This window comes from Acipenser ruthenus, chromosome 6, assembly GCF_902713425.1.
Source record: "Acipenser ruthenus chromosome 6, fAciRut3.2 maternal haplotype, whole genome shotgun sequence".
Lineage (NCBI taxonomy): Eukaryota > Metazoa > Chordata > Actinopteri > Acipenseriformes > Acipenseridae > Acipenser > Acipenser ruthenus.
In genome coordinates, this window is record NC_081194.1 from 4431341 (window position 1) to 4503429 (window position 72089).

General features: G+C 38.5%; 1 pseudogene; it reads right to left on the reverse strand.

Moving 5' to 3' along the window:
- Positions 1-21149: 21149 nt before the first annotated feature.
- On the reverse strand, positions 21150-54738 carry LOC131737360 (ankyrin repeat and SOCS box protein 3-like; annotated as a pseudogene).
- Between the last annotated feature and the right edge of the window lie 17351 nt (positions 54739-72089).

Below are 72089 nucleotides of genomic sequence, written 5' to 3' on the forward strand. Positions count from 1 at the left end.
TGTATAGTAGCTGCACTGGAATAATAACTCCATAACCTTTACCTTTACATGCTGCCCTCCCCTTGAGAAATAATCTCCAGTGGTAATGTAGTTGTAGCACTAACATAATTCTGTAATGGTTGATTCTGACAATTAAAATAAATAGACACTTAAAAATACATCATGGTATTATAATGGTACCCTAATTAAATAAACCACTCTTACTTCTACACTGTACAGCCAAAATGCTGACTGGCAAACCTAAACCTTTAGAGTAGTATCACTGGGTAACACTTTAAAATAATGGACACAAATGCATAATGAATTCCGGCTGAATACCACAGGAATAACACCTGCATATTGTATGCAGTTCCTCTGAGTTCTGAAATAATTCATTTTGAATTCTGAGTTGTTAATTCATGTGGATTTAATTACCCATGTTCACTCCATGTTCCTTTTGTAACAAATGATGTTCATCACATGTATAAGACAGGCACTTCTCACAACCCCATGGTGGGCGAGTAAGAGGGTTTACATTAGTGAAGAATAAAGAGTGAATTCATTAGGAACGGATTGAGGGCAAAGGAGAATGCAAATGTTTTTAAATCATGATGAATGTACAGGGCTGAATTCAAAATGAATTACTTCAGAACTCAGGGGAAGTAAATAAGATATTAAGGCGTTATTCCGGTATTCAGCCGGAAATTCATTAAGAATTTGTGGCCATTATTTTAAAGTGTTATTGCAAAAATAATAAAAATGTTCTGACTACATCGGTCATTAAATTGCGGTTCCTCTGTCATTAACCCTGCGGTCTGCGCTCTGCTGCAGACTGTGCCAATCCATTACACGTGCACTGTTGTGTTTCATAAGGAAAGAAGCCCTTATCAAGTCCTAATCTATATTATATATTAGGTTGCAACAAAACAGGCCTCGTATCAAGCTCTTGTCATTGAATGCTGGGCTATGTGCTCCTTCATCCTTGAAAAGGTGATATATATGATGGCATACAGATGAAGCTCCAGAGTGTCATTTATAAACTGAGGGACTCTCACTCTGGAAAGCTGCTTATTTTCCACATCACAGGGGATTTGCTAATCTTTTTGGTTTAATGTTCTGTGGTATATGAGCCTCAAAATCTATGTGCAGACTTTACATCTGATTTCCCCATTAAGAGAGCACTAAACACAGTTTTCTCTAAAAAAATAAAATAAAGTCAGAGCAATTACTATTATGTTATAGTCCCATTAATTGCATTATAATCAAAGTCAAATAATTATGTTTTTTTTTCTTAGCCTGCTAATAGCTTATATTTAAAACGTATGTCAAAAGGATTCTTTCTATTCTGATGTAATATTATTGTTTGACTATCAGTGACACTGGTGACCATTTCTTAGGGATTTTAACAAAGCGTTCACTTGGTTTAGTAATTCAAGTGGACCACTGATTGAATTAAATTAAGTCACAAATGGAGGAGGGGAGGAAGAGGAAAAGCCATCTACATGTGCAATAGACAGGGTTTTTATTTTTTTTACAAAGGAAGTCACGAATGAAAATGAGATTCAGAGACTTGGTACAGTAGCTACTGCAGATTTACTAAAGTTAAATTCTGGAATCTCCCCACTTCTAACATGAAAAACATTACAAGCAGTGAACATTCTGCTGTGTTTTCAAAAACAGATTCAGTAATACAACTCTTCAACTGGTTTTAAAAGCAGGGAACAAGGGTTTCTAGCTTATTAATTAGTGTAAAATACAAAGTAACTATGTACTTAAAGTGTCTTAAATGGAAACCTTTACAATTTACTCCACTGATGGGCCTCCTTATCTAATGGTTTGCAAGACTGCTATTACCATGTACAATAAAAAACAGAGACGTGGAGGAACTCCTGGGATCACTTGTGTCTGTGCCTTTAATGCTCTGCATATACTTAACTACCAGTTTTAATGGACTGACACACTGGTATCACTATGGTAGTATAAACCATTTTCTTTTAGTATATCATATCATTTTCTTTTGTATTATTGTCTTTAAAATATATATTTTTTAAAAAAGTGTTTCTGCTGTAAACACACAACAATGATACACAATAAAAGGTTATACATTACTAAATGTATTACATCATATATTATGTATGTTCATCTTATACTGGATAACATATGTACATTTGAAATATACAGTAGATTTACTATGCATTGTAATGCTATATATTTTAACAATATGACCCACATACAAATATATGTTTGCTTTAGATACTGTATGGGCAAGTTGTGTGTTTGATCGTCTCATGTCTGGCTTGTCATCATGCTCCAATGCTGTTAAGCAAATTCACATGTGTGTTGGTAGTAAATGAAAGGAGAAAATGATACATATAATTAAGCATTTCAACACATAATGAAGGGATTTAAGTTGACACTCCTCTGAATTGAACTCATATAAATATGAACTGTTGTGTCACATTTAGGTGAATCTGCCGACCTTGACAGATAATAGTGTCTAGTTTCTAAGCATGCTAAAATCTCGTAATGGAACCAGTTTTAGGACTGTGCCACGTTGTTACTCCCAAGTGCACAATTAACCAGAATAAGCAAGCAGTACATGATCCAGAAAGCTACAGCCAAAAAAAAGCTGGAGATCTTCCCTAAAGTAGAACGTACAGGAACTTTATAACAATATAAAGCCGTTATATTTGTCAGAGTGCATTTTAGACAGTGCTCTAATAATCTAAAACATTACACGAAGTACAAGCATCACGATGATTACCGCTGTTACGGCCATTCATACACATTTGTTGCTGGATGTTTGTAAATGCATGTGAAGGTTAGAGACTGGATGTAAATATTCCTCGAGAGCGATTATCTAATACACAGACAGCAGAGGCTCAGGTGGCTGGAAAGGTAAGTGGATGAGGAAAGGTGCATTGGGCCCAGAGGTGAGAAGAAGGTTTTAATATATGTGCTTTAATCAGTGGTAACAGTCATAAATCATAGAAGAAACTACGTGAACATGTAATAAACATTTTACCTCACACTAAATCTAAACCAAAAGTCAGTAATTGGTTTCCCCATAATGTAAGGCAATTCCTTGTTCCTTGTAACAGGCTGTGTTGTGTGATGCACTGCCATTACAGATTCTGAGATGAGGTTAGCTGAAAGAGCCTAGCTCTTTTGTATTGTGGTTAAGGCCAGTTCACCCCCAGCCCCCGTCCTATTATCTGAATATAAATCTGATGGGATTTTTTTTATATATTTAAGGTAGGTCCCGTGGTTTTATATATTCAGCAAGTAGCTGACCTACCTGTGAATCTGAACGTCATTTTACACTGTCTTAGCAGAGGATGCAAGCAATGTAATCCTTGAGTAAGATATCCATTATCCAAGTCCTGGTTAGAATTAACCTGCATACAGTGGCTCCCAGTACGACAACAAGAAATCAATGGGCTTGTTTTTCAAGGCACCATTTTTCAGATGAGACTTACAACTGAAGCATTGGTTTGCTTTGTGCTTGTTAATGTTACACTGGCCTTCTTGAAGATAAGAACAGAGAAATTGTCCCCCTCAGACGGATTGCCAGGCGCTTCAATTTACTTCAACAGAGACGGGCCCACTTTGAAAATGAGCAGGCAAGCTCAAGGGGCTAATCTTTCTAATTATCTTGTGGTAATAATTAAAACAACCATGTGAGATGTGAGCCCAGAAGACAAGACCACTGAGTAGAATGGAAAGTATTGTGTTCTTCACTCAACAGTAGTCCAGTAGTGTACAGTGGCAAGCCATCACTAAAGGGCAGGTCCACAATATCATTGATCAGTTGCTCCACGCTGTATTTTCTTGCAGTGTTCCTGTTTAATTGTGTATAACCACTCTGTTATAATGTAATTGTAATCTGGTCACAAACTGGGTTGTTTTAAACATTCAAACAACAAGCGGATAGGGAAGAGTTGCAATGCAGTGTGGAGTAGTGGTTAGGGCTCTGGACTCCAGACCGGAGGGTCATGGGTTCAATCCCCAGTGGGGGACACTGCTGTTGTACCTTCGAGCAAGGTACTTTACCTAAAATTGCTCCAGTAAAAACCCAACTGTATAAATGGGTAATTGTATGTAAAAAATAATGTATAAAAAAATAATGTGATATCTTGTAACAATTGTAAGTCACCCTGGATAAGGGCGTCTGCTAAGAAATAAATAATAATGATAATAATAATGCAAAGCCCTGAACCATCTTTCGAGTATAAATCAAATTGCTTATGAGCTCAGAATCCAAGGCTGTTGTTTTCTTTACTGTACTTTCTCTAACGCCATCAAATCTGCTTATAATGACCACTCAAGGGAACCATTATCTAACAGTCTCCTTTTACAGACTGGTGGACTTTCTGTCTTAGTGATTTAAAAATGAAAACGCTGCATGGGAATTCGGCAGTCACTACAGACAGGTGGTCTCTTTAATACAGGGCTGATTGTATTTCATCCATCATTGTGTCTTCTTACACGCTGCACAGTCCCTGGTTTATCTATAACTGAGTGGAATATGAATCTCTATTCTTGTCAAGAAAGCTGTTGTTTTTGCAATACAATCTGTTGCGTCTTGTGCAAGCTGAGAAGCTCCAGCTCCAGTAAGAAGAATAAAGTGCATTCTGGGATAACATAGCCCTAGGCATTTCGTATGTTGGGTTTGCAGTCATGTTAGTGAGTGATGGTTATATTTTATTGCTGGAAAAGGCACTTTCTTTCTCCCTAAAACTCCCATTCACATCTGAACTAAAATAGAACGGTGACACCAGCTCCCTGCCTGTCTGTGTGAATCGTCTATCAAATAAAAAAAACACCTTTGTCTGTTACCTATTCTGCTTCTTCTGCATGTTAAAAGGGTACGGTTCTTAACAGGGACAGTACACACATGCCACTGCTTACTGTATCGTATTAAACTGCAGTGAAATAGCTTAACACTTTGAACGTTTCTATGAGTTTGCATTAAAGACTTCAGGTAAATTGCAAACTATGAATGTCCTGATCCTTTTCAAAGACCCTGTCACTGAAGGCTTGCTTGGCTCTTCAAAGTGGATCCTGGTGGGGCTTGTGCAAGATGGTTGTTTTGAGATAATGCTTGTGACATCTGTAGAGATAAATTACCACAATACTGAAAACCTACATCGCAGCTCCCAGGACTCTCTCAGGTCCCAGTGCTTACCTGAGGCCCTGACACAAAGAACAGACTGCAATGGCTTTTCTTATTTCAAAAGGGAGAGCTCAAACATTATTATATCTATATGGGAAAAGATACAGGGATTGTGCAATGGATAGATTTCATAGTAGCATTGGAGCAATAATTCTCTTCTTTTTTCATTTTATTTTGATTTTAGTTCACATTACATTTAATTAGCACTTGCCAATGTTACATTTCTTAAAGGAAGAATAAAAAAAAAACTGTTTAATTATATTCTCCAGCATAATTAGTGCTAAATTAATTAATTTCACTATTATATTAATGGAACTATTAGTATAGAAATTAGATTTTGGTTGTTGGGATTTTCAATAGTTGTAAGGAAGCTGTCATTGCTGTTTGACTGTATCTGAGGTCAGTCCAGTAATCATGCTTGATAAAAAAGGAAGAATCAGGAATAGCCATGTGTTATAAAATCTCAAGAAAAAGGTTAGACATTGTGGTTTATCTACTGTACCAGACACTGAAATACAATTGCCTTTGCCCTAACCCTTACCCTAACTGTAACTCTAACCGTAACCCTAGCCCTGGCCTTAGCCCCAGCCCTAACCCTAGGCCTTACCCTAGTCCTTGCCTAAAGTTAAGAGTACATAGAGCAATAGTTGCTGTATGACATTTGTGTAGCACAAAAATACAAACCAAAAAAACTGTCAGAGGAAGGGGCAGGAAGGATCTGATAGTCCTTATGGCTGAGGTCACTCAACATGGAACGGAGTTCTTTGGAAAAGCCTCGGCCAACATCAGTTATGCAAATATCCTCAGGAAATTATATGCATTGGCCTGCCCTTTTTAGCATGACATCTAGAAATGTGCCTAGCACTCTGGAAAAGGGATTCCACCTGTGGTCTGAAAGGAACCAGAGGCTAAGAAGTGCAGAGAACACAGCAATTTCACATGTGCAGGGATAGCGGTCCCTAGATTGATGCTGGGGTCTAGCGCATCCCTCAATTCAGCTATTAGGTCTAGGATGACCTGCAGAGTGAGACAATAATTCTTTAGCACCGCATCCTCCGGCATACCAAACAAAGTGACCCTGGGATTGAATATGCAAGGTCTTCTTTGTTTTGCCCTTCTCCTCCGAACGTGTTCCTGCCTCTCCTCAACAAGAGCTTTGTCACCGCATCAGGAAGTGTACCACAGCAGCCATCCTGAAGCCAGTGACAGGTCTCTGCAGGTGTGTGTGTTAATACATAAGAACATAAGAACATAAGAAAGTTTACAAACGAGAGGAGGCCATTCGGCCCAACTTGCTCGTTTGGTTGTTAGTAGCTTATTGATCCCAGAATCTCATCAAGCTTCTTGAAGGATCCCAGGGTGTCAGCTTCAACAACATTACAGAGGAGTTGGTTCCAGACCCTCACAATTCTCTGTGTAAAAAAGTGCCTCCTATTTTCTCCTATTATTTGAATGTTCTCTTGCTGTTATAATATTGGAAAAACTTTTAGGAATTGGTTTTAGCCCCCTTAGCAATATTGAATTCCATCTCTCTCTTGGCCTTTCTAATTTCCTTTTTGACTTGTGTTTGCAGTTCCAAGTACTCTTTCTGTTTACTCTGTTCTTGGTCCCATTTAAACGCTCTGTAAAGTGTCTGTTTTTTAATTGATCTATTAAACCATTTTGGCAATTTTGTTTTAGATTTAGATTTGTCTACTTTTGGGATGTAATTGTTTTGCACCTCTAGTACTACATTTTTAAAAAACAGCCATCCTTTTTCTGTGGATGTTTTCTCTATTTTACTCCAATCTACTTCTGTTAGTCTCTCTTTCATTCCTTTATAGTTTGCCTTCCTAAAATTGTAAACCTTAGCTTTAGTCATTACTTATGGGGTTTTAAAAAGCACTTCAAAGGAGACCATGTTGTGGTCTGAGTTTGCCAATGGTTCTCTGACCTCTGTTTTAGTTATTCTGTCTTCGTTATTTACAGTGTTTTATTTATAAATATCACTGATAGGTGATGAACAAATATGGACAGTGTTTCACTATTGCTCATGAGACCGCCATCAAATTAACACCAATATGAAAAGAAAGTGGCATCACCAAGGCAACTAGGATCTGTTGACATCAAACAACTGAAATCCGGTTATAGGTGTTAGATGGGATTCTCTGTGGTAAATTCTGTCTGAGCGCTCACACTTACAGAAGGAAAAAGAGTATTACAAAAAGGTAGTTTTACAACACTGATACTGTAAGTTAAATGGATTCCTCATATATATATATATATATATATATATATATATATATATATATATATATATATATACAGGTAGTGGACCAAAAAAATGGAAACACCTGGGTAAATGAGGGAAACCAAGTATATTGAAAGCAAGGGCTTACACACAGATGTGGCTCATGCGTTAATTAAGCAAATAACATCCCAGCATGCTTAGGGTCGTGTATAAAAATGCTGGACAGGCCTGGTTGCCAATAATTATAGCTAGCATGGCTGCAAGAGGAGACCTCGGTGACTTTGAAAGAGGGGTGATTGTTGAGGCGCATTTGGCAGGAGCTTCAGTGACCAAAACAGCTCAACTTGCTGATGTTTCACGAGCAACGGTGTCTAAGGTGATGTCGGCATGGAACTCAGAGGGAAAGACATCATCAGCAAAGGACAACAGTGGGTGGAAGCGCATACTCCAGGATCGTGATATCCGTGCATTAATTCGAAGTGCAAGGCAAAACAAGGCAAGCAACTGCAGATCACTTGACTGCAAATTTCAAGATTTAAAATCAAATGCAGGAACATCTTCTATCAGAGCCGTCTGTCATAAAACATCCTGCCTTCACTTATACAGTATGCATTAGAAGATACACTTGTAATAGGTAAGCAGGATTTAAGGCTGTAGAGCCATCTAGTCCCTCTACTTTAAATTCTTCAGGCTGCTTTGTTGCATAAATCAGTCACTTCGTGCAGAAGTCTATTTAAATAAAGGCAGGGGTTATCTTATGGCACTGCAGATAGCTGAAATGTACGAGCATGCAACTTTTGTGAAATTATTTTAGGCTTAGCCTCGGAAAGGACCTTCATTTTAATGACTCCTGGCATGCTTGGGGGCGAGTCGGGCCCAGAATAATTTCTGAGTCAGCTTAGAGACCTCATTGTTCTCATCCAAATCTATTAGAATAACTGCAGGGCTGTGATTTAACAGGATAGCACTGCCACTGGATGAAGGTTACTGTTTTTGCTATTTTTATATATACAGTATATATTATTTTTCGGCTTGCGCAGGGTTGCCGGTTTGCGCCCAGCCTCCACCATTGTCACATTAACATATATGAATTGACATACAGTATATGGGGTATGGACATATATGCTACTATAAAAAAGCCCAATTATTTTGGGAGAGCTAAATCTATTAGGAATATTTTTGACAGTTTTATTTGAGAAGAGCAGTACCCTATTCATATAACTCAGTTAGGATTTATGATATTTAGGAGGATCTTCCAAAGACAGATAATCTTATTTAAGGTTTGTTGACCCTTGAATGTGTCTTTTATAAGGAGTTTGTATTGGGTTTAGATTCTCCAAACCACCGAAGTCTAAGGCAGGGTCAAATACAGAGCAAGCTTTTATTTATTTTGCTTACAATACAGCTGATATCTATTCCTCACTGAAGAACAATGACTTGTTACATGCTTCTGAAGAATATATAAAAAGCCAAACTGGAATGCAGCCACCAGCATGCTCAATAATCTACTGTATATGAAGCACATGTTGCGTTGGCATGCTATTGCTGCTGAGCTCTGTAAGAACATTTTCCAAAGATTATTAGAGGTAACAGACTGGTAAAAGCAAAGTGACGTGTTGGTCACATGATGTCCAGTTAAGAAGAAGCGGCGTTGAAGAGGAGTTCCTGCTCTCAACCCATCTTTTAACAGTTTTTACACAAGAAGGGCTAAAACCAAAAGAAGAAAACCAACAGCTTCCTCTACAACAAGTGAACCAGACAACCGCACCCCGGAACCAGCAGCAACCAGTGTAAGTACATAAAAAATGGCTGATCCGGCAGGGAAAGAATTCAGCACAGCAGAATTAATGAAAGCAATGAAAAACGGTTCAGCCACACTTTCTCTCACTGGAAACTAAAATAATAACGTTGGGAGACCACCGATACTGAATCTCATTTGGGAATACTTGAAAATCGTGTAACTAAAATGGAGGAAATTGGGGAAAGAAACAGTGGATTTAAGAGCTAAAAATGATGACTTGGAAAACAGAAATAGATGTTGTAATATCAGAATAATTGGCCCACCAGAGGATATAAGTCAACACCGCTGTGACAGAGACAGAATGATTCTTGGTGATAAATCTCTCTCCCGACCTGTGAGGGCATTGTATAAAGGGAACAGAGTGACCTGGACTGGATGGCCTGACAATTCATTCCCTAGGTTAGGTGGAAGTCGGCCTTCTAGAAAGGGGGGCACAGCTGCGGTACATTAAACCTTTGCGGTCCATTGTCGGACTGGGTCCGACATTGCAATTATTCCTCACAGGTCCTTTGTCGGACTGGGTCCGACATCATTATAGCAACGCAATAAACAGGTGTTTAGTCGTTTTTTGTCCGGAAAAAGCCGAGAAAACCATTCAATTGCCGAGTGGGAGCGACAGGAGCCGAGACAAGTCGGAAAAAAAAAAAAAAAAAAAAAAAGGCATATTTCATGAATAGTCATACATGGTATCAGGTATCAGATAATGGGGCGTTCATAGTAAACAAGCTGGCTGAGTGCGTCAGCGCACTGAGACTATCATGGACATTTGCAGAGCTTTTTTCAGATGTTATAGTAATAAAATAATGACTTGGATCGCATTATTGAGAAGTTTGGTGATAAAACGAGTGATCCGGAGATGATCGATCGGTATGTACGACTATTATTATTATTATTATTTATTTCTTACATAGCTGAACGCTATAGCAAACGAAAGGGTGGGGCGGGGCTGGAGATGCCTAGTGTGTGCTTTGTTGATATGCAGGGCCATTTAAACCCGTTTGACTGTGAAAAAAAATACTTTTAAACAGCGCGTATAAAATTAACTGCGCGTGTGAAAATTAATTAGACCTGGTGTGACTGACGCGCGATTAATAAATGGACCGCAAAGGGTTAAGTGATCGCCCCAGATGGAAAGCAATGTGGCAACCGTGGATTGGAGGAGAAACGGCTGCACTCGCTAACCAAGGGGGTGTGACTGAAGGTACAAATAGAGAGTGTGGCTAGGTGATCTGTTCCTTTGTTTATGGTTAAGAGAATCGCTGAAGGACAAGTGTAAAATAACCGTGAGTGTTTTGTTTGTTTGTATCGTCTAATTGTACTGCTTGTTATTTATTAGAAGGCTAACACGATCCGGAGCTGTCGCTTAAGGCCAGCACAAACCCAGACAACACTGCACCATTGTTCACAGATTAAAATTGTATTTCACCACGAGCACTACAGCACTCACATTGGACTTCTGTGTTTTGTGTTTGTATTTAACTGTGTCTATTATTTCAGGACTGTTGTTTATTGAACTGTGCAGTACACATCGCTCTATATTGTCAGCCCTCTGTTTCTTTACTGTGGTCTTTAGACTTTGGATTATAAATAAACTACCATTTCACCAGTATTTTGATGTTTGTCATTGTCTTGAGCACTGCATCACCTCTACACCTGCACACTGCAAACCACTTTGTCTGTTTGTTTATAAACCAAAAAAATTGTCTTCAGTGTCAATAATTCTCTACACCAACCTATTACCACAAAAAAGGGCAGCTTGAACAAAGGCAGGTGATAATAAAACAAAATCCCCCCAAAAAACTACAAAATCCAAAGAAACAAAAAGTGCTTAACCCAAACGTCAGGTCACAGTGCACAGTAGAATTAGCAGTAGTTTATAAACAACAGATTCACTAATAAAACACAACATAAATACAGGCATTAAAAACCGTCAATCCAATGTTACTTCAGTCTCTGAAAATATGGGAGGAGACACATAACTTTATGAAAGACAATTTAAAAATGTTCCCCCTGACACCAATTACACAGAATTCTAATTGACCCTAAAAGACCCAGCTTTTAAACTATGGGAACAGAAGGGGTTTTACAAAATAAGTGATTTGCACAAAGGTCACATTTTTATGACGTTCAAATCCAAACCACATATTTTTTTTTATACATTTCCAGCTGGATCATCATATCCAATCCTTACAAGAGAGCTCTTTAGACAAACCTAAATGTTCTATAGTGGAATCCTCACTACTCACACCCACCCCTGTTAAACTCATTTCAGATCTATATAACCAGCTTGTGGCCAGGTTAAAATAAATTGTTAGTTTCTGCCCTATTTCTAACTTTTATCTCTTGTTTGTTTTAGTTGTCCAGGCTTGAGGGGGGATTTTTCAGGCTTCATTGTATTAGGATGATTATTGTTCTGTTTGAAAGCTCTTCTATTATACCTGTTGCGCTTCATTGAAGCCAGCTGGTTTCGGGTGATGAAAGAGAGTATTATGAGAAATAGGGGAGTGGTCTGAAGAGAGAGCTGATGTGTGTCTGCAGGAAGCACAAGTTAGGCAGAGAAGTTTGTTGTTTTGCTTTTAGAGTAATAAAGCGTATTTAGAAACAGTGTCGTGTTTCTGGCACGTTGCTGAGCTAACCTGTGACGAACACAACTCTGGGGTACTGTTAGTTTTTTTTGTTTTTTTTTTATCTGGACTGTTTGAAACTGGGAAGACGAAGATGTTTTTAGATGTTATGTATTTGCCATGATATCTCTTTGTTTCATTCGGTTCCAGAATACACACATGTATGCTCTATGCATTGCATTGCCGTACAGTTTCTTATATGGTAATAATTAAAGGATATAATTGCTTTCTTTACATGGCTATGATATGTATTGTACTGCTCTACGGCGCTTTTTTTTTGGTATTAAGTTACTAAAGATAAAACTCTCTCCCATGAACTTTTGGTCCCATTATTCGCTATAAAACAGTCTTTTAACTGTTTTTGAAATCGGTTAGTTTTGGATTGTGTCTTAAAAGGGTGGTTGTTACAAACTTTTGAAACTCACCAGATCTAATACAAACCATCTAAGGGAGAAGTGGGAGGGGGAACTTGGGATCTCTCTTCCCACTGAGCAATGGCAAGAAATATGCAAGAGGTCCCAAAACCTTTACATCAACGCAATACACTTACACAATACACATTCGTACACAGAACCTACTCGACACAAAATACACACTTACACAATACATACTGTATTCATACACAGAACCTACTCAACACAAGATATACACTTACACAATACAAATTTATACACGGAACCTACTTATCACCAAGAAAGCTACATTTGTTAAACCAAAAAACTTCTCTTTCCTTTGTAATCTGCTCTTCTGAAATGATATACCATTGTTTTTGATTTATGTACTGTCCTTGATTTATTTGCCACAAACTTTATCATATTATGTTCGCTTATTCCTAGTGGTTCTATTACCTGTACGTTGTGTATCCTTGCTTCATTGCGTCTTAATACCAAATCTAGACATGAATTGTACCTAGTCGGGGCATTCACCATTTGTGATAAGAAACAATCTTGCACTAACTCTATCATTCCCATGTCTGAGCTGTTGTCTGAGGTCATCTGGTTCCAGTTTGTTTGGGAAATTGTTGTTTTGTGATTAACTCACACTATTAAACCTTTTAGATTTTATTTAATTTAATCCATATTGATTAATTGCTGTTACCATTACTTTCCAGTATTTTCCATTCTAAGTCGTGCTTCGTGCTTTCCTACTTGTTTGAGTCTAAGCATTTATTGGATAAACATACTGCATGCAATGCATAGGACTGATCCAGGTTCTAAACAAGCTTCTTAATACTGTTGTCTTAGATAAATGGCATTTCCATTAATTAAATTAATGAATTTAAATGGATTGTTCACACATCCACCATACTCTCCGTCATGTTCTGTCTCACTCTCTCATGCAATACTTGTGCCATAGCACAGAGAATGGAGCAATACACCCATCGTTCCACAGTGGAGTGGCTGAGCATAGAGACGCTAGTAAAATAAAAGCATGTGTTGAAGATATAGTAGAGGTACAAGTTATTTAAAAATGATTTGTTTATTCTGTTCTCGTTAATTAAATGTCACGTACTATTCACAGAACTTTTCTAGTCTGTCATGAATACTGTATTTAAATCATTAAAGCTAAGTTAAAGCTTTGTGAATAGTATAAATAAGAGGTTTTCTTTTTCTTAAAATAAAGTTAATCTTACCTTTTACAGTTGATATATTCAGCAATTGGAAGATGCCTGCTATTTTTGTTCATTGCTCCACGCAAAGGACTCAGGTCTATGCCTCCAGCAGCTTTCTTAGTTACACTGGCCTATCTCAATTGCTCATTGCTGTTGCATTATTTATTATTATTATTATTATTATTATTATTATTTATTTCTTAGCAGACGCCCTTATCCAGGGTCGACTTACAATTGTTACAAGATATCACATTATACATTATACAGATATCACATTATTTTTACATACAATTACCCATTTATACAGTTGGGTTTTTACTGGAGCAATCTAGGTAAAGTACCTTGCTCAAGGGTACAACAGCAGTGTCTCCCACTGGGGATTGAACCCACAACCCTCCGGTCAAGAGTCCAGAGCCCTAACCACTACTCCACACTGCTGCTACAAGCTGGCACTTCCGGACCAAAAACTGCCTAATACAGTGAGGTTTCATCCTTGGGGCACAATTAAGATAAGTACTTTTTTATTGTTATTTTTCAATTTGACTTTTCTTCCCCAAATATGTAATGCTAATACATCTATTAAAATAAAACCCAATGATGACGTATCTCTGGAGAATCAGAGTGCTCAAACAATATCATAACAGCTCATTGATACACAGTACCACTCCAATCTTTTTGATAAAAACAAAAAAAATAGTAGGATGCTGTCCTACTCTGAGGAGAGGGCTCGGCCTCGAAGGATGCTGTCCTAATCTGAGGAGAGGGCTCGGTCTCGCAGGATGCTGTCCTACTCCCAGGAGAGAGCTCGGCCTCGAAGGATGCTGTCCTACTCTGAGGAGAGGGCTCGGTCTCGCAGGATGCTGTCCTAATCTGAGGAGAGGGCTCGGTCTCGCAGGATGCTGTCCTACTCCCAGGAGAGAGCTCGGCCTCGAAGGATGCTGTCCTACTCTGAGGAGAGGGCTCGGTCTCGCAGGATGCTGTCCTACTCTGAGGAGAGGGCTCGGTCTCGCAGGATGCTGTCCTAATCTGAGGAGAGGGCTCGGTCTCACAGGATGCTGTCCTACTCCCAGGAGAGGGCTCGGCCTCGAAGGATGCTGTCCTACTCCCAGGAGAGGGCTCGGCCTCGAAGGATGCTGTCCTACTCTGAGGAGAGGGCTCGGTCTCACAGGATGCTGTCCTACTCCCAGGAGAGGGCTCGGCCTCGAAGGATGCTGTCCTACTCTGAGGAGAGGGCTCGGCCTCGAAGGATGCTGTCCTACTCCCAGGAGAGGGCTCGGCCTCGAAGGATGCTGTCCTACTCTGAGGAGAGGGCTCGGTCTCGCAGGATGCTGTCCTACTCCCAGGAGAGGGCTCGGCCTCGAAGGATGCTGTCCTACTCTGAGGAGAGGGCTCGGCCTCGAAGGATGCTGTCCTACTCCCAGGAGAGGGCTCGGCCTCGAAGGATGCTGTCCTACTCTGAGGAGAGGGCTCGGCCTCGAAGGATGCTGTCCTACTCTGAGGAGAGGGCTCGGTCTCGCAGGATGCTGTCCTACTCTGAGGAGAGGGCTCGGTCTCGCAGGATGCTGCCCTACTTGGAGGAGAGGGCTAAGTCTCGAAGGCTGCATGCCCCGAGGATCTGAAAACATTTTTACATTAAAAATCAATTGAATTCATTTTTTTTTATTTAAGTCCCTGAGAAACTGTAGTTTTCAGGAAAAAAATATTTCTTAAAGCAGTCCACTAGCAACAATGTACTGTAGGTCAGTCAACAAATAAAGGTGTTTTGAAAAAAAAAAGCTTATTGCTGGCATTACAATATACAGACTAGTCAAACGAGGGGCATTATTACAAAAATATACAATTTTCATAAAATTACAAATTAAATACAATGTTCAGGACACTTATCTCCCATCTGTAGTTTCATCTGCAACAACACAGATTAGTTTATTCTGTACTTGCTGTACAACTGCTTGCATGTGTTTCTCGTATACCCTGGACAGATAGAGTTGCCTTATATACTTTTTACTTTTCTGTATATACAACTTCAAAATGATTCCACAGAATAGAACTCACAAAACAGCTAGTTGCTTTTTTAAACAACTCGACTCACCCAGCACACAGACAGCACCACAACAGAAACAGACAGTCCATCAGCGTAACGCCCACAAAACCACCTGTTATCCAATGATCCAAATAAACAAAAAAAAAAACGTTTTACACAAGCGTCATCGCTGGGCTTCTGGGTAGTGTAGTTTTCAAAGCAATCCATTTTCTTTTTCATAGGAGAATAACAGCGGTTTGCGCTTTTTTTTTTTTTTTAAAGGTGCAGTTGCAAAGCAGAATCCCATTCCCAAAATGCCAATTCCGTTCCCAATGCCTAATTCCACGATTCTGTCCGTGATTCTGCGATCGTGGAAAATCAGTAGCCCCAGACCCGACAGTCGCCTCCCGGGCAAGAGAATAGGTCTTGGTGCTGTTGAGACCTGAAAGGAAATGATAGTAAAGGGTTCCCTGACCGATCTGGTGCTGCCCTCGAATGAGTTGAGACGCTGCCTCCGAAGCCGGGAGCAGAGGAGCGTTCCACAGGGCACCTACAAGGAAACGGAAAAGATGGGTTAGTCTGGACTCAAGCACTTGGAGAGTAAAGCGGGCCGTGTCCAGAAAAGTTACAGATAGGATAGAGCCTCAACCTGATGAGGTAAGATAAGGTTCTCTCACGGGAGTCCCCTCTGACTCCCGTGAAAGAACCTCCCTTTAACGAAGGTTGAGGAAGCGTAGCTTAACCTAAGGTTGGGGAAGTGGGGCTCACTTACCCCCCAGAGGGAACGGATGCAAAGGCACATGTGAAAGGAGGAGGAGAAGGAAAACAAAAAGACTAGACAGGGAAGGTTTGTGTAATTTGGGGTTAAATAGGAAATGTGCCCCCTTCCCGAATTTCACAAAAGGCTGACATTTAAATTTGACCAAACCCGGACTACACTGCACTACTGTTTCACCATTGCTGTATAATTCACCACTTGCACTAGGAGCACTCACTGTTGGGGTTTGTGATTGTGTGTGTTATTATTATTTCGGGACCGAACCCTGTGGGTTTTTAACTGTGACATACACATCGCTGTGTAGGGCCAGTTATTATTTGCAGCACAATAGAGCTGTTTTTCACCGTGAACTGTGTTGTCTTTGTTATTACTGAGCACTGCTTAACCTCTTATGTATATATGTATGTGTGGCAGACTAGGGGAGGAGGAAGGAAATGTAGTCCAGGAGGGGCTAAGGACTACATTCCCCAGAATACCACGAGAGGGAGCCAGGGTGAGAGTCACGTGTCTCTAATAGTTAACAAATATATCACCTTCCTGTAATTTGCAGGCAGGTATTTAACAAGGACAAAATGTTTGTTCAGGGCAGTCTGTGTGAAGGAAAGAGGCTGTGTGTTGTAGAAAAGTGTTTTAACCAGTAAACGGCTTAGCCGTCCGAGTATAGTTAGAAACTGGAACAAAAGTATAGTGTAGCACTCCATGTGGGAGTTAGGTTTTGCTTTGTTTATTTTTGTTTGTGTAAATAAAAGTGCACACAAGTGCTAAGTGCAATTCTGGTGTCTGGGTCTGTGTTTTACAAGGGCAAAACAACCTCAGCTGTAAGGCTGTTACTATATATATTACACACACACACACATATATATAATCAAAAGAAACAATTATAACACATTTATTTAAAAAAAATAAGGTATGTAAATGATGGACATTGACAAAATGTTTTTAGTTTCTTTTTAATCACTTTCTCTTTCATATTATTTATTTCTTAGCAGACGCCCTTATCCAGACATCACAGTGTATATATCACAAAGGCTGGAGCAGCAAAGTGTCTGTAAAGTAGTAGTGGGAGCCAGCGCCATCTAGTGAACAGCTACTGTTAATCAATTTGTTGTACTATTTACTACTGTATAATGACAGAAGTAGATCATAAAGAGGTACACATACTAAAAAGGAAAGAAAATAGATTTGAATCTGTTTATTCGTTCAGACACAGTCAAAGTCAAATAAAACAAATAACATTGCAGCTAGTGCCTTCTAATTTACTTCTCATAAAAGGTGTATCTTGAACTTTGGATCCTTACATAAGGGATTAATGACTCTTCATTAAAATTAAGTCAATTAAGCTGAAATTAAAGTAATGATTGTTGTTTGTATGTTATTAGGTACCCAGTTTAAGGTATTCTATTCAATTAGATGTGTAACTGAAAGTTTTCTTATTTTTTTAAGGCAACTAATTCTGCTTAACTGATGCACTTTGCTCTTCACATTTGTGTATGGGACAACCTTGAAACACAATATAGCAATCAAAAGCTGCTTTAACACTTAAAGATCCAGCTGATCAACAGGAATAACATAATTTCTACTGTTGACACAGAGGCACATTTATCTTTTCACCAGGGCAACGGCAATGAACATGAAATAGTTTTGTGATTTAAGAAATGTAAAGCGTAGAGATGAAATCATAGGTGGGCTTTGTGGTTTTTTGTTTTGTTTTTTTAGTCACAGTATCAGAACAGTTTGAAAGTCTCACAATGCAACTGCAGTGTCTGTGTCTGTGCTGTATATCAAAGCCCTTGCTTCAAAGTCCACCGACATTGCAAGTATACTCTGTTTACTCAAATACTTTAGCCACTTTTCACTACAGTTAACCTACTTTCTGCTCTGTTGATAAGAACAAAGCTTCATGGTATAGCTTCAGCAATTTGTTTCCTCCACAATGCTGGACATACTTTATTCTTATTGATAGCTTTTCTTTTTCCTGAATAATTGAATTTAATAGAGGCAAAGAACCACAGCAATCTATAATAGTATACCTTCAATACTTCCTCGGCCTAGTAGAGTTTTCTGGAGGTATTTGACTATTCCTCAATGCTCAGTCTCTGATTTAAGTATGCTGTGAAAATCTGCATAATTAAGAATGATCCTTGTGAAAAATGCTGCATAGTAACAGTGGAATCTGACCTAAACATATACTGTAAACTGAGAGACAGAAGATTCTGGTTTTGAAGCCTATTTTCATAACTGATCTGCTTTATTACAATTATTTGATTGGTTGTTGATAATTTAGCTATTCATGTAAACCAAAAGAAATTCTACAAAAGTTTCTTGTAAGTAAACAAACCATATAATTATAATAATAGTAGTTGTCTGGGGAAATGTATTATCCAAGCCAATTGAACCTGATTGGTTTTTGGACTAATGAACTGTTCTATTATTTCCACAACCGCACGGTGTCTGCTAAGAAATAAATAAAAAATAATAGTAATATAAAAGTTGAAACAATGAAGGACTGTTCATGTCAGCTTAAGAACATAAGAAAATTCATGAGTCGATTTGGCCCATCAGTGCTTGTTCGATTCCAAGTAACTGGTTGATCTCAAATCTTTGTCAAGGATCCGAATGATTCATCATCAACATGGCTAGGTAACTCCCTCAAGCCCCCATTCCCTCGTCACTCTCTGTGTAAAGAAGTACCTCCTATCTTCTGTCTCCACTTAATATCCAACTATGTTTACTTTTATCTCCACAACAATTCTAAAAACTGAAATGAGCTGAAGCTTCAAGGAAGTTAAAGAAAGGTCCCATTCCTCAGCTGTGCTGTAATATCCCAAGCATTTCTCAAGCAGAAGCCTTTTGCACCAAAACAGGGATGTAGTTTAGTGACTGGACAGAGGAATAGGCTTATGACCTGTGCCAGAGGGAAAAGACAGAAGAGGCTGGTCACCTAGGATCAGGAATTATTTTAATGTTGATTAGTTCACAAAAAAACTGTGGAGCTGCAGTGCACAGCAGGTCTTTGTTTCACAGCTGCAACTCGGGATTGTGTAAACATGCGGTTACAGGATTGGCTTATTGAAGGGAACAGGGATGTTAATTTATTAAGGGAAATAGTTCCCTGAGCAGGGAAGTCTTACATGATGGCAGGAGCACTACCAAGGAATTGTTCACACCACGAGCGCAACAATTCCTTTACAAGGAGGAAAGGCCTTTCAACAGTGTGCTCATGGAGAACACATTGTGGCATTTTGGGGTGCATTAAAACCCTTGCAAAATACCATGTTTTCACATCACAAGAACCACACAGCAAAAAAAGAGGGTAGCCATTTATGACTAATGAAAGAGGCGCCATAGTCATGAGGCATTGGGATTATTTTAGCAGTTTATTAAATAAGACAACCTTTAAATGTTTATTTAAATACATATTAGGATAGACGGGGAATTGAAATTCAGCAGGAGTAGACTGCCCTGCTTTTATTGATTGATGACTGGAGCTGGAAAAAAATGAAATTAAGCGACAGCTGTTTGATTGATTGATGGCACAATCTGCAGCAGAGATGTATTTCATTTCACACTTATGTGGAGATGAATGGAAATGCTGAGTTCAGGGTGGAAAGTAGTAGTGCAAGCAGGTATCTCATGGGGTCTGCTCTCACTATAATCCACCCTGCTGCAAATGCTGACCCACAAGTAAGCTATGTAAAAGTTCAAAGCAGATTTTGTTTAAGCTTAAACAGGAGAATATGTTAAATGAAGATTTAGGTGATTTCTGTGGATGAAATACAAACAAGGTTAAACAACACTAGATTCACCATGGCTGGATTGTGTTTTCAATAACTAATTATTCCTTTGTGTGTGTACTGCTGTGGCCAAAAATGTTGCATCACCCTATAATAATTAACTAATTATACTTATAAAGTCGAATGAAACCTGCTGAATAATGTTACGCTGACATATTGAATTGCATACCGCTTTGTAGTTTTCCATATACTTAACGAAAAATGTGATATCATTTTGTAGTTTCTTTGATTACATGATGTTAAATAAAAGATCTAAATTATGTTTATAGTTTATTTTGTATTATGTCTCAATCCAAAATGTTCACACAGAATATATATATATATATATATATATATATATATATATATATATATATATATATATATATATATATTTAATCCAGGTTTTCATGAAAGGTATTTGAGGACACTTCAAGTTACGTAAAACCTGCTGTTTTGTATTTTAGTACGAGCTAGCTCTTATATTTATCTAACATCTTGATTACCTTGTAATTCTCAGAACAATTTGAAGTGATTCATGATGATTGACTTCATCAACCATTTACAGCTCTGCACACTAAAAGGTTAAAAACAAGCCTTAAAAGTGGCTTAAGCAAATGCTATTTATGAATCTCACTGCTTCAACTGCAATTATCGCCTGTTCTGCTGCCTTTAATAACAGCTTCCTTGAGACATTGCTAGGCTAGGCCTAAAGCTCTCCAACGAGAAAATAAATTCACTGCTGCTATATAAAACTGCATGAGTACAGACATTCCACACGTCAAATTACATTTTCCCACCTCCAACAGTGCTGGTAGGCACACAAACAAGACTAGCAGAAAAGGGCTGTTATGAAACAGCAGCTTCCTGATCTCACATAATCATGAAACATTTGGCACTTTATTATAGAAAAACACAAGAAAACCAAACAAGTAACAGGGGTAGAACACTGGAACACCTTCTTATATAAAACAAAAGCTGCATGATGGCAGTTCCTTTTTTTTTATCACAAAAGCATTTGTAATTATTTGTTTTTTTAAGCCTACATACCTCTTGTTCTTATCACAACAAAGGAGAGATGCTTTTAAGCACCCCTTAAACAACATATTATGCTGAAAGCCTCTGTGCCACCACTGAGCTAAAAGCAAGTTAGCTCTTAGCTTTCACTTTCATGCTGGTCAGGCTCCTCTTCTGAAATGTCATACTTTTGAAGGATATCAGAGTAAAACTGGTATTCTTGAAGGCAAGTGGGAATAGGGAGCTGGCGAACATGCTGGTCTGAATGTAAGCATTCACTCTTTAAAAGAGACCTGATCTCCAGCCTGCAGAGGTGAGCCAATGTAGGAATCGAATCTGAAACAAGGGCAAAGTGTTTTTTTTTTTTTTACACTGCAATTCAAGGCTTAACACTCGCTTCTAATGTAATTTGGTTTGGGCCATCCCAAATGCAAACCAATGTGAGCTGATTCAGCTGCTAATGGAAAAAGCGTTATTATTTTAAATGGATGTTCAATTCATAATTGGGCATATCTGCAGAGGGTAGTCTTTTTCAACATGGAGGCTTCCTTTCAGCAAGCCAGGGTTGGGGTGAAAATTAGTTCTGGGATGAACAATCCTTCTCTTCCTGGACAAATGGCATGGGACCTTTCATGTATATGAAGTAAAAAGGACATTGATTGTATGTCTCATCTGAAGAAAAGCACTTAAATCAGAACTGCAGCACCAGACACCATGCTGGGGTTCTGATAGAAAGTATAAGATTAGCTCTAAGCTTGATTTGGCCCCATGACCTCGAGACCCAGGAATGCGATTGTTACCTTCAGAAGGTAAAATACTCGATTTCATGAATCGGAAAGTGCCATGTGAATCTTACATCACCCTAATTTGTCTCTCTCTCTCTCTCATATATATATATATATATATATATATATATATATATATATATATATATATATATAATCTCACAACATTTTTCTATTTGTTTTTACATGCAAAACAAAACTGAAATTATGCATGAAAAAAAACTGGCAAATATTTTGTACAACTAAAAAGAAAACTAATTATAAAATTAGATAAATGTCAACTGTCAGGGTAGATTCAGACTAGAACAGCCGTGCTACATATTGTTATCTGATCGGATTGATCACTGGGTAGCTCCAAACCCTTCCTCCTGGTCTCTGTGCTTCTCTCCCCCGACACCTTCTGAAACAAAGCACTTTACTCCAGGCTGCTGGTCATATGCTGGTGCAGCATTACCAAGATTCTTGAAATGCTGCAAGACAGACACAGAAGCAGTGGATAGGACACAACTGCTTTTAATTCCTTTCAACATGATGTAGCCCCATCTGAAGTTCAATGATGCATCTGGCTCTGCTCTTCAGAGCTGCTTGGATTCCCTGCTAGCTGATCCCTATAGTTCTCCTCTAGATGATTGTGAGGAAGATGGGCTTCAAAGTGCTTCCTCCCCCCCACCCTAATATTATGATAGCAACCCCATCATTAAAATGTAATCCCAGACGCAGACCCCTTTCAATAATAATAATTAAAAAATAATAATATTAAAAAACGGTGTTAAGGGGCTAAAAACATTTGTCCCATATTCTTTGCCTTGAAGTCAGGGAGTTAGAATTTATTGAGCAGCACTAGCACTGGAGGACTAAAAACAGAAATAATCCCAAACTGTTACGGCATCTTTTTGGTCTCTAGGATAATAGAATAATATTATAGGTGTTCATTTTTACAGCGGCTTTTAAACTTGCTAACACTTCAGTTTTCACAATATGGAAAGCTTAGAAATAACTGGTTTATATCAAAATTCATATTATATGTGGCATTGATAGGTTTAGAGGAAAAATTAGCAGGAACAAATACTATTAGCAGGGACAAATACTTGAAACATTAGCATTATTATTTTACTCCTGAGATCCACACTCTCACAGGGATTAAACTACGGCTTGAAACTGCATTTTTCTAATTAGCACTCCACCTTTCTCTGGGGGGGACGATGACAGGGAGACGACACCCACTTTTCTGTCACTGAAGAAAGCGTTTCCTCTGGGAGTTTATCTCACTCAGTCGTGGTATATAATCTGGTGCTGGTTACAGCGTTGCCAGAGTGATGAAAAAATAAAATGTGATTCCTAAAGAATTTGTTATTTCATTTCCACGTTGTTTTTTTAAATAATTTACTCAGACTGTTGGTACAGATGTTAGACAAAAAAAAATGAAACACCAGCCATAACACTGTACTGTAAACCATGAGATGTCAAGGACTGCCCTGATTCAACCTAGCCCTGAAGGTGTTTAAATACTATTAGGAATAGTGACAATTACTCAGTGTTTACCACCTCTAATTCCTTCAGGGAAGTTGGGACTGGAAATCTGCAGCAAAGTCTGGTTCTCCAGAATGGCCCAGTCTCACCACGTTTCAGGCTGCTCAATGTGAAACATCATTATTTTGTTCAGTCTTGTAGGTCTATCGTCAGTCCTCCATCGTCTGTCAAATGTGTGATCTTGCCCATCTTAATCGAAACCAACAGGAACATGATGATTTTATAGATAGCAAATACGTATCTAGGATTAGGTTTGGAACAATAATATTTTATTGTGATATTATTGATCATTTGTTTAGTCTTGATTTTATGTATTGTATTGTTCATTGTGTTTCTGACAGTCGTCTGCATCTATAAAGAATCAAGGGGGGGCAGTTAAGTGCCATGTAATTGTTGTAAATGCTGCAGAATTTATTTGCAGTTATGCACTGCACACTTACCTATCCACAATATCCTGCAACAAATACATTATTCACCTACAGGCTGTATTGTAAAATCACCAACATACATTTACATCAAATCAGTTGGATTGCTGAGAAGAGAATGCTCCTTTGAAGATAAGGGGGTTTAGAAATCGTCTCTTCAGTAACAATATCAATTAAATATGACCCTCACTTTTTTTTTTTTTTGATGTTCAAAGAAGAAACTTTTGGAGCTAAACCTGAAGACAAACACCAGAATCCTGTGCTTTGAAAGTGAATGCGTCATTTACCATTGACACATACAAAAGACTAAGACAACAGCACTTCTGAAATAACTTTATATAACACTACAAGGTCCAAGCTATAGCTGAAATGGAAAAAAAGGCTGCTTAAAAAAAAAAAAAAAGCAATTCTGGCAAACAATACATGGCTTTTCATTCTGGACAAAATCTCTGAAACAGATTGTATTTTCCCCATAAAGCATTGTTCAGTTTCTTGTATATGGGGATAGCAGGGCAATAATGGGTTGGAGAGGCACTAGGTTAGAAAGAAGTGCATTAGAAATTATTTGCATATCACATACAAGGAGTATTGGCTATTTAACACATGATCCCTCTGATTTAGAGCATAGCTTTAAGCAACTCTTTAGCAGCATTGGGCTGATAGCCACAGAAGCAAGATGAATGGCTCAACAGGTCAATGCGCCCACTTCAGAATCGTGTGTGCAAACACCAGCTCCAGTGTGGTACCAAGCCTGGAGATAACAATTAGAGAAGCAGTGAGTGTTTCTGATATTTATCCTCAGTGGTGAGTTTCCAATGGCACCCATGGAGTGTTCATGGTTCAAGTGTGAGACTCAGTTATCAGAAACAAGTGAGTACCACAGAAAATTGACCAAACGGGCCAACTGACACTGATCTGGGTCTAGTGGCCATTATTTGTGAAATTCTTGGAAACGTTTTGTTACGTTCTATATTTTAATGAAGGGACTGCATTGACATTGTGAATGAATTTTTGTAGATTATTCCGTATTCCTTCGAATTTAAAGATGCAGCCCAAATTTCCCAGCCTCAACTTGAGGAACTGTGGTATTGCTTGGCAAGTAGAAAAATACGGGGGTTCTGATTAGAACTGAGCCTAATAACAAATCGCTGCTGTGTGGTAAACAGGAAGGCTTGCTTGGAGCTGAGGTGATTGGGTCCCGATTGGTTGTGGGGGTTGGGGGGATTAAAGGCTACTGAACCACAGCCATAGCTACACAGGTGGGTGCTGAGCGAAAGCTTGCTTTGTTTGCATCGAGAAGTTTACATCAGGCAGTCACAGCTTAATGCACGCATCACTGTACTGTACTCGAATTTAAGACGCAGGCCATTTTTTTTTAAAGAAAATATGGTTAAAAAGTGTGTCTTAAATTCGAAGGAATACGGTACTTACATGACCTGTGTAGTAGCTGTGAGGTGCTGTGCTGTACCAAGAAGACAAGGGTACCGAGGGTATACAAGTGAAAATGAGGTATAGCCCGGCTAAATAAAAAAAAAAAAGTTATTCTTTTTATTTATTTTTAATCAAAAGGTGTTTAATTACTATCGACTTTCTAACAATGACCATTCAAAAGCAAGATCATGCAAAATAGGGTCTGGGTAAGAGATGCTGAGCTATTTGGTACATTGTTTTTTTTTTTAAAGGGTAATTCACCTGGTTTTTGTTGTTTTAGGAATTAGTTCATATAATTTATCGGCTAGGGGTCTGGGCATATCCTGGGGTGTTTCTTTGAGACATTTACTGTCTTAGGTACCAGCAAAGTAAACTAAAAAAAAAAAAAAAACACATATTATATATTTCAAAATACAGCTTCCTGAAATTCAGTGACAGGTGCTGGGAATGAAACCCCCCAGGGACTTCACAGCAGTGGTGCCCTGCAGTCACACAGCATCATTAAAGGTGTGCGCTTCAGCAGCCTCCCAGCACTGTCCTGGCTAATGGACTTTTTACACATCTGAAGTAGGGATAACCACTACATGAACACCTCAATTTCAACCTTTATTACATTTGAATTTAATTGCCATATGTTTGTAACGTGAAGGAAAGGAAATTGAATGAGTGCTGCTGTGAACCAATTGTAAAGATATAGTGCCCTATTCCTAAAGCTTTAATAAATAAATAAATAAATAAATAAATAAATAAAGTTTTTTCCCCAGTCAGTCTGTTTTTTATGAGTAAAATATAGTGCTGTTATAAAGCCATCAACAGCCTGTAAATATTTTAACATAATCATTTTTATTGGACTACTGTATGAAGCCATTATATAAGGAAACTTAACCTAATCCTTGGGAAAAAAAACACTAAATAGGCTAAATAGGTATAGGATGTCTCCTGTCAGAAGAGAAAACTGTCTCCCCAGTAATACGGCAGAGTTTGTGCCATAGTGTACAAAAATGGAATGTTATATTACGGTGGGATTACATTATAACTATGGTGCCACTATCCTCAGAGCTACTTTTCAAAAGAACCATGTCAGAAGAAACAACTGTGTTTCAGAGAACTGATTTTATTGAGTGTTAGCATTAAATAACTGCACACAGGTATCACCGTTTTTGTTATTTTGGACCATTTAAAAGCCGCTATAAGCATACCAGTGCCATAATTCAAATGTAATCCTAGGGTTAGTGCACATCAGTTTTACAAAAGATGACCAACAGATATTGGAAGCGTGCATGTCAAATTCTCAGCACGCTGGTTCTTTAACAAAGTCCTTGATTGCTTTAGAAATGTTTCTTATAGTCCTTGATTGCTTTCGAAATGTTTCACAACTAAAGTCAAAAATATGTTCAATACTTTTGCTGCAGAAAACAGCAGAACTTCTAAAAGTTCCTGGGGTCAAAGTCCAACTCCATTGTTGCAGACTGCAGTTGAAGGTATGGAATGTGCTGCCAAGTTTTTGATTTTTTAAAGAAATGAAATGAAGAAATAAAAATGAGCGCTGGGACGAACAAGGGATTTTCATGTTCGGGTATTTGCTCAATTTAAATATTCGTTCGTTTTCAAAAAGCAATAAAAGCCATTATATTACTCAGAATGCAGGCAGAGAGCATAGCAGCAGGGGCAGGGGGGGTGGTCCCTGTGTGTGCGCCTTTATTTTACAGCAAAACATTACAATATGTAACACATTAAAGTAGAAAAATATCCCAGGAGTAAAGAATACATTGAGTAGGCCTTACTTTACCCCTAGTGAATTAACTACAAAACAAAGGATGCCAAATAACAGTTCAAGTTAAAAGTAGTTTGACTTATTCTCAAAATAAATAGTACATAAAGCTGACACCGCATTTTATTTATTTTTTACTCCTTGCCATTTCTTCACAGTAAACAGTGACCATAGACACGTTTTCATAAAGTAATAACATGAGGTTTACTTGTGCCTTTTTGTAGCTCAACAAGCAAACTGAACTTAAATACTTCAAATAAAACAAAAGTGGAAATGGCGTTGTAAAATGAAGGGGAAAATAACTCACTGTTTTGGTTCTCGTTTATTACATTCCACATAACAAAGTTGCAACAAAAAAATACATAATATATAATATCTATATAAAAATCACAACACATTTCCAGCAAGTTGGGCACTGTTTAAGCAAGGCATTTCAGAATGATGTGTTTGCCTTTTTTCTGTCCCATGAGATTCTTGACCCAGATGGTTTTCCATAGAGATCACTATGCGTGCGCACGCATAATCTGGTTTGTTTACTTTCTGCTGTCTAAAACTTTTAAACAGAGGCACAACAGCTGCTGTGTTGATCCTGTTTATATACATACATATACATATATACATATATACATATATATATATATATATATATATATATATATATACACATACATACATACATATATATGTATATATATATATATATATATGTATATATATATATATATATATATATATATATTGTAAGATAGCGGGTTGTGTGAGACAGCAGGGAGGGGGTTAAAAACCTCCCTGAAGAAAAAATGGCACCTTTTTGTATTGTTTAATTGTATTGCTGTTTTCTGTTAATTAGTTTTTGTTAATTGTTTTATTAGGTATTATCCCCTGCACCCGGGGGTGATTAAAAATTAGAACCGGGTGCAGGGTATTTAAGACGTGCAGCCAGGCTGCACGATGCTGCTGAGTAGAAGGAAGCAGAAGAGAGGTGCTCTGCTTCCGAGCAGTCATTGAAAAGTAAGTGCTGGAGACCTGCGAAGTTTGTTTGTGTTTGTAGTGTCAGGTAAACGGCTTAGCCATCCTGCAAGTTAGTCAGGGAATAACCTGTATAGTTAGCGCTCCAAGAGGAGCTAGGTGTTTATTTTGTATTTTGTATTATTTTTGTGTTTATTAAAAATAGTGCAACCGCGCAAGAAAATCCATTTCAGTGTCCTGGGTCGTGTTTTTAAAGGGACAACGAACCCGAGTGGGTCAAGTCTTTTACTATATATATATATATATATATATATATATATATATATATACATACCAGGTATGTTTTTTTCCTTTGTACATAACCTATTGTTACAAAAAGGAAAGACTGATTGATTGTATTGCTCCTCTGGACCTTTGATACAGTTTCTAAGGTAAGATTAATCTATTGCACTATTGAAATATGTGAGCTCTCTTGAGCTACAGTTTTACATGATACAAAATGCAAGTTTGCAAAAGGAAAAAACACATTCGCACTCAAATTCTAATGATTCATTCATTACACCGTGTAACAATTATTTTTTTTTGGTTCCTGGCTAGTAAGTGTTATTTCCTAATTGCTTATGCCTCAAAAGCATAAAAAACGGCTATTATTCCCCGCTTTTGTAACCAGGACAGTGATATTTTGAAATTTACCTATTTTCCAGAACATTCCAGATAGATTCAGTGCTGAGTAAACTTGGAGTAACTTCTAGAACTTTCTAGAACTTTCCAGTAATATAAATAGTAGTATAAATACAGGGGCCTTAAGCCCACCAGTTCAGTTTAGTTCCAGCTGCCTAAGTGGATACATATCTGCATTTTTCTGAGATTTCATCAAGAGGTTGCAAGCATCCGGCAGACGCATTTTGCTATGTCTGCGGCCAATTTATCAAGACAAGAGCGAAAAAGTACTCCGTGGAAGCATCTGCTAAGATGTGTGAGGCCTACAAGGCATATTTCGGCATGCCTGTCGGGGATCAAGACAAAACCTGGGCACCTAATTTCACCTGCAAAAAAACTCTGGAAGGTAAGATGGACAATTGTTGCTCGGAATTGTTATAAAATTTGTTAATTTTTAAAATTGTAAAAGTTTTAATTTTAAAATGTTTTACAATTTTCAATGTTATTGAAAAAATATATCATATATGAAAAATGTTGCGAGAATCTCCTACACATTAGTCATGGGTGAAATAAATGTATTTTTGTAGGATGGTACAGAGGGGAAGAGAGAGCCATGAAGTTCGCTATCCCAAGAATTTTGCGGGAACGCATTGACCACTCAAGCAACTGCTACTTCTGCATGGTGGACCCTTCCAAACGTCGGACTGGCAAGAATGCACCTGCTATCACGTATCCGGACCTTCCTTCATCCATCGCCCCGGTGCCACACTGCCATGAGCTCCCCGTACCCACTCCTCCAGAGAGAGAGCAGCCGTCTTTAGAAGAGAGCAGCAAGTCAGAGAGTGAGGAAGACGTTGTAGATCCAGATGACAATTTCAGAGGTGGAGCTGAGGAGAGAAACCCATACTACCAACCAAAAAGACCTCAACGACTTGATTAGAGATCTTGGTCTCACCAAGTCCAATGCCGAGCTTTTGACGTCTAGGCTCAAGCAGTGGAACTTGTTGGATGAAAGTGTGCAAGTCGCAGATCAGAGGAAGCGTCACCAACCTTTTTCCAGCTTCTTCACCCGTCAAGATGGGCTCTGCTTCTGCCACAATGTGACCAGTCTGTTCGAGGCAATCAGAATCGCCTGTAACCAGAATGAGTGGCGCCTCTTCATTGACAGCTCATCCAGGAGCCTCAAAGCCGTGCTGCTCCATAATGGTAACAAGTACCCGTCTCTTCCCCTGGCTCACTCGGTGCATTACAACAGCATCAAGACCTTGCTGGACGCCTTGAAGTATGATGAGTACGGCTGGGAGGTCATAGGAGACTTCAAAATGGTGGCATTCCTGATGGGTCTCCAAGGCGGTTTTACCAAGTTTCCCTGCTATCTTTGCCTTTGGGACAGCAGGGACACCAAGGCACACTACCACAGGCGGGACTGGCCACAGCGGACCGAGTTCTCTGTGGGGAGGAACAACGTTAAGTGGGAGCCACTGGTGGACCCCCGGAAGGTGCTGATGCCACCACTGCACATCAAATTGGGCCTTATTAAGCTCTAGATAAGGAGTCGGCAGCCTTCAAGTACCTTCAAGACTTCTTCCCTAAGCTGTCTGAGGCAAAGGTCAAAGCCGGTGTCTTCGTCGGACCACAGATAAAGAAGATCCTGGAGTGCAATGAATTCCCCAAGAAGCTCACTAGTAAGGAGAAAGCGGCTTGGAACAGCTTTGTCGCAGTGGTTCGGGGCTTCCTGGGCAATCACAAGGCTGAAAACTATGTGGAGCTGGTTGAGACTCTGGTGAAGAACTACGGCACAATGGGCTGTAGGATGTCCCTCAAAGTCCATATCCTTGATGCTCATCTTGATAAATTCAAGGAGAACATGGGAGCATACTCTGAGGAGCAAGGCGAGCGCTTCCACCAGGATATACTGGACTTTGAACGCCGCTACCAAGGACAGTATAACGAGAACATGATGGGAGACTACATTTGGGGGCTGAATCATGAAAGTGATTTACAGTACAATCGTAAATCTCAAAAAACTACTCGCTTCTAAATCTTTTGTAGTCATTTTTGTATTACTTTAGTATAAATACATGTTAATTTGGATTCATATGTTGTTTTTTTACTTTATTATTATTTATTTCTTAGCAGACGCCCTTATCCAGGGCGACTTACAATTGTTACAAGATATCACATTATACATTATTTCACATTATACAGATATCACATTATTTTTACATACAATTACCCATTTAAACAGTTGGTTTTTTTACTGGAGCAATTTAGGTAAAGTACCTTGCTCAAGGGTACAACAGCAGTGTCCTTCACCGGGGATTGAACCCACGATCCTCTGGTTAGGAGTCCAGAGCCCTAACCACTACTCCACACTGCTGCCCTATGTGAACGAAAAGACACAAATTCGACAGTTCTCATTGGAAATAGGTAAATTTCAAAATATCACTGTCCTGGTCACAAAAGCAAAGTTTGTGGGGAATAATAGCCATTTTCTATACTTCTGAGGCATAAGCAATTAGGATATAACACTTACTACCCAGGAACAAAAATTGTGTTACATAGTGTTATGCAGGGCTATCGATCTCTTCCACCTCAATCTTTGGATTGCTTAATCTCCAAAGAATATGACTCGCATGCACACTAAATTCAAGGTTTATTATAAACAGCCTTTAAAAAATATATAAAATAGCAGTCTGTCACTTAGTCACAATATTATGTAATAAAGCATTCAATAGCATGAAATATAAAGTAGATTAAGAAAATTGCACAGGATATGCTATAAAAAAAGCAATTTGTATATTGAAACAAATTATAATAAACTGCAGCGAGATACCAAAATTGTTTTTGAAAGGAAACAATAAACAATAAAAGTCTGTGATTGTACTGTTCATCTGCCTTGACTACACAGTCATGCAAATCGTGATTACACAATACGATTGCAACAAGATGTGAATGCTGCATGTGTACAATCATGTATGTTTTAATTTAAATACAAAGGTAATAGTCCAGACAAAAAAGATGAATTAGTCTGGTTTATAGAAACTATTAAAACATTAAAAAAAGAAAGTTTTTATCCTAAGTGAAGTGATTTTTCTCTTGCAAGTTGTGTGTTGTAGGCCTTAAACTCTTCTGCTTTCAGCCACACAGCAAGCATACTTCCCACAAACATTTTTCCTGGGCCTTTCCCAGCTGACAGATATTAGAAGGTGGGTGCAGCCTAGGTGAAGGACTGTTGTAATTGAAATGAGTCAGAGCCTTTATTTTATAATTAAACTAGCAGAAGTACAGATCATTAAGAACACGCTCAATTGTAGAATAGAGGGCAGGAGTGAATGGGGGGAAAAAAATAACTGACTCACATGTTTGAAATCTGAACCTGGTAAACTTCACATTGGTTGACCTATTAACATATTTCTTATGTCAAATGAAATGCCATGGTTTGATCGAAAACAGGCGAGGTAAATCAGATTGTGCCACCTTATTTCATGGTATAGTGAGCTTGTCTGACACCTTCCGACAGTTAGTTAATTTTAGCAATGTAAATATGTCGTTGCGACAGTATGAGAGGTACATTATGAAGCTGTACAGCACAATCATTTTCTAATGGAATACAAATCAATCACATGCACAGCTGGCATATACTTTCTAATTTCTCTTCCACATTTTCGAAAATTAAATGAAATGAGCCTTTAAGCATTATTTCTGTTTCTTTAAATGTGAAATGTAGTTTAGTGTGTATTATTCTATGTGCTAGTTTGCAGCTAATCACCTTTTGTGTCTAAACTTCAAAGTACGTGAACAGAGGCAAAATGGGCACCACTGAGCGAAATTAATCACATTTTCCTCTACGGACAGTAAATCCAGGACATCGACACATGTGCCCATTGGTGCCACTTGCAATGTGGATTAATGGTACGATAAGGGTGGTTCTGCAAATATAGACCACCAGGCCAAAAAAAATGAAGTAGAGTATTATGTTAACCTTTGAAATGAACAAACAATAGTACTTTTTACAGCTTCACAAGGTGCTGTACATTGAAGTTTAAGGTGACATAAAACTGCAGAGCATTTTGGGAATCGATTTAAATAAAAAAAGAAACAGGTTTTTAAACAATTGCGATAAGATGATGGGGATGAATATAAACACACTCGGTTGTGTGGTAGTATCTTACACTGGGACTTTATATTCAAATCCAGGCTGTGCTTAAATGCTGTTGGAGCGAAGACTAAAAAACAACCAAACAAAAACCCTAAGTTTAATATAGGACCACTGGCCTTGTAACACAGAATCATTTCATTTAGATCAAAAAGGCCTTTTTATACCCTATTTGGTGAGGATTTCAATGATCTCAGGAGTGGTCACTTAGACATTGACTGACACTATTCAGCCATGGGTGACCCATTGGGTTAATTCATGTTTTCCAGAAAATTAGATTTAAATCAGCTTGGTAGAAATCGTCATTGACATTACCTACAAGTAATGGTCAGAACCAGTACTTCAGATACGGTTTTGGGTCTGGGAGTAACTTATCCTCTAATTTTAACACTTACAGAGTAAAATATATTTTCAGGGGGTAAAATGCAACATTACCTTGAAGTCATGAGTAATCTTGATAAATACTGTACAATCTTTAATGGTAATGGGGTAGGCATTAAAAAAAAGCAAAGAGCCTTCCATTTTAACTGCAGTGTTACTTTGAACTACTGTACAATCACGTGTGTGTTCTACAAGGTTCTTTATCGGCATTTTTTTCGAGGCATCACATTGACTCTGCAAATTAATTACCTTACTTATATTTTAACATTAAATTCTTAAACTCAGTGAACATGTTAACTTCAATATAAAGCCATACAGATAAATACAATAAGGAAATGCATTAATAAAGTTATAAAACAGGTTTGTTTAATATTATAGGCACCTTTTTTTAACGGTTGCCTCCGACGATGTTTCCAATTGGATTTGTAGCTGGACTGAGGTGTTTATGCTTCAACCTGTGTAGCTTCGATTTTGTTTTTATTCTCATTGCGATCGGCTGTAAAGACAACAGGGCTAGCTAGAGATTGGATAATGTTTGTTGGGTTGGTTTTTCTTGTGTAAATGAAGACATTGTATTCAGCATGGCGAATCCGCTATGAATGAATGGCGATGAATGAATGATGATGATTTCAATTGCAGATGATTTATGAACTGTGAAGGGCGCTCAGGGACGGATGACTGTGGTGGACACTCAGGGTGCCCGACGGCTACCTGCGTGAGGCCGGCTGGAAAAACATGAACAGTTACATGCATCCTAGTGCCACCGCCCCTCCGAAAAGACGAGGCTGCCAAACCATGAATGAATAATAATAAATAATTAACATGCTCCACAGTGGCGCCCTGCCCCCTATCCCCTAAATATTGAAATTAATGAATATCAGCAGCCGAGACACGGCCCATCCCCCAGAGCTTGACTGCGCTGGAGGAGAGAGCCCAGCCTCTCCAACCTGACCACTCACCCTGCAGAACTAAATACAAACCGCTCAGCACTCAGGTAAAGAAAAAACCCCTACCTGACATATTTTTAATTTGAGGGGGAAACCTCAGGAAATCCGTGGCTGAGGGTAGCCCTTCCTCCAGGCTCTATAAGCGGTCAACTCCTGTTTCGGCTTCCCAGCGCTGACTGAGCAGCCGAAACAAAAAGAAGCGACATGGAAGAATAACACAGAGCTTTTATACGATTACTGAGGACGTATTGGTTAGGGGTGGATTCTCCTTTGCAGAAAAGCAACCAAGTTTACAATTCTGGGAGATGTAGTTGTTAGTGGAAGTTTTAGGGAAGGCAGACAAGCTTCAGAATTGCTATGCGTATTTGAGTCTGCATTGCGAATAAGGATGTGTAATTCACTTTCACCAATTACAGTGTGAGCTTTTGTTTAAGCATATTTTTACACATTAATTTTAAATTGAGTGCGCATTTAGAATTTGCTGGTACGCAGCTTATCTGGACCGCTGGTCAGAACTGTAAATGATGGCTACGTTATGCTATAAACCATCTGTCAAAAATGCTTTTAAAAAAAAAAAAAAGAAAAAATATGACACTTGTAAAATTCAGAATAGTTTTGAACTAATGAAATGATTTAATAGCAGCTATCCTTTTCATTTATTTATTTATTTATTTTATTTGTATTTATTTATTTTTGCTACTTATGTGCTAAGCAGATGAAGCCACTTCAGGACTCAGCTCCTAATATGCTAGGGTTCTTTCACTGCATCGAGTATAAAAAACCATCTGCTGGCAGGAGTTGACTATTTTAAAATCAGACCTTATAAATAAGGATATGGTTGCCATGGTAACATACATTATAAAATGAGGTCCACAGAAAATCAGGTGAATGTCTTAAAAGTAAATGTACTGTTCCATAAACAAGAACCAGTTTAACAAGTGTTAATAGAAATGGAGGTTTTAGATAATGGACCCCAACACTTCACATACATCTCCTGTCTTTACTGCAAAAACAATGTGATTGTTTGGTTACCATGTTTCGCACAGGAGCAGAGAGTTGAATCCAGCCCGCAGAAGGTGTGGAAGCCACTCTTTGTACTGATGCTGTGCATGTGAAGTGCACCTTATGACGTGGTATGAAGTATTAAAACGATCTTTCAACCCTGTTGGCCTTCAGATACAATTAAATCGTTTTTTATAGTTGTAAAATATACCAGTGCAGTGAATGTTTGTTTTGCCTGGGACTAAATTCACATATGGTATGAGGAAGATCCATGGCCTGGTTCTGGTGCATGTGTACCAGTGGAAAAATTGGAAGAGAAAAAATAAATCTCAATATTGAAGCAACAGCACTCCATATGATTGTAAACATCAGAATGGAAGAGAAAAAAACTGTGCTGTCAGATTCCACGTACTTCTTTTATGCTCTGAACACTCTTAAACTCAGGGGAGACGTTCAAGGAGGACACAGAGATGTTTTGGACTCCTGTAAGTGGATTGTTCGTGTACTGACTTGCAATATATCCAGACAACTTTTAAGTAATCAAGAGAAATCACACAGACCCATTAAAATTTGAAGTTTTAACGAATCAGAGCAATATTTGTACTCCTTCGGTATATTAAATGCTTAAAAATGGATTGCGTGGTTACAGACCACGTCGGATTCCAGCTAATAGGCAATCCTGTGCCTTTACAAATTTAACAACGTTAACACTTCAATACAATTATGGTTATCACGTGTTTTGCCCTTAGGCCAGACATGCAAAACACTAAAACGCACACCACTAAATCCTAAAGCATCCAATATGTCACTCTCTAAAGCTAAAATATAATTCCTATCCCTACAGAAATATTTCAATGTAAGTGAGATATAAATTCAAGATTATGCTTACCTCCCAATACATGAAAGTTTTGTGTAGAATATAAGTATAGACAAGAGCTGTCTTCGAAGGCAGAGGCTTCTGAATACGACCAAACAGCAACCAGCTTTTTAGAGATCTTCAGAGAATGGACCAAACAGCTTGTGTTACCAAGTTGAATGATACTTTACTGGAGTCTTGCCTTGGCTTTTCTAGAACTTTTCATAGAACAAGGGAGAAAGGGTTTTAGGGTCACATGTGACAATGAGGAGGTTAAATGTCTAAGAGATACAAATGGCAAAATCATAGATGTAGAGAAAAAAATAGCAAATATATTAAATGATTACTTTTCACAAGTTTTTACAAAGGAGGATATGGACAACATGCCCCACATGTTGACCTGCTCCTATCCAGTTTTAAATAACTTTAGCATAACAAAGGCAGAAGTGTTAAAGGGACTAGGAGCTCTTAAAATAAACAAATCCCTGGGCCAGATGAGATCTTACCAATAGTACTCACAGAAATGAAAGAAGTTATTTACAAACCGCTAACCAAGATCATGCAACAGTCTCTTGACACAGGGGTTGTACCGACAGACTGGAGAATTGTAAACGTAATACCGATCCACAAAAAGGGAAACAAAACCGAACCAGGTAACTACAGACCAATAAGCCTGACTTCTATTATATGTAAACTTATGGAAACTTACCAAAATGGAAAATTACCTATATGTTAACAGTATCCTTGGAGACAGTCATTAGGGTTTTAGGAAAGGGAGATCGTGTCTAACTAACCTGCTTGACTTTTTTGAGGATGCAACATTGACAATGGATAATTGCAAAGCATACGACATGGTTTATTTAGATTTCCAGAAAGCTTTTGACAAAGTCCCGCATAAAAGATTAATTCTCAAACTGAACGCAGTAGGGATTCAAGGAAATGCATGCACATGGATTAGGGAGTGGTTAACATGTAGAAAACAGAAAGTACTGATTAGAGGAGAAACCTCAAAATGGAGCAAGGTAACCAGTGGAGTACCACAGGGATCAGTATTAGGTCCTCTGCTATTCCTAATCTACACTAATGATTTAGATTCTGGTATAGTAAGCAAACTTGTTAAATTTGCAGACGATACTAAAATAGGAGGAGTGGCAAACACTGATGCAGCAGCAAAGGTCATTCAAAATGATCTAGACAGCATTCAGAACTGGGCAGACACATGGCAAATGACATTTAAGAGAGAAAAGTGTAAAGTACTGCACGCAGGCAATACAAATGTGCATTATAAATACCATATGGGAAGATACTGAAATTGAAGAAGGAATCTATGAAAAAGACCTTGGAGTTTATGTTGACTCAGAAATGGCTTCATCTAGACAATGTGGGGAAGCTATAAAAAAGGTCAACAAGATGCTTGGATATATAGTGAAAAGTGTTTAATTTAAATCAAGGGAAGTAATGTTAAAACTTTACAATGCATTAGTAAGACCTCACCTAGAATACTGTTCAGTTCTGGTCACCTCACTACAAAAGGATATTGCTGCTCTAGAAAGAGTGCAAAGAAGAACGACCAGAATTATTCTGTGTTTAAAAGGCACGTCATATGCAGACAGGCTAAAAGAATTGAATCTATTCAGTCTTGAACAAAGAAGACTATGCGGCGATCTGATTCAAGCATTAAAAATTCTAAAAGGTATTGACAATGTCGACCCAAGGGATTTTTTCGACCTGAAAAAAGAAACAAGGGGTTACAGTGGAGATTAGATAAAGGGGCATTCAGAACAGAAAATAGGCACTTTTTTACACAGAGAATCGTGGGAATCTGGAACCAACTCCCCAGTAATGTTGTTAAAGTTGACACCCTGGGATCCTTCAAGAAGCTGCTTGATGAGATTCTGGGATCAGTAAGCTACTAACAACCAAACGAGCAAGATGGGCCAAATGTCCTCCTTTCGTTTGTAAACTTTCTTATGTTCTCATGCTTTTGAAAACTTGGATATACTTCATGTTAAACTTTTTTTGTAAAACAGCCCAAAAACCAATGACACTCAAAGTGATGTTTGGAAATTTAAAAAGTCCATTTCACCTTGCTTGCATGCAAGAGTTTAGAATAAGCTGTTAAATATATAAACATCTCCCGTTTCCAAGAGCACAGTGAACATGCAGCTGACATTGCTAGTGCCACAATGACAGCTGAACCTGCAGTCGCAGAGAAGGCATTTTGTTAAAGCCCAGATTATTTCTCTGTAAAAGTCTTGCTGGGGACCGCATGGAAGGAGGAAGGGGGAAATTCTTGACAGGCCAGATCCGGCCCGCGGGGCTCAGCTTTAGCATATTTACAACTATCACACAGAAATAATTAGCGTTGCTTAAACTCATTCTTTAGGTTTGAATCCCTGACATAAATTACAGCAGTTCAGCCTGACAGGGTTCCTTTCCCTCCTCCTGAGATTCCAATTTCGTTAACTTTAGTTCCAACAGAATTTGTATTTCCCAGTTCTTCAAGGCAGAGCCTTTCTACTCCCTGAACAGACGCAGACTGACAGCCAGTTTCAAATTCCTTGCAGATGGCATGACCATGCCTGTCTGACAGATTGCGGAATCCTTGAAAACCATAGCAACCCAAAACATCACACAAACAAACAAGGCTTTTCCATTTGTTACAAAGAAATTAAATAGTAAACTTCAGTAAATTATTTGCATTGTCAGAAATGTGTTTTTTTTAAACAGAATGTTCTTAATGAGTTGTTCTGGGAAATTACATTGATCCAACCCCTGAGAAAAAGACCTAGAATATAGTACTGTGGAGTTTAGTCTTGGCTTACTTGTATTCCCCGTTATGATATTGCTATTACTACACTTATGCATTCTAAAAAAAAAAAAAAAATGTTTTCAACATGCATATAATCACATGGTCATGCAGCTTAACAGGTCTAATTCTCAAACATGTCCATGTGCAAAAAGTTGGAATAAGCAGTACATGCAAATAAATCAATTGTTAAAATCAATTATAATCATAATGGGTGTAAATGTACCAATACATGTAGTTACAACAATAAGACATGGCCTGACCACAACTGAAACTGTGGGACAAACTGGAATGTGCATATCAGATTCAAACTGTGTGAATAAAACACTAATTCCCATTAATTCTGCTTGGCAGCCCTGTCCCCACACTAATCTGCTGTGGGACCCAGAGGTTCTGGTTTAGATTAGAGCTGTGTTAAGAGCACCACCAAGAGGCATACACTGTGTCTCTGAGAAAATACAGTACAGAGAGAATCTGCAGCTACAGCACAGCATGACAGAGCCCTACCCCTTTGTTCCTCTGTACAGAAAATGTCTCCAAATGTTTCTCTAAATAATGCAATCATAGCAATGAAGATAAACTGTATTTGCATTGATTTGAATATTATATTTATTGCTGTACCTTCTCATGCTATAGGTTATCGCTTTTATTATGGGAAAACAGATGCTTCTGTGTTAACGAGAAGCAACATCTCAACTGGCCTAGCAGGTAAACTGTCTTGGGTTCTAATTTCTGGAATACCAATTTTGTGATGCTGTCGATCAAAGACATGGATGCTCAATTTCTTAGCGCAGCTTGCTACTTAATGTTACAACTGTCATCAAGAATGTGTGGTGCACATTTAAATGCAGGTCTCTCAGACAGTATACATTAAGAGCTAAAGTAGCATTCCTATTTTTAAAATGTAATTTGATCAAACTTAATCGCTCGGTATCTACTACAAATTGAAACACCTCGCTTATTACATGATACTGACATGCGTGGGCTGCTGACAATTCACAGCTGCTTGATTCTGCACGTAGCAGGCTATGGGTCAAAAAAGGCAAGACACCCCCCCCCCCCCCCTTCCCTCAAAAAAGCTTATTTTTCACACTGTAATTGATGAAAATGAATTGCACATCTTGTTCGCTGTGCAGACTCAATCTAAAGACAGCCATCTCTAGTTCTGAGCCAGAGCAGTCATGGTGTAACACTACTATACTGCACTCTGCATCTTTACACCTGGTTCATATCAACCACCACCCTATGGAAGCATGGTTGCCTCTGCACTAACAGTGCTCGTTGGAGTAATCCTCTAGGCCAATGGTAGTAGTGTCCATTATGTCATTGCAATCACTCAGGTTTTTATACATGTATCTCTAAGCACAATACATAATAAAAAAATGCTTCACGTTTTAAAAAAAATAAATAAAAAAAACTAAATGTCGCGTTGAAAAAAAGGAGATACATTTATATGGTTTCTGAAGTACTTTATGATGTTCCCCAGAGAGTTCTGAAAAAAGGGCACCAATTCCAAGATGCTAATGTAAAAAACTGATTTTTAGTGAATTTTTATAAGAGAGTCAACTACAGCCAAAAAAAAACCTGGTCCCAGGGGAGCATCCCACTGAAAAAACGAATGGTCCGTAAAAGGGTTAACTACATAATATATAACTACAAGATATGTATTTTCCTACTTTTATCTGTTTTCTTTTATTACAGGTGTGTTTATAAATTAATATTACAGCTCCCTTTGATACAATAGCAAGAATCATCTTCAAAGCCACCATTAACTGAAACAGCTTTCTATGTGAAACAAATACTAACTAAATAACTGTTAAACATTATGACGGCATGTTTTGAAGTGGTATGTAACATCCTGTACACTCCAGTAATTACATTTTTCGAATTGCTTCCCACTCATCTCATCTTCGTATTCTGGTGTGTTTTTTATATGTACGTCGAGCGAAATTGGCGGCTCAGTGAGAGCAATAAGTTGCATTAGAAATGGATAGATAAATCTGCTGCACGAGGTAACGGTTACGAGGACCAGCACTGGTATTTACATTTACTGGATCCAAGGGCGACCCAAGCCCCAGTGCATTATTTGTCAGGAGGTTTTGTCAAACTAAACTCTTAATCCTACAAAATTGAGACTCTGTTTTATCTATAAAGCATTCAGAATGTGAAACAAATTACTTTTTTAAACAAAAGAAACAGGAACTTTGCCATCAGCAACTTTCAATGAGTAAAATGACAACATTCCTTAATGAACTTGTAGCGAAGATTCAAGCCCAGGAATCTCATTAAGTTAGGTACATTATATAAATACTTTACTTTCTACATATACATATACATATAAATTAGTTTCAAAATGCTGTTGTGGCAAGTGGTCTGCAGGAAAAATCCAAACACCAAGGTTGTCCCTACATTGAAAAAGGTTGGGAACAACTGCTCTAGGCAGATAGCAACCTGTAGTGGCTAGATCTGCCCTCAGTCACAGGCTTCCCCTTTTGATCGGATTAAACACAGTTACTCATTAGGTGTTGTACGTGTCTGTCACTTTCGGGTGGGGAGGGTGTGCGTATGGAGTCGCTGAGAGTGCAGTCTTTCAGTTGATTGGACAGCGCACATTAACCAGCAAATCAGTGCTTTGAATTCGCTCTGCAAGAAAGCACTCACTGCGATACTGGACCTCTAATGTGTCCGCTTTGGTTTATCCTTAGACATAATATGTTAATTTAATTAAACAATGAAGGAAATGTGAACCAAACTGTACGATGGACTCCTGTAAGCCTCCTGAAAATATTGGTGGCATAGTGTTTCTGATTTCACGCAAGTACGTCAATATTAACTAAATGTTCATTCAGTTACTGTTTATGTACTTACAAGAAAGCATTACTGTGCATTCAGTCTCTGTTTTTATGGGGCCAGCCATATGATACTGGGACACTGAAAATTCTCTTCAGTGACACAAGGTTCAAAAGGAGCCCTGCACTATGTTGTAAAGCCCCAATGCATTTCAGGTTAGAATAAAAGAAAAAGCCCAGGCAGTGTTTGTTTGTTTTTCCTTCAGGAAGCTTAAAATACAAATGTCCTGACTTTCTGCTCAGTATGTTACAGCATCATCTTGTGGAGTACACTGGGTTGGTCCCCATGAGTAAAAAGATACCAAGTGATAGAAATGCAATTGCAGTTTTAAAAAGCCTCTGCTGTAGCGCTGGTGTCGATGAAGATGGAGGATGGATTTCTACAAGTGAAAAGAGAATTCAAAGAGCCCCGATGTCAAAGAGCATAGAAAAGCTCCATTTGGCGGTAAGAAACACAATATATTTTGTTATTGTTTTATTTTGGCGCATGTCTTGTGCAGGCGTTAAATGGAGGATAACGCAGTTGATCGGCTGTCACGCACCAGCGTTTTTCTCAACAGTTTCTAAAAACATTAAATCAGAGGTTAGTAAATGCTTATTTACTAGATGACAAGGTAGGAGTTAAAAAACAACTGCTTATTACGGAAAGGGTTGTTGTCGATCATGTTACTGGAAATGATTGATGCTATTTTCTCTTTATTTAGGGTCAGATGTAGGCTATGTGGTATTAAACCAACCACAATTAAAACCCTACAAATAGGTGACAGCCAGGAACAGCTACTGTACAATAATTGTAGTTATTACCTAATAAATGTTTTGGCTGACCTGTTTCAGATATTTTCTGAGAGCTGAAAGTTTATGAATGGTCTGCTCCTAGCCATGCGATCCAGTCACATGGCCTACCTCTTTTTCACAAGTCAAGGCTGTTTAACACAGGGGTTTTCCATGACAATTGTATTTTTAACCTACAGTGCCACATGTTTGTCACATGTTATAATTCAGGCTTTTATGTACAGAACACATGCCATCTAGTGGTAAAATGCTGTAAGTGGCCAGCATAACAGCAGCCTTTACTGTTCTGTTTCTAAAGTTTATTTCCACTTTGACTGCTGAAGCCAATTCTTCCTACCATAATGCTAGAAATGTCCTTCTTTTAAGTGTAAAAAGGTGATTCAATCCGCCCTTTTTAGGTTATGTTATGGCTGCGCACCAGCGTAAGTGTTACGCCATTTTTTCTTGGCGATGTAAACCAAGCTGTTGAGTAAAATAAATAAAAATAAATAAAATACAAATTCAAATCCAACAGAAAAAGCAATAATGTATAAGAGAAAACTGCGTTATACAAGTATGAAGAAAGAAAATGTGAGCAGATATTTCCTTTGAACTGTGCCTGTGGAGTGTTTAATAACATAAGTCTATGCTCCATCCAAATAAAGCTGCATTTACAGTATAATGGAATTTGAACATTAAAAGCAACATAACCTTTTCAACTTGCCCTCTTCAGTCCTTTAACCTTTCTCAGTCCTCCTCTATTCTCCTGCACTGGTATAGGCCTACTGCCTCCGTTCCTTTCCTTTCCTTTGCTGGGAGTGCCTTTAAGGCCCCTTCCATGCTATGCATTGGCTAATCGACAGTGGAGACTGCTGACGAGTCAGCTCCCGAGGATCATGAGTCATAAAAGCCCATTATAAGATTTCCCAAAACAAAACAAAAAATTAGTGTTTACTCGATTCTGTTTTCTTTTCATAATATACTCAGTTTTCCACCTAACGCAGCACAAGTGCTGAGGGCTCTCTGCAGATTTCTCTAAGCAAATTACTGGGAGGAAAACTGAGTCATTCAGTGCAGTGTGCCATAGGTGTTGCTGTTTTTGTCTGCAATGTTACATAAATAATATATGGGAGACGACTTGCAGTAAATACTTAAGCCAGTTACTGGTACTTGGATATACGTGGCTGCATGAGCAATTGAGGATTTCAATTCGTTTTTGGCACTCAGCAATTTAAAGTTATGTCCATCCAGGCCGAGGAGGCTTTGGCTGTAACAGTAAAACCAACACCGTTCTACTCTCTGTCTGGGAAGAACAAAACAAAATTGCCTTTGCCCTGTGTTTCCTTGAAAATAGACTGCCATCGTAAAAGCAGTAAATTCAGAAAAAAATAAAAATGCTTTTGCAGCATTCTGCAACGGCTTCACTGAGGTTGATAATTTATGAAAAATATCAAAACGTCAGGTTCTTCAGATAAGAAGTGGCCTGGTTTATTATCTCTGCCTGACGAAAATAAGTACAACAAATCCTACACAGTCATGAAACTTTAACTGTCAGGTTTTTCAAAGGCCTACACCAGTATGGCAGCCAATTACACAACAGTCACAGTAGTTGCCCCTGACAAGGTAATATAAATTAACTATCGTGACTCACAGGGCCAAACTTAATGGGAAAACTAGGATAGCCACAATTATTTGAATGCCTTTCTACTTATGTGCTTAGTTTCTTGATAGATTGAGAGTTAGACGTAGTCAAAATGTGGAAACAAATATTATGGTTTTCCTTGTTGAAAATGCAAAACATGAAAAAAAAATCTTCATTAGGGTAGCAATTTGTTTGTAGCACTTTTTTATATTTTGGGTAACCATGGCCACTAGATTAAAATAGATGCTTGGGAAGTGAAGCTGGTCTAGCCACGTTTCCACACGTTCGCTTCACCAAGCAAGCCATCTGTAGCACAACAGACTCACTGTGCTTTAATGGGATCTTTTTTTAAAAAAACATTTTGCTTTCTGGTAAGAGGCAATACGGAATTCATCATCGGTCATAAATGTGACAAAGGCTTGATCTGTATGTACCAGTGTTAAAAATGCATTGTCCAGGGACTTAGCATGCAAGAAACACAGTAGTCTCTCCCAGACGCAAGGCTTTTCCTTTTTTTTTTTTTTTTAACAAGGCATTGATAAAGAAAACTATCTGACTAAAACATTTCACAATCAGGGATCAGCTATATACAGTAAAGATGTTTTTATAACTCGTCCCCTTTTTCTAGATATCCCTTTATTCTAACTTTGCTGTACATGTGAAATGTTTTAGTGACATATTAAACTCAGACCATTACAAGCACTGGCTGACAAACTGAACACACTTCACAGGAAGAAAATAGATTCATTAAATCTACTTGTTGCATCTACTGGAAAAGAAAAAAAAATCCTCATTTAGACATTACTGGCTTATACTGAATGCTTAGCTGTTTTAAAAACAAAACAAACACACTATCAAACGTTCAGTCTTTGCAATACAGACTGACACTTTGAATCCCCTTATCTTAAATATTTAAGTGCCCATTAGAGAATGTACAACATGTGTCAGGGTTGCTTAATACAATTTGGTTCAGCTTTCTTTCTTGAATCCCCCCCCCCCCCCCAACGAACATAGTCACTGTTTTTTTACATTTGTTACTCTGTTCTGTGCCCTCTTTCTAAACCCTCGTTTAAGAGTTTTTGAACAGAAGCTGATCCGTTAGAAACCAATATGGTGCTCCCTCGCTATAAGGATCTCGGTTATAACGCGCCTCAGATATAACGCTCCTACAGCAGGTCCCCCAATTCCCTATACTAGAGATTCATGCAATATTTCTACAGTAAATACAGTACTGGTGTTCAAACTGTAAACAACTTCTCACTAAAACTGAAGTGACAGACAAGCCAGGCTATTTATAGTTTAAAAACTGCTAATTAAAATGATCCACAAGTGGGAATGTTACCTTTTTTTTTCTTTTTTTGTAAAAAATATAGCATTGATTACATGGTGCTTTATGCAAGGTTAATTCATGGAGAGTTCACATTTTTACTTCACTATATGTGCATTATAGAGAGGGAGTTATTTTATTTTGTATTTTCGTCAGATGTGTGTTATGTGTCCCGCAGCGCCCCCCACCCCCTCCCCCTCCCCTGTTTATAACGATCTTCGGTTATAAAGCTCATATTGTGTGTCCCTCGAGACCCGCATTATAGCGAGGGAGCACTGTAACTGCCGTGGAATCCAGCTGAGACCTCCAGATCTTATTATTCTTAGGTCCTTAACATCTATTTTCCTACTGACTTCTTTAAACTATGAGTAGTATTAAAGCCTGGATCACAGTAGCGAATGGATAGTACCCCCCAAAAAAGACAAACACATTTTGCTACCTCATTCGTCAAACAAAACAAAACAAAAAAAGGAAAAAAAAAAACTGAACTGGCTATTGAGCAGCTCAATACTACGTTAATCACACAAAAATTAAATTGCCAGATTTCGATTCTGGGAGAGCTTGTAGAGGACGATTGCAGACCCTCCTTCTCTACTTTTTACTGGAGAAACATTTTCATATAGTAATTTGTGAAGATGTCCATACAGAAAGTACTGCACACCAAATCAGAAGCTATCTGAAAAGTCTTTGATCTGTCACCCAGAAACCAGAACCAAGTTAGTTTGCATAAGCCTGAAATATGGAATCTCAAATGTTTTTATGATATGACGTGTTACCTTAAATGAATGGCATCAAGTGAAGAACAATATATGCAGTGGCATGGCATAGACACTCTGCCACTGTGGTAGCCACTGTTGCTTTCATTTAAAATCGATAGCTCAATGGTAAAGTGCAGATTTTTCACAAATACAAAAAATATTTAAACTTGATCACCAAAACTTGGGAATCTCTTTCTATTAAATTGATTTATCTAAACAGATATGGTCTGTAGAAAGCAGTTTAATCATCAACATACCAGCACATGAAGACACAGACAGCCTGGCTACCTCCCTGTCACAGCTAAAAACTCATTTAAATCCATTTAGGTAATTTAAATTAAGCTACTAAAATGTCTGCCACTTCCATTTTAAAAAGACCACCTTAAATGAAAACAATAAAAGTGAACTAATGGGAAACATGATTCCCAAAGGTCTCTTCATTTCCTACCTATCCAAAAGCAAGCTCCTGCCAGATAGAGAATGCTTATCAAACCTAATTCAAGTGTCTAGTAAATGTAATTGCAATTATATTTTACAGGGATTTCCTTTATAGAGCATGCCTTCCCATGGGAGCGTACAGCAACAAACTGAGCTAATCTAGGTGTCCTAGAGCCTCACACCTGCAAGGTCTCCGTGGATCTCATGGTACATTATAGTACAGCATATTTTAACATAATAGCTCCATGCATTGATGCAAAAACAGAAACAAGGCTTCAGGAACCCTCTTAAAATCATTGTAGTACAAGATAATTCCATAACCCTTTTTTGCACTTTCATCAGCTACTTAAGTCGAACATGTGCAGTTTTGAAAGACGTTTTAGAAAAATGATAATAAAAAGAAAAATAAATCTGGTGCTACACTACTAAAGTTTTCCCTGCCTTTTCACATGCACTTCCTAGGCCATTTCGCCACTTGTCTTCTGGGTCAAAGCAGGTGAAAACATGCCACTCAATAGGGAAAGCAGCTGGATGTAAAATGACAGAAAAGTAGCCCTCGATGGGGTGGGGACAATTTGATAATCCAGGTTAAATGACCAAGAAAGTGCAACAGTGTCTGAAAGAATGGGTTGCAAACAGAAATGTAACCTAGGAAAGTACCAGATATTATCGTTTTCATTTAAAATATGTGTGCTGACAATAACATGCCTCTTTTATAACTGCACATTGAGACATATATAACAAGTGGATGTGCACAAATGGTAAGATTTCTGGAATCATTTAGTTATCTGCCTTCACTTTAAATGGTACATCATTACATTTCAATTAAACGTCAATGATTCTTCCTGAAAGCTCTGAGACAGAAGCTGTACCTATAACTTCAAACACTCAGTAATACATCCTAAATAAAAGGTATAAAGTTTCTTATTAAATGAATAAAAACTCAACATTGGACAAGCGTAATGATTGCAAAAAGCATTTAAATGACATTGGAATGACATTGGAAGCTACAAGCCCTTGAACTTTTAACATTTGTGGCACTTACTGTGTGGCGATAGCAATACAAAGCAGTGATAAGCAATTGAACATTGAGCATTCCTGGGCATTGGGGCTGTAGCCCTCTCAGAAGCATCTTCAAGCATTCCTTGTGACCTCCATTCACCATGGAATACACAGGGCTCACTTTCTCTTCTCCTGTATCACCAATCCGATCAGTGAGAGGGATCAGCAGCTCCAGTATGCTGTTGGAATATAAGCTTACATATTAAACTCAACTCACTCATGTATTCAGAGACAACAATTACTACATGTTCATATCTGTATCAAACCTAATTCCTATTAATAAGCATACCAAAAACATTTTTTGACATATAAAACAAATGCACAGCAAATAGTTCTCTCTCCATTGTCAATATACATTTATTACTCAAGGTACTAGGGATTTACTCTTCTATACACTTGTTAACCAATTAACTCTTTAAGCACTACGGAATTTTACAGAAAGACTACCTAGGACAAAATAGTTATTAGTGTCTTATACTTCGAAATAAATAACAACGGACATACACTTACATATAGTAAATATGGACTGGAGAGGCTCATAGTGGGAAACTATGGCCCCCGAGGGAAGAACTATAGTTACCAACAGGGGACTGTAATGCCTGAAGCCACATGGTCCATCTGGAGGTAATTATAGTTCTTCCCAAGGGGCCTTTAGTTTCCCACATTGAGCTGAGGTCTGCAGTCCATATTTGTTTAAGTCAAGAAAGTAAGTGAGGCAAAGTTGTGCACTAAATATGTTTTTATATATTTTGTTTAAAAATAGCTATTACAGAACAAATACAAAATATCAATAAATACCATGAACATGAGAATTTATAAATATTACATTTAAATAACATCTGAAGTACGTTTTAAATTACAATAATTAATAATGTTTTTTTGTTTGTTTGTTTTTTTTTAATTTAGTCGTTGCCAATTATTTTTTATTATTTTCTCCCCAATTTGGAATAGCCAATTATTTTTAGGCTCAGCTCACCGCTACCATCCCTGCGCTGACTAGGGAGGGCGAAGACGAACACACGCTGTCTTCCGAAGCGTTTGCCATCAGCCGACCGTTTATTTTCACACTGCAGACTCACTATGCAGCCGCCCAAGAGCTACAGCGTCAGAGGACAACGCAGCTCTCGGGCAGCTTACAGGCAAGCCCGCAGGCGCCCGGCCAGACGACAGGGGTTGCTGGTGCGCGGTGAGCAGAGGACACCCTGGCCGACCTAGCCCTCCGTCCCTCCCCCGGGCGGCGCTCCAGGGGGCGGCCAATTGAGCGCCACCCCCTGGAAGCTCCCGTCCTCGGTCGGCAAAGGAATAGCCTGGACTCGAACTCGAGACGTCCAGACTATGGGGCATATCCTGTACTCCACGTGGAGCGCCTTTACTGGATGCGCCACTCGGGAGCCCCCACGTTTTTTTGGCATAGAACTATCCGTCTGACTTTCTCACTGCGGCACAGAATTCTCAGAGGAGTCTGTTGAGTTTGTGAACGTCGTATTTATTAACATCGTCGAGTTGGATTTGTTTGAAATTTAGGAAGTTAGAAAACACTGAAGGCAAAGTTTTTTAGTGTTTGCAGCATCTTTGTTTCATTTTCTGTTACGTCACAAAATCGCTGTCCAGGAGGTGGAGATGTGGGTTTGTCCGTCATTTTGCTTTGTTGTGTGGAGAGGATGGACACTCAGCGTGAGGACGTAATTTGAGGGAGTTTGTAAAAAAACTAAAAATAAAAAAAATAACACTATAGACCATAAACAGCGTCACAGGGTCACATATTTTTGGTCACATTTGATAAGTTTACTGGTCTGCAGTTTTGAGTTAGCTTTCCTATACCTCACTGCAGGTTGACTGGCCCATGTTGCTTTGACATGAATTTAGTTACCTATTTTATCACATTTACAGTGCCTTGCGAAAGTATTCGGCCCCCTTGAACTTTGCGACCTTTTGCCACATTTCAGGCTTCAAACATAAAGATATGAAACTGTAATTTTTTGTGAAGAATCAACAACAAGTGGGACACAATCATGAAGTGGAACGAAATTTATTGGATATTTCAAACTTTTTTAACAAATAAAAAACTGAAAAATTGGGCGTGCAAAATTATTCAGCCCCCTTAAGTTAATACTTTGTAGCGCCACCTTTTGCTGCGATTACAGCTGTAAGTCGCTTGGGGTATGTCTCTATCAGTTTTGCACATCGAGAGACTGAAATTTTTGCCCATTCCTCCTTGCAAAACAGCTCGAGCTCAGTGAGGTTGGATGGAGAGCATTTGTGAACAGCAGTTTTCAGTTCTTTCCACAGATTCTCGATTGGATTCAGGTCTGGACTTTGACTTGGCCATTCTAACACCTGGATATGTTTATTTGTGAACCATTCCATTGTAGATTTTGCTTTATGTTTTGGATCATTGTCTTGTTGGAAGACAAGTCTCCGTCCCAGTCTCAGGTCTTTTGCAGACTCCATCAGGTTTTCTTCCAGAATGGTCCTGTATTTGGCTCCATCCATCTTCCCATCAATTTTAACAATCTTCCCTGTCCCTGCTGAAGAAAAGCAGGCCCAAACCATGATGCTGCCACCACCATGTTTGACAGTGGGGATGGTGTGTTCAGGGTGATGAGCTGTGTTGCTTTTACGCCAAACATAACGTTTTGCATTGTTGCCAAAAAGTTTGATTTTGGTTTCATCTGACCAGAGCACCTTCTTCCACATGTTTGGTGTGTCTCCCAGGTGGCTTGTGGCAAACTGTAAACGACACTTTTTATGGATATCTTTAAGAAATGGCTTTCTTCTTGCCACTCTTCCATAAAGGCCAGATTTGTGCAGTATACGACTGATTGTTGTCCTATGGACAGAGTCTCCCACCTCAGCTGTAGATCTCTGCAGTTCATCCAGAGTGATCATGGGCCTCTTGGCTGCATCTCTGATCAGTCTTCTCCTTGTTTGAGCTGAAAGTTTAGAGGGACGGCCAGGTCTTGGTAGATTTGCAGTGGTCTGATACTCCTTCCATTTCAATATTATCGCTTGCACAGTGCTCCTTGGGATGTTTAAAGCTTGGGAAATCTTTTTGTATCCAAATCCGGCTTTAAACTTCTCCACAACAGTATCTCGGACCTGCCTGGTGTGTTCCTTGTTCTTCATGATGCTCTCTGCACTTTAAACGGACCTCTGAGACTATCACAGTGCAGGTGCATTTATACGGAGACTTGATTACACACAGGTGGATTCTATTTATCATCATTAGTCATTTAGGTCAACATTGGATCATTCAGAGATCCTCACTGAACTTCTGGAGAGAGTTTGCTGCACTGAAAGTAAAGGGGCTGAATAATTTTGCACGCCCAATTTTTCAGTTTTTTATTTGTTAAAAAAGTTTGAAATATCCAATAAATTTCGTTCCACTTCATGATTGTGTCCCACTTGTGATTCTTCACAAAAAATTACAGTTTCATATCTTTATGTTTGAAGCCTGAAATGTGGCAAAAGGTCGCAAAGTTCAAGGGGGCCCGAATACTTTCGCAAGGCACTGTATAGCTCTTGCTTACTAATATCTTGGTATCCCAATCTACATTTTGATCAGAAGTTCCCCCATGCTTTTCCCATGGTTATACTATGGATTTACTATAGTCTGTCATGGTTTTCAATGTTTCTTTTCAATATGCTTTACCATTCCTGTATGGTTTTTACAATGCTTACCTATGTTGTACCATACTTTCACTATACTTTATTATTATTGGCTATGCTTTTGATGAACATTTATAAGGGTTACTACCACCATCATTGAAATCAATAGCAAATATCTAGTCCCTTAAGACACTGCTTTTGAATTACTATTTAGTTGAACAACTCAATTAAATACACCCCAATGTTCCCATGTATAAGGTTTGGATCAGCCCCATTGGATAACAGCAGCTACACACACTCCAGGTGACCTTCCTGAGCAGTGATAAACAGGAGTAGCATTGTCGCTGGCCTGACAAGTAACATTGGCCCCTGAAACATGAGAACAATTCAATTAGGCAGAAAGATCCATGTGTTAGAATTGTCATTGTTCCTCTAGGTTGGTTATTTTGAGGACTGGTACTCCTTCCCAAGAGGGAGGCCTGGGTCACTGTGCAGTTCTCACCACTTTTGATATATCTATCTAACTATCTAGAGAGAGAGAGAGCGTGAGAGAGATTCAAGCAATAATTCTGTCACCAGGTAATTAAAAGGGGCTTGCATTTTGTCATAAAATCTGTATCAAATGGGTCAATGATGAAAGGTGATATTGTTAACCATTTTAATGTCTGATGTAATTGTGTTTAACTGTTGGCATGACAATATCTGGAAATTAAAAACACTTACTGGTAAGTTAACATAGGGTATATGCCAGTTCCTGAAACACACCTTGGGAAGTGTCATTGTATTTTTGACCTAAGTCATTGCATTTTTCTTTTATTATTATTATTTATTTCTTAGCAGACGCTCTTATCCAGGGCAACTTACAAGTGTTTCAAGATATCACATTATGTTATACATACAATTACATTATTTTTTGCACATTATTTTTACATACAATTACCCATTTATACAGTTGGGTTTTTACTGGAGCAATCTAGGTAAAGTACCTTGCTCAAGTGTACAGCAGCACTGTCCCCTGCCAGGAATTGAACCCACAACCCTTTGTTCAAGAGTCCAGAGCCCTAACCACTATTCCACACTACTGCTCTTAATTGTATTAATACTTGTACTGTGATTCTTGAAATGTATTTTTGTTTATGACTGTAAGGCACCCTGGATAAGGGTGTCTGCTAAGTAGTAGTAGTAATAATAATAATAATAATAATAATAATAATAATAATAATAATAATAATAATAATAATAATAATAATAATAATAATAATAATAATAATAATAATAATAATAATAATAATGCAACTTGATGCTGTCATTAAATGATAGGCAGTGTGGAGTAGTGGTTAGGGCTCTGGACTCTTGACCGGAAGGTCGTGGGTTCAATCCCCGGTGGGGACACTGCTGCTGTACCCTTGAGCAAGGTACTTTACCTAGATTGCTCCAGTAAAAAAACCCAACTGTACAAATGGGTAATTGTATGTAAATAATGTGATATCTTGTAACAACTGTAAGTCGCCCTGGATAAGGGTGTCAGCTAAGAAATAAATAATAATAATAATAATACCAATTACCTCCCATTGTAGGGATGGATAGATCTGCATTGGGCACAAGACAATTAGGGACTTTGGCAGAGAAATAGTGACCAAATAAATGCAAAACAGGACATTGAGGAACTGTGACAGAGATCGAATGATTCTTGGTGTTAGATCTCCCTCTCGACATGTGAGGGCACGGTGCAAGAGGAACAGAGTACCCTTAATTAAATGGCACGACAATTTATTCCGAAGGGTAGATGGAAGTCGGTCATTTAGGAAGGGGGCGGAGCCACGGCACCCAAGCTCACTAACCCGGACGGTAAGCGGCGTGGCATCCGAGGACTGGAGGCGCGGATGCGCTCGTTAACCTCGGGGTCATGGGCGAGGGTATAAATAGGGGGCATGGCTTGAGTGATCTGTTCCTTTGCATATGGTTAAGTTAACTAACCGAGAAGGAGCCCGTACTGTGAATAAACCGTGAGTGTTTTCGTGTCTGTGTATTAACACTGTGTGTCTTGTGTGTATTTGTCACTGAAGATTACCGAGCACGATCCGGAGCTGCAGCCGCAGGCCAGCGAAAAACCCGGATTTCACCACTCACCTTTTCACTACAGGAAATGTCTTTGTTTTCACCACTAGCACTAAAATCACGCACTGTCTAATTGTGTCTGTGTTGTGTGGGTGACGGAACGGGACTTTGGGTTGCGGGTCAAACCCGTGGGATTACAAACCGAAGTGATACACGCCGCTGTACCACTTCCAACACTTATTTGCAGGTTTGCATTAAGGCTCTGGACATTTATTTATTGCACCTGTTCAAACGTTGTCTGTGTGATTACTCTGCTCTGCACTGCACTCACCTGCACGTCTTTACCACTTTGCCACAGGAACAATGAGGCAACTGTATCTCTTTAAAACGATGAAACATGAATGACAAATCTGAGTTATACTGCTTTACTTATACTGGTATTTTACCAAATATTGCTTGTATACCACCTTGGATTGAGGATGTGCACAATGATTACTTGACAATATCCATACATATTTGTAAGTAACATGTTATGATATGGTTTTCAATAACATTCTCACCAAAGAAGACATACAGTAAGCTTGTAGCAAGACTTGTGCAGGATCCAAGCCCACATATATGCGTACAGTAAAATGTATTACATCTTCTGTATGCACAACAATTACACACACAGAAAAAAAATACCAATGTACTGCAATGTCCTTTTCTTTGGAAGGACGCTGCAATAACTCAATATGCCAGTAAACACAGCTAGGTGATCAATAGCAAACTTTACAGTAAATTAATAGCTGTTCATTAAATTCTGTTTCCAATAAACACAATGCGGAAATCAACCCCTCATGCAATGTTAAAGTTGTGTAAATCGCTGAGATATAAAACCAGCCATTTAGAATGACATGCATTTGTGTAACATACGTTTTAAATGAATGTGATAATAAATTATAAGAAAATGAATATAATTTACTGCTGGCTAGAACTTCCGTTATATGATAAAAGAAGCTGCAAAGCATCTCTGCTGCTGCTGACTTTGACAGACTTCTTACTTCTGTTTATATGGATTTGATAACAAAGTAAATTAACATACTGTAAACACATATTTGTTCCTACTTTTAAGCTATGAAAACGTAGTGATACCTTAGTCTACCTACCATATTCTGCAAGCATCCTTAGGCATTCAGCTTTTCCATATCGAACAATGGTGTGATTCCAAAGTCATCTTGAGACTCCTGGTCAGCTCTGTTTACTAACAATCCCTTCAAATATCAGAAAAACCCTAGAAAACAATTCATTACATGTTACATCCTCGTTTTAACAAGAGATTTCCATGGTGATAGAGAAAGCATAAAGTCCCACCAAATCAACACAATATTGAAAAAGACTTCTCACTGAAACGTGTTTATTTTTAGTACTACTGCACATCTTAGCACAATGCGAGCACTAAGTTATGGATGTAATAACATGCTGTTTATTTTTTTGTTCTTACGCACATCCTGAGCTCATGTGGACTGGTAAAAGCCAAACTCAGCAGTGTGTGGCTGCCTACTATAACAAATACATACAAACAAGAACTGTAATGTGTACATAGCAATCCATCTTGAAGCTGCAGCCCCAAACAAAGCCTACACATGTAAAATACAATTAACAGCTACGAAACAGTAACTGACACTCCATTGCCTTTTTATTCTCACACAACACAAAAAAAGCACCGAACAAAATACATTTCTGGGACAGTATCTAAAACACAGAGTCACACCCTCACACCAGTTCTTAGTAAAACACTTAGAAAAAAATGTAATTAACCATTTTTTTTAAAACTAAACTGCAGCAGATTGCAATAACACCGCCCTTGAACTTGTGAACCAACTTTAGTACAGACATCTTTCTGCATTGTACCACATGTGATTGACTGTACCAATAAGCGTTGCATGGTTAAGAAGAGAGCCGTTAAAATCAATCCAGTAAGAACACCAGCTGGAGCAACAACAAGTTAAAGGATGCCGTTATTTCTGTAAGAAATTACACTATTTAGAGATTATTGAAAGGGAACCCAATTTATTTATTTGCTCTGATGCATTGATGAGACAATGCACAGCAGCTGGTAAGTCAGAGAGGCTGGAATGTAAAAAGCATTAACTGCCTCAGGGTGGTGCAGCTTGTGTGAGAACAGGGAGATGGTTGGCATCTGAATTTAAAAATATATATATATATATATATATATATATATATATATATAATGCACAAAGAGCCAGCTATGGCTTGCATACCTTTCTCAAGAGAACAAGTGTTTGAAAACAAAATGCAATGCAGAGTCCACTTCAGCACAATTCAATTAAAGAAAAACATGCTTCTCTTTACTTATTCAAGATCTGACTTCATCAACCTGAAAGCAGATGTAACCTGATGCAATAGGGCCTGCATTGTGAATGCTTAACACACTAAGATGTGCACATTGCAGGACAGTAGAAATGTGGCATTTTAAATGGTATGGGAGATGATCTCTGTAAAACAGTCCTTCCAGCACGAAGACAGTTTTGTCCAGAAAACTTAATTCCTGCCTTGTCAAGTACTGCCTTTTACCCCTTTAAACCACCACCACTGAATAAGCGCACTTCATGATTGGTAATGCCTGTTTTAAAGGCAGACCATTCACTTCTGTATTGCTTCTGGATTTGCTTTACTTCATACATGTCCCCATAGGTGTGTACAACACCCAGTACTTTCGTTAAATACAGTTTGCAGGTGTTTTCCCAAACACTCCCACTCCATAAAATTAAATGGAACCCCTTTATTGAGACTCCTTTATCCATTTTTATTTTCACTGCCAGATATTTACATTAATATGAAACGGCCTGGATATAAAGCCTGCTCGTCTATAAAGGCGTTTTTTTAAAATGTATTTTTTACTGCAGTCCCCAGAGTGACTGCTATAGGTGGGTTGCACTATAATGAGACAGAAATAGCATAGCAGTGCAGCTGTGCCGAACAGCATTTTAATGAGCAGACCTGTATTCATTAAAACTCCTTGTAACCTGGATATTTCTCTAACACAAGTCTGAAAAATACTGCTGCTCACCAAGATGCCATTTAATATACAGAGGTGGAACACATTCCTCGTTTTTAAAACAGATTAGCAAAACCAGGAATGCTTTCATCTCTAAACGATGTTATGAAATACTATGTGTTTTTTCTGTCCAAACAAAATCTGGATCTTAATAGCAGTATCTCAATGCTTCGCTGCTGGTCCCGATAGCCAGCCATTCAAATGAACATCTGTTAAGTGTGTGAAGTAGCCATTACCTCCAGTGGGACACCACTGCAAATTAATTATTGATCGTGAATATTAGTGAACCACGCACAAAGGCCCAGCCACCTCATCTTAAAGGCTTTTAGCAAAATAAAACTTGTGTCAATATTAGCAAAACCGCTGATCAGCCCCCGAACAGCTTGAGCTTCAGCTTCAGAAAATCTCAGTCAATGACAAAAAAAAAAAAATTCCCCATTTTGTAAAACTGCAAACTATGCAAAAGAGTAAAAATAATAAACTGTTTTTATACATATTTTCAACCTTGTGGACATATGTTTTTTAACAATAAAACATATATAAATGATGTTACCTTAGGTACCCGGGGGTAAACTACAGGGATTGTATTGACCAGTTGTTGAACCTGTTGTTATAAAACTTAACCAACTTCACCACATGGTCAAATAGTAAACAACTGAAATGAAAATGTCAACAGGTTGCATACAATAAAAACAAAAAAAGTATAATAACATTGCCAAAAAATGTGTATATCAAACTATAAAAATGTTTTTTGCATACGTCTATATAACAATGTGAAGGCATTGCTGTATTTTATCCAGTTCATGTTTTTTATGCACTGGTCTTATGTGCAACAGTGGCAGACCCCGCATCAACTCTGTCTCCAGAACCACTGGGTTGATGTAGACTGGGCGGGGCCGGCAGAGTTCACGGTTTACCACATCATGTGCTGCAGCACAAAGCTAATACCCCTTCTCCACTGGCACATGCGACCCGTGAGGGCTCGGTACAGTACGGGTATGGGTGGTTCCCCAATGGATATTTGTCAAGCCGAGCGAGAACCAAACCGTGAAACTCCGGCCTCACAAGACATCTGAATCTGGCTCAGAGCCAAGCCTGGCCAGGGGCGGGGTCAAGGATTTTCGTCATTGTGTTGCATCAGTCAATACACTCCTGAAACAAACAACATGGCAGGTAGCGAGTGTGATGAGAGAAAAGTCCAGCCTTGGGACACTGAGGAAGTGCAGGCTCTAGTTTCTCTGTGGGCAGATAGAAGTGTTCAGGAAAATCTGGAGTCGTGCGTCAGAAATGAGAAAGTTTATTCCCAGATTTCTGATGATTTGAAGCAAATGGACATAAATTCTACCCAATTTCGGTACAGCCCCGGCATGACTTGGTTGTACAGTGGAAAAGCAGAGTTGATTTTGGGTCATTATTTTTACTACTGTAGGAATACTTCGTTCAAAAGGTGAAATGCTGGGGCCCCCCCCGAGTGGCTCATCCAGTTAAAGCGCAGGATGAGTCACACAGCTTGGACAGTGCCGGTTTGCGTCCAGGCTGTGCAGAGGCCGAACTTTGCTGGGGACTCCAAAGGGGGCGTCACATTGGCTCCGACGCTCCCACAGTGGGGGATGGGAAACCGGCAGGGAGCCTGTCTCCTCCTTGTGCAATAGCGAACCCTACTAGCCAGACACTGAGCACATTCAGAGTGGATAAAAAGCAGGGCTGATCTCTGTCTTCTGGGGTCAGTAGCCCATCCACCTCTGCTCTGGATAAAAGCAGTTCTGGCTTGCGAGACCAGCGGAGACTCACACGCTGTCGGAACGCCTGTGCTCTGCAGTGAGGAGAAAAAACATAATTGGACATTCCAAATTGGGGGAAGAATAATAATTGGTCATTCTAAAATTAAAAAAAATAAAAAAGGTGAAATGCTTCATTTCTTATTTTCTATCCACTCTATATCCTGACCTCTATATACATCAGTTACGAAACTGGTTCTATCTTTAAAGTCCTTGTGATTCCTCCTACTGGCCTTTCATGTCTGGCTGGGAGGAAGAACAGCTCATTATTAAAAGTCTTTATAGCATCAGCAGGCTGAGTCAAACAGCAGCCACGATGTGCTAGTCACCTCTGCTGCTTCAGAAACTATTAATGAGCTGCACAGCCGGTATTGCACTGTTCCAGAACAGGGGTGTGTGCTTTCATCCAGCAGGCCCTGACACTACAAATACCTTCTGTCCTTGGAAAAACTTGAATGCTGTGTACCTTGGTGACTGGTGACAAAAAAGTATAAATAAATAATAAAGACAAACTTCTTTTTTATTATTATTATTTTTGTGGTACTGTTTTCCAAAGATATCTTAGGATGTGAAAAGTATTAATTAGAAAACATTTTCCACAGTACAAGTACAGAAACGTAAAATATTCAATACATAAAGTTGTATCGGAAAAAGAAAACAATCCATGCACTCAATGTAATAAGAAAAAAAATAATAAACACAAAATTACATAACACAATTTAAGCCTTATACACACTAAATATATGTAACAAAAACATTGACAGCAGTATAAGCCCAAAATTAAATGCCTTCAGGTCTAATTAAATGCAGAATGACCTGCTTTAAGAGGAAATTATTTTCGTGACCAGTGTCAACACCATTAGATACTGCAATACATAATTTAAATTATAAAGTGGAGCTTTTCACATAAATTGTTTTTCCAGTGTGTGCCTTGACAGCAACAGGGTTTGTTTTGTTGCAGAACAACAATCAGTAATCAGAAAAGAATAGTGTTATGAGACACATCAAATATTTCACCTGCTGTTAAAACTGCATGATGAGAAAAATAAATACTGTGTAGACACAAGAAGTATAAACCAATAAGCTACTGGAGCAATATTGCTTCTTGAGAAATAATTAACATTGACAGCGGGGCATGTAGTCTGTTTTGGGACTATCCAGTTGCACATGGTATCTCAATTCATGCTTTACAGGTCATGAAATAATTTTTTACACCACAGGTACACAAATGCAATACTTGCTCTGTGCCACAGTGACACCTAGTGAAATCTACAAGTGGTACAGCTGTGAGCTACTAAAGATGCAGAAATTAACTACTGCCAATGCAGTTTGAAGTCTTTCCTGGATGCAGGCTGATCTTTGGGATACAGATTGAACATTTGTGAAACTGCAACAATATTAATATTGTAATGACTGTAATGGTGTTTCAAAGAATGTAAAACCAGTAGAAAATATTATTAGCAGTCTGTGAAAGCATCTGCTGGAAGGAGTCAAACTTGGCAGGCTCTTATGAGGAGACCTTGTTAGCATATTCCAGTTTTATGAGAAAAAGTAGCCAATTTCTTTTGTTACTTTACTTTCATTACTTTCGGATAACAGAAGGTAGGAGTATTAGAAAATGATTACGGTAGTGTCTCATATTAATCAACACCAAAAAATTGGATGTCAACACCTGCTTCAACTGGATTTTGTATGAAAAGAAAAAAAGGGGTTAGGCTTAGTTCAGTCAAAATAACATTATTATTGTTGAAAGAACATATTACAGTTAAAAACGAAAGGAGTTCAGTACTAACCGACACTGTCAGAATAATGTAATCATTTTACTGTGTTTTAAAGAACATAAACCAGCATAAATAATATTGCAGCAAATTCTGAACAGGTTACAATGATTTGAACTAAGAAAACTCAACAAGTGTTAATGTTAGAAAAAAAGCTTGTCTGTGTGCCTTTCTTATTAGAGTGTATAAACTCTTGGAAGTTGGTAGCGACTTTCTTTGAGATGATGTTGAAGAGCCAAAAAATGACTTCATGCGGTGAATTTGTTAAAGTGCTTACAGTGGAGTTTCATATTAATTAAAACACTAGCCTTGGCAAGTAAACAAGGTGTCTGAATCCTGCTTGTGCAGGCGAATTTTTAGAAACAGAGAGAGGACAGGCATAGTCCAAGCATGGTACAAGTTAATATGAGGCTATTATATTTAACATGTTTATTATAGCTTAAATTGAAATGAAAATAACTGAACTGACCACTGTATGCTTGTTCAAAGGCTTGTGATAAACTTCTACAGTCTTCGTCCCACACATTTGTATATGAAGTTAAACTGGCCCATTGACAACACACTGAAAAAGGTAACATAATATGTTGCTAAGAGGGACATACATTTTTTGACCCAGGTTAATATAATCAAATAGAGCTGGTGTTACATATTATAAACAACATCTACTTTTACATATATAAACTTGTATTGTATTATAGCAAGGATTCTGTGAACTCTGGTCCACCTGACTGAGCTATGAAATCATGTGCCAATATTTTTGGCAAGAAGTTCTATCCAACCAATTTTTTAAAAAAGGAGCTGACCGGCTCCTTCTAGAATGTATCATTAACTCAAAGATAAGAAATGTCAGGAAGGCTTTATATTGCATGTCATAAATTAATATTAAATAGATATGCAATTGCATTTTAAATTAATGTTAAATTAATATTAAATAGATATGCAATTGATACTAAATTTATGTTCAATTATTCCTTGTTACTTTCCATTATCATTTAAGTCAGATTAACTGTATTTTCAGTTAAAAACATGTAAACAATGGGACATTATTACATATTTAAGGGTAACAAAACGTAATATAAATAGACGTGATATGCAATTACATTTTCAATCGACATTTGGTTAACATTTAGCAAGAAACCAGCTATTACATATTTATTAAATATTAGTTTAACATTAATTTAATATGCAATTGCATATCTATTTAATATTAATTTATGCCACGCAATATAAAGCATTACTGAAATTTCAAGACCAAGTGATGATTAGATTTACTTGGGACTTCTGGTGTATTCAATGGAGGGAAAATCCTATATAAGCCCAGCTCAAGACCCTATTCGATACCGTTCAGCTTGATCTTGCAAGCTGACGTGGTCCATGCACTGATTGCTGTTTGGTCGAAGTCAAGTCTCTGCCTTTTGAAGACAGTTCTTATTTTTCAATATATCCTACACTATTCTTCCATATACTGGAGCATACATTTGAATGTAATATCTCTTATATATTGATGCATTGCTATAAGGTATAGGATTTATATTTTAGCTGTAGGGAGTGATATATTAAATGTTCTAGAACGTAGCAGTGGGTGCTTTAGCGTTTTATAACCATAAACGTATTGAAGTATTAATGCTATTATACCTGTTAAGGCACTGGACCTCCCAGAGTGCCTGTCAAATGGGATTCGAAGTAGTTTAACTACTCAATCAATTTTTAAGCATTTAATAAACTGAAGGAGTACTGACACTACTCTGATTCGTTAAAACTTCAAATAGTCTGTGATTTTCTTGATTGTTTCAAAGTCATCTGGATACATTGTATCTTTATGTCCTCCTGAACGTCTCCCCTGAGTTTAAGTGTGTTAGAATATATATATATATATATATATATATATATATATATATATATATATATATATATATATATTGTATGAGTATGTGCGAATCTGACACATTCCATTACCCCATAAATATTTAAGATAATATTCTCATTTTATTATGTCGCCTTGGTTAAGGGAGAAATTTAGCATTACAATGGTCTTTCCAATGCAGAAATCGATAATAATAGAATATGGAAATAGACTATGTCTGTTCCATAAAAAGTTCTGTTCTTTGTGAGCAGTAAACTAGCGATTATATACAATACAAAAAACTATTTTTTGGGCTCCCGAGTGGCGCATCCAGTGCAGGATGTGCCCTATAGCCTGGACTTCGCCGGTTTGAGTCCAGGCTATTCCACAGCCGACCGTGGACGGGAGCTCCCAGCGGGCGGCGCACAATTAGCCGAGCGTCGCTCCTATGTTGCTATATATAAGCTTTTCATGTTATATTACCAAATGATGCTCTAATTTTAACTTCTCATAAGACAGTCTAAGTGGCACAGTGTTATACAATAGTATAACACTTTGTAACAGGGGAGATCTGGACTGACTGTCTGGCACATTCGTATTGCTGCAGGTAGAGGGCAGCAGTCTCGTGGGATCCGCCTGTCGGTCATGGCGATGACACGGAGAGGTGGGGAAGAGGGTGTGTGTGCTTTTCCTCTCTCTGAGTGGCTGAGGGGCGGGCCTTGGGAGACTGCTCGGCCCATAAGAACTGGCTTGGTTATGCGCTCGGGTGGCCGTGTTGGGGGACATACAGTGTTGCTGGCAGAAAAGGCCAGCGTGAAACAAGGAGTAGGCGAGCCCGGCTGAGAGGCAGCCGTTCATAAAAACCCAAAACTAATTTGCACAGAGCAATATAAATAGACACGTACCCGAGGGGACGTGTGTAGAAGTACGGGGAACCCTGGCCAACCCCGGCGTGTAGGCATAGCCGAGTGTAGGACAGAGACCCGTGCTGACCGGCTTAGCGGCAGTGGGGGCACTGCATAAGCAGCACTTTTGTTTGTAGTTTTATTACTGTGTTTTATTTTCCCTTTTTTCTTTCGCCTTCTGTTTCCATTATTATTTTTGAGCACTTGAAGGTGCACGGACTGGGATACCTGTGTTGGTAACCCCGTGGTCCTGGTTTACTGTCGTCAGTATCCAGACCACGGACAACAGCACCCTCTGCAGGCTAAACTAAATAAAGTAATAAATAAGGAAAATAAATAAATCTGGGCACCTGTGCGGTGGTTACAAATAAAACCTTCTGTCTCCTGTGTCAGTGAATACCCCCACCCTTCCACACACTTATAAAATAGTGGCACAATAATGGAGGGCTGTGTAAAAAAATATTTGCAGTGTTAATTGGTTCTCTTACCAAAAATATATTGCTTTTTTTATTATTGTTATTGATGTTCACACATTTGGTGCAAATATCAAATACTTTCACATCTGTCAGTGTGCAGTATCACAGCATCACTTACAGCTTAACTTCTTATGTCACTCTGCATAACTGGGACGATCACCCCCAAAATCTGAATCAGTACTGTAGATGATGGACTCGAACAAAATGTCTTCTCGAGTAGACAGCAATATAAATACCTTGAAGTACAGTTTGTTCCTCTTGTAGTGGCTAATATACAGCTACCCATAACACCCCACCAAAATAAGTCATATGCATTCGTATTATGGCCTACAGCAACACCGATGCAAGGCACATGCCATGCAATATGTTCACAATAAATCATTCACACATTGCTGACATTGTGAATTGTTCTGACGTCAGTTACAACCAAGTCTCAAAGTAAGTAAGAGGCAGATTTGAGGAAAAACTACTCAGCTAAAAGTTTAACCAGTGGAGGGGACAAAGGGAAGGTAATGTACCATAACTACAGCCCTGTGAATTATTTTTATTTTTTATAATTTCATTTTACTTTTCACAAATTTTGTTTTATTTCGTGTGTTCCGCTACAAATGTTGTTTTATTTCGCTTTATTACAGATACACAACAACCTCAACAAGCTTGGGGTTTCTCAGTATTTAAACAGGAAGCAAAGCAGATTCATTCAAATTCCTTCAAAACAGCATTTCTCCAGTGGAAAGTTTGCACCACTTGAAATAAAACAAAGAATTAGCATACTAATACAAAATACAAGCAAAAAAGTCATATTTACTCCAAAAGGAATAAACAGCTAATGCTTAATGACGGTATCTTTCAACTCCCATTCCAGCAGACAGTCGCAAAATCTGCACATCATTATTTTGTCACCGTCAGCTGCATACATCCCCTCATGCTCAAATTTTTTGCAGCATTGTTTAATTGTTATGTGCAATTTAGGCATTTTAGAAACAACCGTGTCTTCTCTTCCATCATAATTTTAATTCCCTTGCTCCAAATTATCCATTTGCACAAGTGCTAGACAGACCATCTGTTTCCGTTCAGACCGCGTCTATGGTAACGGCTGAGCCTTGACAACTACAATTGCAAGTATAGTGCACTCCGTTTATAAGAGTCACATCCATCTCTGATGTTTTGATTCTTATAAAGCGGTTGATTCTTAAAAGCAGACTGATATGATTACTGTGGTGATGTGGTGCAGAATTAGTATGTTAGTATGAGAATAAGAGGAGCTTGTTCACTGCAGTGTAGTGAGTTGACCACTAGATGTCACAAGTTCCCACACATATGCACGCCCACAAAAAATCCACAGCTGCTTTTCCTTAACGAATTAAGGATAATGGTCAATTGGTTAACTGCTTGTTGAAGTTAGTGCCACCTCGATGAAAAGGGCTTAGCCGATAGCTTTGTGATGGCGGTATAGAGCAGTAAGGAAGCAGAAATAAGAAATAAAAATAAACCAAAACGTGAGTTAGAGATCTAGTGTTTGTTCCACACACAGTATTGTTTAGTTAGTGCTCCAACTGAGAGCTAGATTTATTTTGTTTGCTTTATTAGTGGTTGTTTCGCCACCGCAGTGTAAGAGAAATAAAACCAACACCAGTTTAAAACTGTAAATCAAGACTCCAGCCTGATAACTTACACTGTCCTCAGCCACTCTGTCACATTACAATTAGCAAAAGTGTCCCATCAGTTTAAATACAGTATACAGATGTCAATGGTGCTCAATCACTGAGGACAATACATTAAAACAAGTCATCGTGGGTAAGCAGCTTGTTATATGATCACGATTATGTTTACTCAAGGCTGCAGAATCCTAATTTACTACAGTGTACTTGACATGCGATCGTCTCGTGAGGGTGCCTAGTTTAACTGCCGTGCGGTGTTATGTGTACTGGCCTTTGAATTTAAATGACATTACAGTACAGTATGTTACTGTCAGGACTACCACTGCATGTAAGCATCGGTGGCTTACTTATTTTCTGTTGCGATGCAAATCTCAGTTTTTCACTAAGCAGAGCCTCAAAACTAGATGTCTTGCATTAATAGTTATCTTGCATTACAGGAATGCGTTACTAATCATTGCTATTAAAGCAATTATTAAACACTTAAGGACAGATGTTCTAAGATGGGCCAGCTTCAACCGCCCATCCATTGTTTTGGTTTCTACTTCCTGGTCCATGACGTCACCACTGCGAGCCAGACTGTCACATATGGTGTCCTGCATGGGACAAAACAAACGCCTCCAACAGTCAGACCAGGAAGGATAAGGATGTTTTTTTTTTTTTTTTCAAAAAGTATTTTTTGTGTGGGTTTTTTTTGGAAAAAAAAATAAATAAATAAAAAAAAAATGGGGAAAAGTAGCCAGAGGAGAAAGCAGCAGCAGCAACAACAGCAGCAGGAGGCGCAGCAACAGCAGCCTTACTTTACCACGCTGGACATCTGCCTCACCTGCCTGAAGGGTGAGGAGTGGTGCTTCGCAGTTGGTGAGGTCAGGCATGTGGCACCAGACCAACCCCCTCCATGGCAGGAAAGGAAGGAGCCTGAGCATCCAGCAAGTGTGAGAGAGGACCCACATCCTCCTAAGCAGAAGAATCCTGTCTCCTCTGAGGGGATCTGGGACTGGCTGGCAGAGCCTGAGAGGGATATAATCACACGCATCACACAGGGCAAGGCAATCCACACACAGGCAGAGGGCGCAAATGAACCCAGGACCTCTCGCACTAAAGCATAGCACCAATACCAGAGCCAGCTCCCTTGCAAGGAGTGTATATCAGGCTTATGTGTGTGATTGCATCACCTACCAGCCCTGCTGCTGCCTCCTTTTAGTTTGTGTTGGTTTTGTGTTTTGTTTTGTTTTGTTTTGTTTTGTTTTGTTTTGTCCTCTCTCCAGATCCACACATATGTGCCCTTCTTCCATACACCTCCACCAGACAGGTTGAACCTCTCCCTTTTTAAAAAGCTTGTCATTAAGTCCAGCTGCCAATAATAAATCAATTAACTGGGCCATCAAGCCAAACCCTGTGGCCTTCTGGGCAATGTAGTTTCTTCCCGACTCCCTTGTAGTGAGGCCAAGACCTCTAGTGGTTGTACAGTGCATTCACAGGGCATAAAGCTCTTTCCATCCTCAAGCTTATCTAGTGCCCTTGAATGACTTTATTACAATATATATATATATATATATATATATATATATATATATAAAGGCAGTTTAATCCCATCAGATTCTATAGTGGGGCCCCAACCTTCACCCCCAAAAGGTTTTTCATAATCAAACAGTAGCCCCTTGCTAAACTGGACATGTTTGTCCGACATAAGGAGGTGTCGAGTTTACAAACAATACAATAAAATCACACGGACATACATTTACAGTTCTCGATGTATTTTAAATATAAATCGTTGCGCTGAAGTAACACACATGTGTTTTGGGTAAGCTACACATTACATTATGTAAAAATATAAATCTGTACAGTAGGCCTATACAGTATACAGTACAGTAGTAAAATCAAATGAATACCTAGCGCACTTTTTTTGTACTTTAGCCTACTGGTAACACAAAATAAATCATGCTGCTGCATTGTACACAGTGGTGTACAATGTGAATAAAAGATTATTTTGAAACTAAACGATTTTAGGGTTTTTTATTTTATTTTAATTATTATTTTTAACTTGGTCTTAGTAGCCTAGACAATTAACACACAATTATTCATGGTCCTATACAGATGGCACATGTGTGCAGTCTATTTCTCCAAACACGATGGGAAAACCAGAAATGTCATAGAAATTTGTTTTCAAGGCTTGTAAATACACCCTGATTTTAGTGAAAATTAGGTACTGGCGTGTTCGTCTCAAAAATACATTGATCACAACTGGCCACACACGAGAAAAAGCGGACTGGGAAATGCCAGCAACAATTGTGACTGTTTAAAGCATGCATTCAAAAGTTCTAAAGAAATTGATGCAATTGTAAGTGTCGCAATTGCCCGCAGCTTTAGGAAATCTCATTACAATATGTTTGATCCCTCATTTGCATCTCCACCCTGTTTTTGCAAATTTCTGCAGCAACGCCCAGAATTACATATTCATTTAAGGCTAAAGCGCAAATAAGAACTGCGGATGCAAAGCATTCGTTAAAATGATGCTAACAGCGTTGTGTTTGTTTAGTACATTGCACGCTACACTTCCTTCTGGTTTGCAACAGACGCAACACTTTAGTACATCTACCCCTTAATGTGTTGTTTTGTTGTTTGTTCGTTGTGTTGTTTTAATTTTATTTATTTTTTTAAATACCAGAAGCTAGCATTATTTATATACATTAGTGATTCGTTTTTACAAAATAAGATTAATAGAGAACATAAATCAACCACTCACTTTTTCAAATGCAGACAGATAACCAAAGACATAAACAAGCAAGATTTATTGCCGAGTTAACTGTCAGCATGTTGACTGGATGGCTGGTTAATACTGATGCCAAGTGATTCACAACAAAATATTTCAGTACCTCTTACTGGCTGGCTTTGCCAAGTCATTACAAAGGAGCTCCCCCATAAAGCAAAAAAAAAATAAAATAAAATAAAAAAAAAAAACCATCTGCAATGCAGTCATTTGTAAATAACCAAAAGAAAATGAATTGTGTCTTTTTCCTGAATGCATCCTTAAGCAGTCTGTTATTTAAAAAAATTAATCAAAAAGTTAATCAAAAATAGTTTATTCAGAAATCAAAATGCAAACAGGAACAAAGCAAATCAAAGGTGATCCATCAGTGATCTCACACACAGGCCTCAGTTGATGGTGTTCTGAGCTGGCATCAGTGTAGATGTTATTGAGCTGTGCCAAGCTGAGCTTTCATGACATCAGAGATGTTGGCTTTTTTCTGAGCCGGCATGGCACAGAGATGTTAGTTTCTGAGCTGGCATCAGTGTAGATGTTATTGAGCTGAGCCATGCTGAGCTTTCATGACATCAGAGATGTTGGCTTTTTTCTGAGCCGGCATGGCACAGAGATGTTAGTTTCTGAGCTGGCATCAGTGTAGATGTTAGTTTCTGAGCTAAGCCCACCTTTCACGGCAGCAGATGTCCATTTTCTGAGCCCGGAAATAACTTCCAACAGCACAGATATATGACTAGCTTACGTAATTTCCTTGACCAAATTTGATCTTATTTCCCTAGCATGATGCATGGTGTGAGACACAGCACATTAAAAGTTAACATTTGCGTTTCTTCTTCACTTTACCAATGTCAGCAGAAACCCAGATAACAGGAAGTTACATTTAAGAACAATGCTATGAGTTTTGCTCACTTCTCACAGGCAGCATAGCACTATACCCACGCATCACAAGGTCGAACGACAAGGCTGGGGATTGCAAACTGCTGATGTACACCAGCTATGCACAGCTTCATTTTAAGAGTTTATTCACCCTGCTTTGATTCAGAGCTTACATTAAACACAGGAAAATCACACAATGTTTACAGTTTCAATGATTTCTCACTTCTTTCACCATTTAAATGGCAAGCACAAACAACAAGTAATATAATGCAAAAGAACACATGGCTGATGAAACAATGAGAGCTTGTGCAATTTAACTGAAAAAACCTAGCGATACATTTGTGAAGTGTGTTAATAGATATCCTGTGACACTTTACCTAAAGTTACATCATGTCACTTTTAACAAAAGTAAATGGTTTTAGAACCAGTTTAAATTTGTTTGATTACGGTTTGCATATAGGCTCAAAACAGCTTATTAAGCAGAAACAAAGGTTTCTTCATCCCTCCAAGGTCACAGCTGCACTTGCTGAGTTATGAAAATCCAGTTACTCCCTACAAGGGTGTATTACGGGCTATGTGCCAAACAACAGAACTACAAAGTCAGGGTAATACATAGGCAAAAATCCTTACATATGAAAATACACACATTTTTTCAAGGAAAAGAGTGAGGAGTATTGTAATAGGACAAATATTGAGAAATGTCTATTTCTGAAATAAATTTTCCTTCACATATTGAATATTTGTTAGAAAATAGGGTACAACAAAACATAACCTACCTGATGTATGCATCTTTTTTTTTCAAACCTCAGATGGATTACAAATCAAAAATGAAATACTGCAACGCTATTGCTAACTTGAAATAAATGGCCATTATTGAATGTATTTTTCTGTACACTAATGGTGAGAGAGATTGATTAATTTACTGTATAGTTAATATTCCCTTTACCTAAAAACAGGCGTTTCCTTTTCGTTGGTGACTTCGTTGGCGTTTGCTCTGGCCTTTAGGAGAATCTCAGCACATAATAAGGCTGCCATGTGAAGCGGCGAGGTGCAAGGCTGTCTTGCCTTCAAATGTTTGAGCTCAGGATTGTGCTCAATTCAGCTTAAAAAAGGTTATACAAAGCAGACTATATATAGTACTTCATATGCATTTGTATAGCAGACCCCAAAACATAGTATACATTTAGTACTGCAGTTCTCAGTTCATCATCATATTGAGATCTTTTGAAATGGTTACAAAAAAAGCTGCTGCCATTTATGGGCCTCTTCCAGTAGGTAATAAATGAGTGAAACTGCTCTTATACCAATGAGAGGCTCTGAGGATCTAACCCAGTAGGTTGTCACTGTTTGAATGACACCTGGAATAGGTACAGCACTTTTAAATACTTTAAATAAGTTCTTAAAAGGTTGCTCAAATCTGATGATCTTACAAATATCACCAAGGTACATGTACATTCATAAGATACAGGGCAAGAATGTGTAGGCTATCTGTGGTCAATTTAGAATTTCCAGTGAAATAGGCCATGAGGGAAAAAGTGTTTTCATTTGTGAGACAATCGTGAACATGTTCATTAACACTAGTGTGGGTCTTTTGTTTTTTAGGTCCTTTATATCAGAAAGGGCATTGCACAGAATCGCTTAAATGAACATTTTATGGGTTTGTGTGTGTGTGTGAGTGTGTTAAAAAAAAAGGCCTTTAAACACTAAATTAACTACACACTATCGTGTGTCTTTTGCTAACAAATAATTTCTACACTCTTATTATTGGAGAAGACTGCTTTTGTGTTCATTTAATAGCCCAGCTTGGCCCACGTCAATTCAAGCATTTATATATGTTTCAGTATAAAAGGACAATACCGACCCTGGAACACAAGTACTCTACCAGCCCTGGAACACAAGTACTCTACCAGCCCTGGAACACAAGTACTCTACCAGCCCTGGAACACAAGTACTCTACCAGCCCTGGAACACAAGTACTCTACCAGCCCTGGAACACAAGTACTCTACCAGCCCTGGAACACAAGACTGCTACTTGTATTCCATTACATGCTCCATACTCCTCAGCAAGAGGCCCCTCTGCGCATATGCATACCGTCATATTTCCAAGACCTTGGGCTGCGTTCACAATACTTTTTTGACAGCTAGATTGCAGACGGGAGTCTGCGTCTGACGTCACGGTTTGTGCAGACGCAGCATGGACAGCTTTGGTAGATGAACAACAGTTCTGAGCAGAACCAAAATGGAGGTGGTGTTGAGAGAAATTCTAATCGCAGAAGAAGTGGATGCAATCGAAGTTATTTGTGCTCCACCAGCTTCATAATTTACAGCATGATCAGAAAATGTATAGTAGAAACAGTCCCTGCTATAAAGAGTTAATATAAACGTATGTTTTGTGATGTGAGACAAATTAATGAGTATTATAACGGGCAGGATTCCCCCAGCCCTCTCACAAAGGGGTTGTTAGACAGTACTGTATTTTGATCTGGGACAAAAATAGTTCAAATACTTGCACATATGGTCACATATTTTACTGCATTTAATCCTGTACTTCAGAGTACTGTAATCTGCCAAGTGTTTAATCTGTAGTATTTTGTATTTAATTATATCCTGATGTAACTATCACTGACACTGTTATCTGCTGTATTATTGAATTGTATTTTGTCACACTTGTACTTGCTTGAACCAAAGACACTGTATTTATCTTGCTCTTAATTGTATTAATACTTGTACTGTGATTCTTGAAATGTATTTGTTTACGACTGTAAGTCTCCCTGGATAAGGGCGTCTGCTAAGAAATAAATAAATAAATAAATAAATAAATAAATAAATAAATAATAACGTATCTCACTTCAACTACCTGTTATTAAAGCTGATTTATTCTCCTTAATTCAAAGTAGGTTATTCCCTGTCCCTGAGAGCCTTTCATCAATAACCATTTACACCTGCTGAAAATAACAGAGCGGTTTTAGGTTCATTTTAACCGTTTAGCATTATTTTTTTTTTTTTACAAATATCTGAATATTTGAAAAGTATAATAACTGTGTGGGAAAAGAGTCAAATCATTTTAATTTGTATCACAAATCATTCATAAGATAATTAATGACACGACTCGAAGGTGATTCACACCCCCTGACTAGGTGGCAGTAGCACATGGAGTGAGGATTGTATCTGGTTGCCTACACATTGTCATCCAACGCTCGTCCATTGTTTTGCGCCGCGGCTGCTCCAGCGCAGTACCTCTTGAGAAGCTGCGCGGCTGTGCAGACTTTTATGCCCGTGGAAGCGTGACATGGTGACGTCTTTTCCGGCTGAGTTCACGCAGCCGATGAATTTGGACAGGTTTTCCGCAGAATCTGCGCACTTAGCAAAGTCTGCGTATCGTGAACGCAGCCCTATCTTCTCCTCAGTTGTGCTTCCTTGGCGCGTGTCAGACCAATTTAACATGATTGGTTGTTCTTCTTCTTTAATGAAAGTGTGGCTGCTCGAATCACCGATGTGACTCACTGCTACCAACTACTGGCCATAAAACAGAACACAAATATGTATGTTATTTCTAAATGGAGTTGTATCTGCCTGTATCCTATGAACATAATTATTGTGTTTTGTGATATTTGCTTTATGGTAATATGTTTTAAAAAGTCTAAATATACAAGACTTGTGAAGTCTTCCTGCCTCAGTTTCCCCTCATCTTTCTTCTTTGT